Below are 72,089 nucleotides of genomic sequence, written 5' to 3'. Positions count from 1 at the left end.
ATAATAGTAACTCTAATACAATGGACTTGCATTTAAAAGTTTTATTGCTAAATAATAATAAAACCTCTTCCTTTAAAGGCTGTATAATAAGCATCTCTTTAGCAAGAAGTTAATAGCTTTTCCTTCAGCTGTGTTGTGTAAGAATAGAAGCACATCATCAAAAGGAGTCAATGCAGGCCATAGACACTAATAGGATTTGATTTCCATGGATGAGATTGTGGTCAGAGAAACCCATATTGTTTTTATTTGCAGATGTATTTTCTGTATACTCCACTGACTGCTTAGAAGTAGCACATTGTTTCCAGCAAAGCCATTGGAGTTTCTCCTTTTTTTTCTTCCTTTCAGCTCCTTATCTCATATTTTCAAAGGCTGGGGATATTGGCTTTTCCTACAATCTCTTTGGTTAGCTTGCAAGCTCTTTCTAAACAATATAGCCTAAACTTTCAAGGGCTTGATGTTCCCTTTTTTGTGAGTCATATTCAAGTGTCTGTGAAGGTATTTTTCTGTGGATGAAATCTGTGTGCATCCTTCTAGTGATTCTTCTTCTTTGTGTTCTTGACCTGAAATGTCTGTCCATCTGTAGTGCCAGCTCTGGATGCCCTGATACATGCCAACTACAAACCTACAGCTTAATTTCTGCAGCATGTTCTGCCTTGTCTTCTTGTGTGAGTCAAGAGTGTGGACCATGTTACAAAGTGCACACACCCACACTCTAGAGATAGTGTTAGGGAGCACTTTCTGAACATAAAAGTTTAGAAGGCAAGCTGCAAGTCAGCAGGGTTTTTTTTATATACATTGTCAGGAGCATTTTGGCAATAGGAATCTCATAATTAACACTCTAACAGGTAAAAGAAAATTATTAGGATCTGAGAATTCTGGAAGAACTGTTATCTCTTGAACTATTTTTCTCTGTGTCTGTTTCTAAATAGTAATAAAGTTGTGCCACAATTTCACTAATATTTTAAGCTTCAATCAAGGCACATGTGTAACAAATTCCCAGTTAGCACTAGAATAAATTCCATTACTTCCTTTAAGATTACCCCATAATCTCCAGGCAGTGTTTCTTGCTTGGAGTACTAATTATCCTGCAACTCAATTGAGCCATGAATTACCCATAATTATCTATTTTCCATGGTAAAACAAAACCATGTAATTACACCCTCTTCAACTCCTTGAATTTATAGATGGCATGAGCAGAATTTAGGGCAATGTGTACTGGGCTAAAAGCAAGAATGGACTTATTCTTTTAGCCCTGAACTTCTTCATAGCAATATATTTTGGTATGAAGAGAGTCAAAGAGGTTCCCCAGAGGAAAAAAATATAATTATCTATGGGGACTTGAATAGTGAAGGTGTCTTTAATCACCTAAATCACTGCCACTTATGCTAGGACTGGGTTAAGGTGTGTGGAGATGCATGATCATACTGCACTACAATACTGCTGTTCCTCACATGCTGTGTTTTTTGGAGATGTGAAATGCTTTTGCACTGCATTTGTTTACAGCAGGCAGACAGGGCCTTGAACAGCTTCAAGATGAAGTGACCTTTGAAGGTGCCTAAAGTTATCCATCTCTGTCTGAAATGCAGTAATTGAGATTCAGGCCCAGCTTTGCTTGAATTAAATCTCTAGGTAACTAAAAACAAACCTAAGAGATTATTCCCTGGAGTAGAATAGACAGAAACACTTAGGTTGGGCACCTCATTTTGCATAAGCCGATAGATGACATGCTTTAAAATGAATGTGATGCAGGAAAGTAAAAATGTGATGCAGGAGAGTAAAAACCAAACAAAAAACCAAACCAGACCAGAAAACCAAGCCAACCAAACAAATAAAACCCCAAAACAATTAAAAAACCCCAACCAAAACAAAAAAACACACCCCAAAATAAATCCCAAAGAGATAAAAGGCTTTGAATCATGTCGCTCTCTGGTGTGTGTCTTTGTTACGTGTCCCATGATGGAGCACCTGCACCAAGGCTTTCTAGAAATGACATATCACTAAAAGGTCAGATATCATCCAATTCTCCTACTGAGGCATCTGTCAAGTCATGTTTGCCATCAAAACAAGGTAATATCCTCAAAGAAAGCAGTATGTTTTGCAGCACTCTGTAGCATATGACACTGGAAATGCATGTCAGTAAGGTAAAAGTCACGCCATGTACTTGTTTTTCAACTGTTACATGTTCTTTGTCATAAAAAGCTGCAATTGTTTAATTTTCCATAAACAATTTCTGTGTTTCACCATATTGCTTCACATACTAGATTAAGAGCAAAAAGCAGGAGGCATTTTTGTTGCGCACAGAGAGCTAAAATATCAGAATATAATGTGCAATGAACACACCATTCGACAAAGTACGAGGCTGATTCTCCTTTACACATAGGCCTGCCTAAAGTGAAATTGAGAATTAGACCCAAACACTTGAGTTCAATTCTAATTAACTAGGAGTCTTCTTGTGAAAATCCTTTGTGAAAATCTGAAAGACATGGTTACAGTTGCTTCTTAGGAGAAGAAAATACTGAGAGCGAGGTTACATCTAGAAGTAAATCATTCAGTCATGGCTTCAAAGGCATGCAATGTCATTGAACGCCAGCATTTGCAGTGGGGAATGTACACAATGAAAAGTATTTTAAGATCTGCATGGCTACCATGATGGTAGTAGCACTAGAAATGCATATATCAAAGATGAAAAGCCCAAGTTCCTCCTTATTGACTCTGCACAAAAGGAATTGCTGCCTTGCAGTGAAATGAAGCTCTTCCTTCATTTACCAGTTCTAAATACTTGCCAGACAGAAAGGATTCAGTTTCATTTCTTATTTTCCCTCTCTGCAGCAGAGAAGTCACATAGATTGTTTTATAGGTCAGTGCAACCAAAATTTTACTTCTTGTGTGCTCCCCAGCCGAGCTCCTGAGAGACCTGAAGAGACCTAAGGTCAAAGGGTATGGATGAGAATGGCAAAATCCTAGGGGTTCCTCACTGAGCTAAGAAACTCCATACTTGATTAGATCTTGGGGGGATGCTTGAAAGTAATAGGTTCAATTTCTGGTGATCACCTTTCTAAAGAGCATTATTTCTAGTGATCTTTAAACACTAGCTCCTTTGATTTAGGATGATACCAACTTGTAATTGCCCTGCATCATGTACAGTTCTCTCTAATGCCTCAAGTGACTACTAATTTAGCAAAGGGACTGTACCAGTTGGAGCATTAGTGCCTGTCCTTTCATGCTTTTTGCCTACTGGGAAATTAATAATTTGATTGCTGTATGGAAATAAAGTCATAAAGTCCAAGAGTCTGCAAACTTCCCTTCTTGCTATTCACCAGTTCATTGCTAATCAGGATTATATTCTTATTACTGCAGTGTAGTGTAGCCTGTGAAGGAAGAGGTTTGTCTGGTAGGAAGCAGAACAGCCTGGCTTCTGTATTACACTCATGGTTTTAACCAAGGTAAATTTACATGCACTATTGTGAATACATGCATCAGAGAACATACAGTGACATAAAGGTTATTCAGCACTTTATGACAGCAGAAACTGGAGATACTGTGTCCCCATCTAGGTCTAAAGCTAGTGTGACCCCTGGAAATGTTTAGGGCTAAATGTTGAACCTACAAATTTCACAAAATGTGCAGCCTTGTTATGAGTAGGTGTCAAAAATCATAACCTTTTATTTTGTAAGGTACAGCAGTGTGTCCAATCTGTGAACCTGGAAAATCTTTCCTTTACTTAAGATCTGATGTAAAAATTAACAAACTTTCCAGCCCCAAAGCCATGGGAGCTGTTACAAAATGTTGTAAGCAATACAGGGAAAAAAGGATAGTTTCACTTAGCAGCTTCAGAATCTATATTCGACACAAGCTGTCTTATTTAACAGGATTTTGCTTGGCTGGGCCTTCAAAGATGGCAAGACCATTTAAAATGAACTGATGAAAATATTAAAATCCCAATGAATTATGAATGTAGGGAGAAATCCATAAACCTATTTACTTGGATAAATCTAGACAGAACATCGAGTCCTTGCTTCTTTAGCATTTACGCTGCAAACTGATGCACTCCAAACCTCACTTTCAATCAAATTCCCTTTAGGAATACAGAAACAGGCTTGCAGTTTGTGTAACCACCTGGTCTTCTGCCTTTGATGTACAAGCACAGCTCTCCTTACAGTTGATTTCTTTAAATTCTCCATTCTCAAGCCACGAATTCTCAATCATTTGGATTGATTTTTCTATCCTTTCCCAGACACTTATAGCCTTTTGAGCTCTTAATACTTTTCCATCTGTAAAATGCTTGATTTGGGAGTATTTTAAACATACTTAATCACAGGAAAGACAAGGCGATGGAAAATCAGCTGTACTTTTCAAAGGATATAATGTGTTGTGAGAAATATTTCCAAGCCTCTCTGTGTAGCAGTGTTAAAAAGAAAGAAAAAGGCTCAGTACACAGAATGGCAGCAGGGACATGGCTATCTTTGAAGAATTCAACTCAGGCTTTGTTAAGGATTTGAACAGTCTTTTCTCAAACTGGTATCTGTGTGAGACTCACTCCCCTGACCTCAATCAACTATCCTCTTTCTGCCCATTGCTGGCACCTGGCACTGTCTCAGATACAAGTCTCTCTCCCCTTGTGCAATCAGTTCTCCAGTGGCAGGTGCCAGTGCTGTCTAACACGGATCCACCACTCATCAAGTGGCTGGCATGAAGATCAATAGAGTGAGGCACCTTCAGGCTATGCAGTGCTTCAGCCAGGATGTGCTTTGTCCGGGGTTTCTCATTCAGGGGATTAGTACCGGAGGAAGCAACTTCAGATGTAGGACCACAGCCATCCTGAGTCTAAGGGGAAGGAAACTAAATTTCCCCATCAGCAAAGAATTATTGATGAGATTTTACAACTCCCTGAACTGTTGGCAAATGTTTTCATAATTTAAGACTCAAAATGTTCAGAATTCCCTTCTCCACAGGGACATTTAAAAAAGAATACTAAAAATTGCACAGCATTAAGCATGCTTGCAGATACCAAGAATAATCCCATTGTCTAGCATTTCTAACCTGGCCTGCACAGGACAAATGCAATACAAGTATGGTTTACTATTGAATTCTTTTTCTATGGAAATAAGCAGTCACTTGATGCTATAGGGTATGTTCCAAAGTCTTTGTTTGGCCGTGAGCCCTCAAATACAGCAGGGACCTTATGGGTAGCCCAAGAGGAGTAGATTTGATGTTGACTCCTGGACTTCCTGCCCTGTGCTGCCCAAATGGGCAGTAGCCATCTGACTAGCTTTTCCAGCAGCTGGGTTTTCTCACTTCTCCACGATTACACAGCTCCACTGCCAGTCTTCTAATGTGGTCCTAGCCTGGCAACCATTCTTGAGCTGTGTAGTGGCATGGGCATGTTTTCTACACACAGTTCCAAGCCAAGATGTTTCAAGCGAAGGCAAAAGCATTTATTGTGTTACGCCGTTAACTTATATATGTTTCTACACAAACCTAATGCAATGTTGTCACACTCTAATTGGTTGTCTTTCTACTAACATGCACTCAAGAAAGGCATAAAATTGGTTAATGATGACAAACAAGTAATTCAAACACTTCTCAACATATCCAACCAAGTCCTGTCTGGTCCCTCAGCTGCTGATCAGAGTACATTCCAAACCCAAGGACGGACCACAGTCTCCTCGAAGCTGCTCGAAACCAAACTCTTCTCCTACAGAGCTGCTCATCAGCACCAGACTGGTCAAGAATCAGAGATCTGACTTGGAAAGAGTAGACTTTTTTCAGACCAAGTATTTGCTTTCTTTTGCTTTCTGTGCTGGTCCTCCCAAAAATATTTTATGTTGTACTTCTAAAATGGAACCTGCTGGAAGTTCAAAGGCACTATCATCCTTTTCAAATTTAACACATTCTGCTGAAGAATCTCCATGGAAGTATTTTCATCCTCATTGAGGATGTGTTGCAGGTTTTGTTATGGGAAAGATAATCTTACCTCTTCCTCTTGTGTTGTGGGTTTTTTCCTGACCTGTATGCAACTAAGTATGCAGGGCAATATGATAGCAGAGGATGTGGATTTCACTCGGGAGAAATTAGTCCTGGCAAAAAGGATGGCTTGATGGCAACACCAGCAATGTATACAACATGTAGAACTGAGGAGCTGATCACAATGAAACCAGTTGAGGACATCCTCATCCTCATCCTCATCCTCATCCTCATCCTCATCCTCATCCTCATCCTCATCCTCATCCTCATCCTCATCCTCATCCTTCTGGAGCCCCTATTACAAGAGGGATCTGGAGGTGCTGGAACGTGTCCAGAGAAGGGCCACAAGGATGATCAGAGGGCTGGAGCACCTCTCCTATGAGGACAGACTGAAGGAGTTGGGGCTGTTCAGTCTGGAGAAAAGAAGGCTCCGAGGTGACCTAATTGTGGCCTTCCAGTATCTGAAGGGGGCCTACAGGAGGGCTGGGGAGGGACTGCTCAGGATCTCAGATAGTGATAGGACTAGGGGGAATGGAATGAAGCTGGAGGTGGGAAGATTCCGGCTGGATGTGAGAAGGAGGTTCTTCACCATGAGAGTGGTGAAGCTCTGGAATGGGTTGTCCAGGGAGGTGGTCGAGGCCCCGTCCCTGGGGGTGTTTAAGCCCAGGCTGGATGAGGCTCTGTCCAGCCTGATCTAGTGTGGGGTGTCCCTGCCCATGGCAGGGGGGTTGGAACTAGATGATCCTTGTGGTCCCTTCCAACCCTGAATGATACTATGATACTATGATACTATGATCCCTGGAAAAGGAAGTAGTGAACATAGTGTCTGTTCATGGGCAACCAGGAAAAAGCTTCCTGAAGCTAAATTCAGCCCTTAAATCTTTGCACTTGGCACTAAACTCTCCTCTTCCTTGCTTTTTTTGCTAGAACAAGGGTAATCCATGACTCTCTGGAGACTTCTCTGGTGGTCTGTGAATCTGCCTGGTGGTATAATTCTGATTCTTTAATTCCCAGCTTTAAATTTGTTTAAAAGGAAGATTAAAGTAGTTTAAATACCTTCTGTTATCTGTTTTCTGGATAATGAATTGCTGCAGTTGGCCTTGTAATCAGTCACTAATGAGAAAAGAAGTGATCTGTGTAGAGAAAGTACTTTGTTTTACAGAACAGTGTCTGAGAATGATGGTTCACTCCCTGGAGCCTAATTGTTTTGGCTGGGCTAGGAAGTTGCTTTCCTGAGACCTAGGATAATAATCTTATTCTTCATTTGTCATTACAGTCCCTTGCTGTGGAGGCTCTAAAATGTTGCACCTAGCTGTGTTTGGGATTGCCTCCCCAGAATATCCTGGTGCAAAGTGAAAAAGTACAAGAAGGATGTGTTGATGTAATAGAACAATCTCAATCACCTGGGCAACATCCAGTGGGAAATTTGTTACCTGTGTGGCTGTTCAGTGTTGATTTGCATGTGTGTGTCCCTCAGGAGACAGTAAGATACCAGAGCTGGTGGCAAAACACTGTAAATACTTTTAATTTGATCTTATGGGTCAGGTCATAGCCTTCTGCTAAACTGGAAACCAATATTGTGCACTACTGTTGCAGCTATTAAGTCACTAGACCGCATGTCCAGGGTATAATATGCAGGCATTCATCTCTAAAATGTCTACCTCACTTCTCGCTGCATTTAGGGGAATAATTTTGTCCTTTTTACCCATTTGCCTTCATTTGCTTTTGCATTCCAGCTCGCTCCGAAGTACTGTTCCATGTGGGAATGATCTTTGATGAATTTATGCCTTGTTTTGTTTATTACAGTCAAGGGAAATCAGCCTGAGAGTCACAGAGATACCTTTCTAAGGGACACCAAAAGAACTGTGCAAAATATGTTGTGTGGGTATCTGTACAAACACATTTCAGGGCGTTGCATGTTGTGCATTCTAATCCTAAGAGGCCAGGGAAATTATATAGTCATTATATAGGCTTTTGATAGTCAGTGGAAGAAAAATATCTGTAAACATGCTTTCAAACTTGCAGCTCATCAAAAGTGACATAGAAATAGAGGAATGGCTACAATGATAAAATCAAACATGGAACATAGCAAGAATGTATAGCATACAAAAATGCATGCAGAATTTCTGCACTGTTAATGTTCCAATGCTTGAGCTTGAGTGATAATGTGTCATTGCTAGGTACCTCTGTGAATGTAGAAAATTACATTGACTAACTAGTTTTGCAGTGGCTTGAGTTATTTTCTGTATTTTGATATTGGGGCTGAAAATCCTTCTACATATCACTTTGGTTTTAAAATGTGATTTTCATTAAACTACATGCATCTAAACTTTTATTGCTGTTACATAAAACATTCTTTTTATTGCCTCTTTTATCTGGTTTCATAAATATAATGGGCATTTTTTTTCTCTTCTTTGTTCCTTGCATCCTTTTCCCTTAAAAAGAAAAGAAATGAGAGAGAGAGAGGGAATGTAGGAGCTGAAAGTATTGTGAAATGGACTTGAAAGTTGAAATCTTTCAAATAACTGGTACTGTCATTGGAAAAAAATCTTTCTCTTCCACTTTGGTGCATTTCACAGTAATTTAGGACAAGCTTCAGAAATTTTACAATAATAAATACAGTTCTGCTAAAAGCATACATTATACAAGCAATCATTTAAAACTGTTCGTGACATCAATTATATTTTGTCGTGGTGAAATATATAACACATTAGATTTTATCAGTACAATGAAGAGATATATTCCAGAACCATAAAGGTGGAAATCAAAATGATTTTCCCCATGCCTAATGGCTTTAATTGCAGGATACAATAGAACAAGGTTGCTCCTTCATTTAAAATTTCACTTTATCAACTGTCTGTAACCTGTCACAGTCTGCCCAGTGCATGACGGTTATACCATTCCATTCAGTTCCACCTCAACAGACTTGTGACAATATGCCAGCTGATTGTTTTCTTCTCTTTCCTCAGAAATGCACAGGTTCTGCATGCTACAGATTTATTAATATGCTGTCTAAGCTTCATTACTGATGACTATTATCCATTATCCACTAGCTGTCCATCTACAGACTCATCATCCATCCATCCATCCATCCACCCATCCATCCATCCATCCATCCATCCATCCATCCATCCATCCATCCATCCATCCATCCATCCATCTTCCACCATAACCATTTGTATTTGTTTATCAGAGTCCAGTGAGTAAACAAAACTGTTGAAAGAGAAGAATTATGATAGTGCTTTTTACATGGTCTGGCAAACACAATTTGTGGTTTTCCTCTTGATTCTGTGCCCATATAGAGAAGTTTTATGACCATTTTGGACCAAAAAAAAAAGCCGTTGGAAAAACTTCGTCCCCTGCATAGACTATGCTATATGAAGAGATGCAGTTGCTCTTGTAGTTGTGCCTGATGCATATAAATAAAGTATACACAGAAATCTAACTTAATTCGATGGTGGACTAAATTATCAATAGAGGGAAGAGTGCATCCACTTCATGAATTGCAAGGTACCAGTGTGCAAATTATCAAAAAGCTGCAGGGTTTCCATTCCATTTTCAAATGTTTCTTAATCAGTTAGGAGTAAAAATCCCATTATTTTTGGTTTTAAATGAGAAAGCACTCAGGACCTTAAGCCCAACAGCAGCCCTTTGGACAATACGGCCTGCCTGTGGAAAAATTTGGAAGGCATGCCTAGAATGCAGACCACTGGGGACAGATATGTGCTCCTTGTGTCTTCAGAGCTCCCGCAGTTTGCCTGGTGGCAATACAGGCTCCTCATTTTAACTTGCTCTGCTTTGGTGAGCAGAAGTCTGTTAAAACTATGTATATAAAAAAAGAAATGCTTTACTATGTTAAAAGCACTTCCTTATCACAGAAAAGCCTTGAATGGATTTAATTTAGCACTGTGGCTATTTCAATGTACCCTCAGAAAAAAAAACCCAACACTTTAAAGCAGTATGTTTCATGGTGATTTATATTCAGATATGTTAAAACAGACCAAAAGGGAGGCAAAAGTGATATTGAAGTGCAAAACCAAAATCACACAGATGTTTCAATAAGAAATCAGACAGCAAAAAAACTATGCTTATTGGAGCTTTCCTGTAAAGGCTATCTGCATGTAGTTGTATTTATGAACTTTTAATTAGGACCAATATCATCTGTCCCAATTGCTACCCATAACCAAGATTCAGAGTAGACTGCGTGGTCTGCCCATATATCAGCTTTAGACTTGGAGCTCTCTGGCTCCTTCACTTTTATCACTGGGCATCATCAGGATTTCTGACAGGATACTATGTGATAGAACATTAAAAAAATCCCCAACCAACCAAATCAAAACCAAAGAAAAACCAAAAACCAAATCAAAATCAAAGCAAACAAACAAAACAAAACCCACACACTGAAAACAAACCCATGGACTGGTCTCTTCTCCCAGGCAACCAGCACCAGAACAAGAGGACACAGTCTCAAGCTGCACCAGGGGAGGTTTAGGTTGGATGTTAGGAAGAAATTCTTCATAGAGAGAGTGATTGCCCATTGGAATGTGCTGCCCGGGGAGGTGGTGGAGTCACCATCAGTGGAGGTGTTTAGAAGGAGACTTGATGGGGTGCTTGGTTTCATGGTTTAGTTGATGGTGTTGGATGCTGGATTGGATGTGATGATCTTGAAGGTCTCTTCCACAATGGTCTATCCTACCCTATCCTATCCTATCCTATCCTATCCTATCCTATCCTATCCTATCCTATCCTATCCTATCCTATCCTATCCTATCCTATCCTATCCTATCCTATCCTATCCTATCCCACAGCGAACCTATAGCAAGCAGTAAATATCTTCCTCCTGTGATAAAAGCAGTCAGTTCCTTTTCGGGACACATAGGACGACTAGACAAAGGAGTAAATTCATTGGTTGTATAGTTATGAATGAATAAACATGATAGCAATACAGGCTTATCATTTGTGATCTTTGTTGTAAGATACATACATATATCAGACACATTTCAGAGATTTGGAAGTGAACCGAACCGATCTTTGGAAGCTGGTGCTGCTCCTTGGAAACAGCAATGTATACTAATATGATATGGGCAATGAAATGTAGACTAATGCCAACAGAGAAAAAAAAAGCAATCAGCTTAGCTGAAGCACAGATAATATATTATAAATGATGAGAACTCTGGCAAGTATACGCCTTTGGTTTCTCTCAGACACAAAGTTGTCTACATTCCACTTGTAAAACTATAAAAAGAGGGAAAAAACATCCCAACATTTTGCATTTGTATGAATAGAAGTAATTAATTTCCAGGCCTTGTAATTTCCTTTTTGAGTGAGAAGGAGCAGGTCCAACTAGTTTGTGAAGAATAACATTAGTATAGCTTCATCCTAGTAAACAAATTTGGTCAATCAGCCAATTCCATGTAATCTGGAGTGCAATTTTAATAGACTAGAGTGTCATGTTTTCCCTGGCTGTCTGGGCAGCATGTAGTCTATGATCAGCTTCAGCTATACATTTGTTAGGAGAAATATATTGGTTGAGCAATGAGTATTGTCTGCCCAGACTTCATGAAGGTCTTTGCCTCCTGTAAGATCCTCACAGAGAAAATTTTGATGTATGGGCTGGATGAGCAGACACTGAGGTGTACTAAAAACTTGCTGAAAGGCCAGGCCCAGAGGATGATGGCACAAAGTCTAGTTGGAGGTCAGTAACTAGTGGTATACCCTAGGGGTCAACAGTGGGACCAGTCCTGTTTAATGTCTTCATTAATGATTTGGATGATAGGGTGGAGTCTAACCTCAGCTGGTCTGCTGAAAACACAATACTGAAAGGAGTGTCTGATATGCTGCTATGCATTGGGCTGGAGAAATGGACTGACAGGAACCTCATGATGCTCCACAAATGGAAATACCAAGACATACAACTGGATCGGAACAACCCCATGCAGGAGCATATGCTGGGGTCTGCCTCACTAGAAAGCAGCTTTGCAGGAAAGGCCCTGGGGGTCCTGGTGAACACCAAGATGAATGTGAACCAGCAATGTGCCTGTGCTGCAAAAAAGGCCAATAGTATGCTGGGCCACATTAGGCAAATTATTGCCAGCAGTTCAAAGAAGGTAACCATTCTCCTCGTTTCAGCACTGGTGAGGCCCTACCTGGAGTGCTGTGTCCAGTTCTGGGCTAGCCAGTACAAGAAAGACATGGACATACTGGAGAAAGTCCAATGAAAAGTAGCTGAAAAGATAAAGGGACTGGAAAAGAGAAGGTGCAGAGGAGATCTTATTAATGTAAACGCCTGAAGGGAGTGTATAAAGAGGACAGAGACAGACTGTGGGAGGACAAGAGGCAATGGGCACAAAATGAAACACAGCAGGTTCCCTCTAAGCATTATGAATTATTATTTTTTCACCAAGAGGGTGACAGAGCACTGACATGGGTTGCCTGGAGAGGCTGTGAAATCTCCATCTTTGGACATATTCATAAGCCATCTGGGTCCTGGGCAACTGGCTGCAAGTTGCCCTGACCTATATAGGTCCTGTCCAACATTAGCCATTCTGTGATCCTGATTTATGGTTAGGAAAGTTGAAGTGAAAAATCAATCCTCTTTCTCCTTCCCCAACTCCCCACCACCCCTTTACAACACTGAACAAGTGGACATTTTGATTGATCTCAGATCTATGAGAACATTTCTCATTGATTTATTTTTTTTGGTTGTGTTTGGGTTGTGGTTGTTTTGTGAAATTAGTTTGCTCCCAACTCTACACTTAACAGTGTTGAAATTTTGAACATCATACATTTCAAAGGTATATTGATAAATCTTTTTGAAGGTTTAGTAAGAATTTTATGTATGATTTAATAAAGCATTACTCAAGCATTCTTGTCATAAAGAGTTCTAGCTAGTCATACCTTAACAATAATATATTGTACCAGTCTGCAACACATGCTGCTCATGTCTCTAACATTCTTGTTACATGGATAAGTGATCTTTTCATGCTTTATAATAAATTTCTAAACTTGAGCATTAAGTGGTACCAAATATCGTGTCTTGGGTCCTCCAGAATTCTGCCTTCATTTTCCATACTTAAGAAGCCAAAAGAGGTGCAGACAAAGCAGTATCTCAATATAGAGTACCTCAGAGGAGATCAAAGTCAGGCTGCACGAGTCAGAAAATCACAGAATCACCAACGTTGGAAGAGGCCTCAAAGATCATCAAGTCCAACCTGTCACCACAGACCTCATGACTAGACCATGGCACCAAGTGCCACATCTAATCCCCTCTTGAACACCTCCAGGGATGGTGACTCCACCACCTCCCCGGGCAGCCCATTCCAGTGGCCAACAACTCTATCAGTGAAGAACTTTCTCCTCACCTCGAGCCTAAACCTCCCCTACACAAGCTGCCATTGCTACTCAGAAATACCAAAATCTCTGCACTAATTACTTGCGAGCTCAAAAGACAAATCTTGTAGAGAAGCCTACTGAGTAGGAGAACATAAAAAGAAGCAAATATGGACTTGACACCATTTTCCAGGAAAACAAACTCTCTGAGAGTTTTCTATGATGGCTGCTACACAAAGTCTAGAGTGATCAATGGCATTCTAGAGTAAAAAAAGAGATTTTTTTTTTAAATGTGCTTAAGATGACTCCTTCATGGGAGGATTTTTTATTATTAATAAAGTAATAGATTTTTATATACAGCATTTGATTTTTATTTGTTATTATTTTTCATAATAGCCAAATAATAGTTTGGAGATGTAACCCAACTGGTTTGTTGTTTGGTGGTGTGATTTTTTGGTGGGTTGTTTGTTTTGGTTGGTTTTTTGTTAGGCTGCTGAAAAACACCAGTTGTCTATATTAACAGCAATTCATATTTACACTTTTACGGATCACATTCCACCAGAATTACACCCATCCTTGACAGGAAAACTAATGCAATACAAGACAAAATCCAGGTCTGAAATGGAGAGAGAGAAAGAGAGAGAGAGAGAGAGGGAGGGAGATCATTCTAGTGGTTATTTGCCTGCCTCTTTACAATTCTTTCTAGAACTCTCATTCAAATATAATTTGCAAATTCTCAAACTGACTTCTGTAATATTTCTAATAGAAAATACTGAGCACAAGTCTGTCATTGGTCATGAAAAGATGAGAGGTATAAGTGATGATCAGAGGGCTGGAGCACCTCTCCTATGAGGACAGACTGAAAGAGTTGGGGCTGTTCAGTCTGGAGAAGAGAAGGCTAAGAGGTGACCTAATTGTGGCTTTCCAGTATCTGAAGGGGGCCTACAAGAAGGCTGGGGAGGGACTGCTCAGGATCTCAGGTAGTGACAGGACTAGGGGGAATGGAATGAAGCTGGAGGTGGGGAGATTCAGGCTGGACATGAGGAAGAAGTTCTTCCCCATGAGAGTGGTGAAGCCCTGGAATGGGTTGTCAAGGGAGGTGGTTGGGGCCCCGTCCCTGGAGGTGTTTAAGAGCAGGCTGGCTGAGGCTCTGGCCAGCCTGATCTAGTGTGGGGTGTCCCTGCCCATGGCAGGTGGGTTGGAACTAGATGATCCTTGTGGTCCCTTCCAACCCTGACTGATTCTATGATTCTATGATAAGTGATGCTCTGTCTGTTTGGAAAAGGCTTTAGCCTGAGGTTTGTTTGTGAAGAATGAATGCTTTAAAATATAATTAAATTCTTGTGAGTGCTGGGATTACTCCCAGAAGCAGATGGCATACCTGTAACCTCCCCTACAGTTCAGCAAATGTAACTCAGCATCATACAGTCATAAAATCATAGAATGGTTTCGTTTGGAAGGGACTTTTAAAGTTTATCTAGTCTGACCCCTCTGCCATGGGCAGATACACCTTCATTTAGATCAGGTTTCTCAAAGTCTTATTCAACCTGACCAATGTCTCAGCACCTTCATAAAACAAAGAATTTCTTCCTTATATTTAAAACTTCTGATGAAGCTCCATGATCTGCTCTGTTACCTGGATTTGCCAGCACCGGTTGAATCTATCAGGAGTTGTATAGAAGTGGATAAGTCCCAGGATCCTGCAGACAGACACCGGCAAGACTGAGCCCCATCTTCCTGCATAGCCCCATTGAGCTGGGAGAGGACTGAAGGTAGAGGCTGGAACTGCCCCAGCTCCCTGGGTGCTTTTGACTTTATCACAAAGAATCCTGTCTCTTATGAATGAAACAATTTGTGTCATTTGCAATACAGATCAGCTGGCACTCCAACTTGTGGGCAGCACTCTTGAGTGACATGGAAATGCAGTTACTTGGAGTGATGCCCAGGTGGGCAGATATTATAGAAAGGACTGTGATTCCCTGCAGATATTTTGCTGGCTGGCTCCTTCCTGAACCACTGTCAAATTCTAATTCTGCATCATTACTTCTGAAAGATGATGGCACAATAATGAGTTCTAACATAGAAGAGGGAAAAAGGAGAGGAAGAAGAGGAAAAAAGAAGAGAAGAGGCGCTGGTTAGGCCACACCTCGAGTCCTGTGTCCAGTTCTGGGCTCCTCAGTTTAGGAAGGATGTTGACTTGCTGGAACGAGTCCAGAGAAGGGCAACAAAGTTGGTGAGGGGTTTGGAACACAAGCCCTATGAGGAGAGACTGAGGGAGCTGGGGCTGCTTAGCCTGGAGAAGAGGAGACGCAGGGGGGCTTTATTGCTCTCTACAACTACCTTAAAGGGGGTTGTAGACAGGCAGAGGTTGGTCTCTTCTCCCAGGCTACCAGTACCAGAACAAGAGGACACAGTCTCAGGCTGTACCAGGGGAGGTTTAGGCTGGCGGTTAGGAGGAAGTTTTACACAGAGAGAGTGATTGCCCATTGGAATGGGCTGCCTGAGAAGGTGTTGGGGTCACCATCAATGGAGGTGTTCAGGAAGAGACTTGATAGGGTGCTTGTTTGCATGGTTTAGTTGGTTAGGTGGTGTTGGATGATAGGTTGGACATGATGATCTTAAAGGTTTCTTCCAATCTGGTTTGGCCTATTCTATTCTATTCTATTCTATTCTATTCTATTCTATTCTATTCTATTCTATTCTATTCTATAACAAGAGTATCTTTATATGCTAGTTATATTGAATCTTGTGCATTCTGCAGCAAGCCCACTGAATACACTGTACACTAAAAACTGGTGATGCTAATTCTGTTCCAATTTTATGGATTGCCAGTGTCCATTTAGGCAATGTGCATATATTTTCCACACTTATAAGAAGTTTCCTAGCCATGGCAAAATAAGTATTGGCAGTCTCATGGAAATAGTACAGCTGAAAGTACTAGACCAGTAACAAGCTATATGTCAAAAAGCTTTTACAAAAACAGTGCTAGATGGATTACAAATTATGAGGATGATTTCTGACATCTTATCAAGGCAGTGTGGAATATCAAATTGCGGCGGTCAAAATATTTGCATCTTTTCCGTACTGCAGCTCAAGTACAAAAAGGTGTCTCACTCTGAAGAGGAAGAAAGCATATTTGAAAACCAGATCTATAAAGATTGCCTGAGAAGAACAGCTTTTACAGTTTTGCAGTTTATAAAAGGCTCATTCTGAGTTGATAAGGGTTCTTCAAAGAATACTACTTCTGAATGCTCAGTGTGAATAAATCTCTAAGATGCTGAACGGATGCATTGTTCCTAGTGCCAAATCAAGACTGATGCAACCATGTTTTCTTATTATTTAGAATAATAATATGCTTTAGTACTTTCTGTGTTCAGAAGGATTTGTGTTCAAAATGTTCTGAATATTTTAATATCAGTGAGAGTGCCTGTGTGATGTGTGCCCAGGTGGAGGAATTCCTTCACTTAGTGACAGAGCTCTGGAAGGAGGTAAGTAGATCAAATAGTATCAAGGAGTGAGGGAAAGAGGCTACTGGAATCTCACCCTAGCTTCCCTGGAACAAGCCTGACTGAAAACAATACGTGTGATATGAGGGATTCCCTATTCTCTCTTCACCTAGCTGAAAAGAGTGATTCAAGGGATAGGGTTCCATGGGGAAAAGCTCCTATCCAGCGCAGTAGTCACCTCTCCTCTGTGACTACCCCACCTTCCCAACTGCCCTTGCATAACAGGTATGAGGCTGTGCAAACAGAACAAAACAATAATGAGGAGTAGGGTTCATCTGGCTTGGAGGTGTCACTGAGGTTAAGGTGACCTATGCCCTCTGCCAAAATTACTCACATAAAGGAAAAAAGGATGTGTCAGTGTCATAGGAGACACTCTCCTAAAGGAAACTGAAGGCCCAATGTGCAGAGCAGACCCACTTCACAGAGAAGTCTTCTGCCACCCTGGGGTCCAGGTTAAAGTTGTGAAGAAAAAGCTTCCTGCCCTGGTACAGCCCTCATGTTATTACCTACTATTGATTTTACAGGTAGGCAGGGATGAAGTTGCAACAAGAATTCACAGCTATATCACTTGTTTGTATATCCTGAGATGGCCATTGGCTCAGTGAAGATTATTTTTTGTACCTTGTTCCACCAATATTTGTATTTGTTTCTTGTAGAGAATGTAAATTGATTTACATGCATCTCAAATCATTAGCATAGTCTACACTGATAATTATGCTGGCTTTATCTATTGTTTTACATTTGCTGTGATTACTTACTGCAGGAGTTGAACTAGTTTGTGACCTGCTGTCATAAATTCCAGGCCAGGGACAAATGTGTAAACTTGGAGAAGGTGCCACACCTCAAGAAATGTCGACCATAATGATGCTAAGCAACTGCTATGCAGTCACACACATGTTCCTCTGTAACTCTGACAGCAATCAAAGATCATGCACCAGAGAAGTTTTCCTCCTCATATCCACCCTATGTAGTTAATGGTGACTCTCTTGTTCCTGGTGGATACAGACTTTTAGGAGTAGTTTTAGGACTTTGCCTGGCTCAGAGCTGTTGACTGTGCTATGGTATAATCTTCTGGGGAGACTGTCTGCAGAACAGGATGGAGCAAGTATCTAAACACAGGAGTCTTCATATAATTGATCTTTCCTTTTGATACCTTTGAGAATGAAGCAGGGGCAATCCATAAACATAGACAAGCAAAGGTCAGTGCTATCATGCATTTTAACTTGAGCTGTAAGAGTAGAGCCAAGCCCAAAGTATTTGTGGACTTTATCTGAATCAAATTTTCAAGAAATTTTCTTATTTCTCCTCCCTTTCTGCCCCTGCCAAAATGGTTCCAACAAGGCAAAATATGCAATCCCTGAGTTGTATAAACCAATTAGAAGTTCTCTGTGTCTAAACACTCAGATGAGATGTGAGCACTACTTATTGCAAGCAGGCCAAATCAAAATCAGTTTTAGGCATTTTATTGAATTTTCCAAAGTGGATCACAGTCACCTCAGATTTCTTCTGTGGTCTGTAGAGATAAACAGGCATGAATAGCTGCTGCAGGGAAATCTGCATTACCTCTGGCCATCCAATGGCTACAAAGATGGGCCAGCAATTTCCCTCTGAATTCAGGCACTAGAGTTAAAATGCTCAAAGTTAGTCAAGGTGAATCTAAACTTTCCTGCTCAGCTTGCCCTTCATGCGTACGGTCTTAGAATCTCCAGTCTGGTCTTTCAGATTAATGACTGTGTGCTGCTTCATGTTTATACAGAGCACAGCTGGCTTTGACAGTGCACAGATTAGTCCTGTACAGGGCTGATTACAGGGCCATGATGTGTGTGTGTGTGTGTATATATATATATATATATGCATCTGCTTCTGCACAGCAGACCTCCTGCAAGTAGCTGCTTATACAAATGGTGCAAATAAGGATCAAGCCCTATGCTAGAAGGTGCTTCAAGTGTTTTACCAGCCAATTTGTCCTTCCTGTCTCTGCTATTTTGAGAACTTGCTGTAAAGGAGCACTTGATTTCGCTTATCTCTTCTATACAGGCTATAATTAGGATTAGCAGAAGTGTTTTACTTAATGTTGCAGTACTTCTTGTGTACAGCACTCATATCTTAAGTATAATTAACACTGTATAGCTCCCATTAGTGTTTTTAAGCACTTAAAATGTACCATAATGGCCAAAGCTAAAGTTGTCATTAAAGGGCCATTGCTATTTATTATGCTCATAAAGTAGACTCTTTGCTACAGAAAAATATATTGTTGGGTTCCATTTAGAAAGCAGTAACAGACAGCAGCATTAGTGATGGCACCCTTGGGATTAAAGGACTGCTCTAAATTGATCCCATTCTTATTCCACACAGCAGTCAATAGGGAAATCTAAAAGCAGGTGACAAATCATTGTGTTGCCCAGCATAGCTCTGATTAGCTGAGTTATGCTGGGGAGGTAGCTTTGCTGGTTTTTATGAACATTCATTGCTATACACAGTTGCCTGTAGATTTCATAGTTCAGTTTTGTTAGGTTTTAGCTTACAGGCTTCATTGTTTTAAACAATTATAAAAGCCAGATGATTTATCCTCTCTATACTTTCAGAAAGGGGCCAGGTACATTATTAACATGAGGAGGCTGCAAGATTCTTTCCTTAGCACTCTTGATCAGATGGACATAGCCGTGAGAAGGTTAGGTTTTTTACTGCTAGTGCTTCATTTGGTTCTCTTAGTGACTGAATTACACAGTATATTTAACTCACATTTTCTCATATACAACAACAAGATGCTCCCCTACTTTCATAGCCCCTGCTCTCTGAAGAAGTTAATCTTCTTTGCCAGCACTGCTCTGAGGATACATTTTAGTCACAGTCCAACTGTTGGAACAAAACATGCACCATTTATAGCAGTAAACAATTATCACCGAAATGAGATAACAATTTAATGGTCTTGCATGATTAATGTCCTACATAAATTCTTTATGACATGGAATTGAAAGATGATGTTATGAATGTATAATAGAAAGTCAACAACACGTGTCACCTTTTGGTTAGTTTCTAAGGAAACAGGCCATGCAATCAGTGTTTTCATAATAATCAGAGGTTCTTTTCAAAGCCACCATATATTCTCCTTACTAAATTCAATTTCCAAAGGTACAATTGCTAGCTTTTTTTGGCCTTAGTGCCAATTATGCACACAGGAGGTCAATTCAGTTAATGATGTCCCTAGAGCCTCTTTTATGTTTGTGATCCAGGGCCAACGTTTTAAAATGTTGGTATCAACACTTAATTTAAATGGCCATCTATTTCTGGGCACACAGAGAAGTGGTCTGCTCTTCATAAATTATTATTATTCACAGCCCCTCTGGCTCCAAGGTGAATAAATGTGTGTTTAATATCTTCAAAAATCAGGACAAGAAAACTTTAGAAGCACAAAATACAAATTTGAGGCAAAGATTTTTCAAGTATGAAATGATATTCATGGAAGTTAAAGAATGCTTAGAATATGGGGAAAAACCTAATTCATTAAAAGTCAGTATAAGCTGTGAGTCACCTAGCATGTTTTAAGATCAAGAATATTTTCTTTTGTTTTCTTTTTAGTGCATTTCTGAGGTTGTTTACTCTTCTGTTAGAGCAAAATAATCAGCAGCATCCAAACCTATTGGCTTTATTTCATCATTTTGAATCTCTCTCTTTTCTTCTTTCCCTAGCAATATATATCTATGCATCCACATGGAATAAGTGTTACTACAATAACAAATTAAGAACAACAACAACAACAAAATTGGGGTGACCATTTTGCATCTATTGTCTACTGAGGCAATGGAGAGCCCCCCAGCTTACTACCAGAGGCTTCCCTCTGTTATGCATGGGACAACAAGGACTCTTTGCCTTTCATTTCACTTCATCCAAAGGATGGTCAGAGTTGAGAAAAATTGGGACTGTTGATCTGCTTGGGGGTAGAAAGTCTTTTCAAAGGGGTCTGGACAGGCTGAATTGGTGGGCTGAGGTCAGTTGTATGGGGTTTAACAAGGGCAAGTGCTGGATCCTCCACCTGGGTCACAACAACCCTAGACAATGCTACAAGCGTGGGGCAGAGTGGCTGGAGAACAGCTGAACATGAGCCAGCAGTGTGCTCAGGTAACCAAAAAGGCCAACAGCATCCTGGCCTGTATCAGAAAGAGTGCGACCAGCACAAGTAGGAAAGCGATCATGGCCCTGTACTTAGCACTGGTGAGTCCATGCCTTAAATACTCTGTTCAGTTTGACTAACAGTCAATTGTTTTACTGCATACTATCAAGCCCTAGAGGATTTAATTTGCAGACTTTCCTTCATCCAGTCTCTTTCTCCTTGCATCTCTGTTGGAGGTAGAATAGAATAGAATAGAATAGAATAGAATAGAATAGAATAGAATAGAATAGAATAGAATAGACCAGACCAGGTTGGAAGAGACCTTCAAGATCATTGTGTCCAACCCATCAACCAATCCAACTCACCTAAACAGATGGGGAGTAGTAAGGAACCCGCATGGTCACTACTCAGCTTTGTCAGCAATGGAGGGAGCAATGAGGCAGACCTGGCTTTGCTGCAGTATGAGTGCTTGCTTGCTTTCAGAACTGCCAATTTCTGTAAGCTTAAACCCCCTTATTTAACTGATTTTTCTCATCTTGTAGTACGCTAGTAGAACATCTGCTTTATGCAAACAATTGTTTTTCTGCTCAGTGAAGATTATTACAGTGTTAATGAGCTCCCTGATAAAGGTGATAATGCCACTTTACACTCCCTGTTCCTGCCCTGTGTTCTCCACAGGGACATATTTCTGTGAGAGAGATCATCAGCTTGTGTTAGCGGGGTTGTCTGTGAATACTGGCCTGCAGAAGTCTCTCCTTTCCTAGCTGTGCCTGGATATTTGCTCCTGGGCTGGTGGCTCTGTTACACCTAAATCTGGGGGGCAGGAAAAACGAGAGTCTGACTGTCAGTGGGGCAAACCAAACTATTTTTTCACCCTTAAGGAGCATCTTTCCCTTGAGGAACATTTGAAATGTGAGCTAGGATGTTTTTTCTCCATATTTCAGTTTCTTTTCACCAAAAATGTGTTTTTCCAGATAGTTCCAGGTATAATCCTCCTCAGAAATGTTTCTTCCTCTCTGCTGCTTGACAGCTGCAGAGCTTGGTGGAAGTTTGTTTGCAGTCAGCCTATAGTGAAATATTCTTGAATTGGTCTAAATTATGATTCTTATGATCACATCCCACATTGTGACAGCTGTGTTCAGACAACCTGAGTCTACCTGCAGTCCTCAGTTTTTGACAGACCAGAGGAAAAACTAACTCCAAATCAAGCACTCAAACCATTTTTGCTCTGATTTTCTGTCTCTCTTCAGGAAAGCAATGAATAAGTAGACTAACTGCAGCTTCCTTATATTTGTCTCATTATTTCCCTCCATATAAATGGACTATGGTAGAACTCATTCTGTCTCTGATCAAGTCAGTAGAAAAATTCCCATAGCATTATAGAGGGACAAGATTTCATTCCTTGTGTGTTACCATAAGAAGGCAAAGTCTACTCCTGAAGTCACCTAATCTTTCAGGCCACTGCTGAATCTTTTCAATAATGCTGACCAAACAATATCTTAGTAATTTTTACTGTTTCTGTTATCATATGAAATAGGATTCTGATAAGAACTATGTCCTCCATTATCTCAAATATTCTTACAATGTTCTTGCAATGCAATGTCTGAATGTTAAAATTTCTGAGAAATAAATATTTGGTTTCTCCAATTCTAAGGGTGATTTGCTTTTGTTAATTCAAAGAAAGAGAATAGAATAGAATAGAATAGAATAGAATAGAATAGAATAGAATAGAATAGAATAGAATAGAATAGAATAGAATAGAATAGAATAGAATAGAATAGAATAGAATAGAATAGAATAGAATAGAATAGAATAGAATAAACCAGGTTGGAAAAGACCTCTGAGATCATCAAGTCCAACCTATCACCCAACACCATCTAACCAAGTAAACCATGGCACTATGTGCCCCACCCAGTTTCTTCCTAAACACCTCCAGTGATGGTGACTCCACCACCTCCCTGGGCAGCCCATTCCAATGGCCAATCACTCTTTCTGTGAAGAACTTCTTCCTAACATCCATCCTAAACCTCCCCTGGTGCAGCTTGAGACCATGTCCTCTTGCTCTGTTGGTGGTTGCCCCCACCTGGCTATAACCTCCCTTCAGGTAGTTGTAGAGAGCAATAAGGTCTCATCTGAGCCTCCTCTTCTCCACGCTAAGCAACCCCAGCTTCCTCAGCCTCTCCTTATAGGGCTTGTGCTCTAGACTAGGAAAACATGTCAACCCTTTATTTATTGCTTTCAAATCCCAAATATAGATCTATAAATGTATATATAAATGCATACTCATATGAAGTGTGTGTATATATCTAGGTCATCTTTCTATATATCTATATCTATATCATCTATATCTATCTATATCATCTATATCTATCTATATAATCTATATAATCTATATCTATATCTATATCTATATCTATATCTATATCTATATCTATATCTATATCCATACATGGTTGTGGAGTGTCCTTCACTAAGAAGCATTCCTATGTGACTTGCCCTAAGTGGTCCTGCTTCACGAGGAGGTTGGATATGGTGATCTCTGGAGGTCCCTTCCAACCCCTAGAATGTTATGATTCTGTGTTTCTGGGTGATGTTTATGGATGAGTGGAATCTGGGAGGTTGTTGTGTGGTACTCTCTGTTCTGAGAGCAGTCTCAGAAAAATGCAGGAAAGTGTTCAGAGAATTCTTCAGCTGCATAACTCTCTTTGAAAATCCACAGAGAGAATGTGTCTTCATAAAAGCAGAGAGACCCTAAATACCGTGGGTGAATACATTGGCATCAAGAGTAAGAGACACATGGGAATGGGTTTATATGTCATGGGAGTTTTATGTTAAAAAAACTTCCTTGGATTGTTTTCTTTAAATAATTGTTAATGTTAAATGACAATTATAGGAAAAAAACCAGTTTTGGAAGTTTGTTTTTCTTCAACGAGCAACAGCTTAAAAGTAAAATTTTATCCTTGTGCTATGATTGGCCTATAAATTACTGAACCACCTCATATGGCCTTTATTGTGTCCACACTGGCATATCAAAGGAAAATAATTGAAGCATTTTGGAGGCCTAGTTATTAGTTCCTTTGATAATCTCATCATCTGCCTTCCTCGTTGCTATTCTTTAAGAAAAGAACTTAGTCTTACAAATTGAGATTCTCTTTTGATCCCTGCATGTGTGGAAAAGTGAAGCTAAAAAACCACATGTGCTGGGGCTTCCACTAGGGATAGAACGAGCAGTTTGGCATGTACTAAGTAAGTGCTGTCATTTGTGGACGGAGGGAGAGACTGAAGAGCATAAGGATCTTGTGCTGTGCTCTTCCTCGTCTGACAGCAGTTCCAACATCTGCAGAAAGGGGTTTGGCAAGAGCTGGAAAGCTGGAATAAATAATAATAAAATCATACATATGGTGTGAAGGTGACACAGGGAAACGTATTTCCAGCTCTAGCTGTACTATTTCTGACCCATCCTTTTGCTGACTCACTCAAGTGACAAGATACTGAGTAAGAGCATATGTGATTATTATGCTCCACGTAGAGTTCAGAACAAACCGTAGATAATTGCCATGCAGTATCAATTTGTTTGATCTAGGAATAAAATCCTCACCAGATTTTCTGGTGCCTGAGTGTAACTTTGAATGGTTTTATTAGTACATATTAACTGAAAAAGCCTAGCCTGCCCAAAAGACTGTCCTTGAATGGTTCAAAGCAGCCACATGCAGAAGTAAATGATTTGGCTGGTATTTGTAAAGATGAACTTAAAGAGGGGCTGAGGCTATACCTTTCTATTTCATCTCTGTGACTGTAATGATGTGAAACTTCTGCTCTCTCAGTATGAATAAATCTCATTTCAGGAGAGGGTTTGCAAGATGCACTTAAATTGAAAATATTACTTTAATACAGAAATTTCTGAGATTTTATCTTCTGCTGTATGCATTTATTGAAAAAGGCACCAGCAGTCTTGACAAATTATCTACTTCAGTTGCTGGATATTCTTGACACACTTTCTACCACCTATTTCATCTGTATCAGGATCAACAATTTGTCAGCCCATGTTACTTTCCTGGTGGTAAGAAAAACAGCAGAAAAACATAAAAGGAAAACAGACTGGTTAATTTTTCTCATCAGTTAAATCAGTGCAAAGTTGCTGTCTATGGTTTCTTGTCCTATTTTTTCACCTACATTTCCTCTTGTCCCTCTTTTTCACCTACATTTACTATTTTTCTCACTCTACTGCCAACAATTCATACATTGATATTTTCTCCTGCAGACCATCTTTTGCAAACACTAATGTTTCTTAATACTGACCTGTGGCAGTATTTCACTGATCACCCAGCAACACCCAGTTCCACAGAACCACAGAATCACCAAGGTTGGAAAAGACCTCAAAGATCATCAAGTCCAACCTGTCACCACAGACCTCATGACTAAACTGTGGCACCAAGTACCACGTCCAATCCCCTCTTGAACACCTCCAGGGATGGTGACTCCACCACCTCACTGGGCAGCACATTCCAATGGCCAACAACTCTCTCTGTGAAGAACTTTCTCCTCACCTTGAGCCTAAACCTCCCCTGTTGCAGCTTGAGACTGTGTCCTCTTGTTCTCGTGCTGGTTGCCTGGGAGAAGAGGCCACCCCCCTCCTGTCTACAACCTTCCTTCAGGTAGTTGTAGAGAGCAATAAGGTCTCCCCTGAGCCTCCTCTTCTCCAGGCTAAGCAACCCCAGCTCCCTCAGCCTCTCCTCGTAGGGCTTGTGCTCAAGGCCTCTCATTGCCCTATTCTTCTCTCCAGTACCATATTCATTCAGAATATACATACAAATTAGAAATGGCTTTTTCAAAATTTCTTTTTATTTAATAATTCATGCCTAGTCACTAGCATTTGTTTGGGGTGCAGAGGTATTTTCCAGGACACAGCAGTCGCAGGAAGGACTTGACAATAAAAACTCTACTGTAAGTAGCGAGCATAGCTTCATATAACATTTGCTTGAAATACAAGAGGCTGCCTGAAGCCAGAGTAAACATGCATTCATGTTCTCCACATAAAATTTATTTACTGTGTCATACATAGCAAATCTCTCATTTTTGTCAGATTAGACAGTCCCTCTGGCAGGGCACAGTAGCCATGGTGGCATTATCAATGTTTTTAAAGGTCATCTATACAGAGAACGCATGTTGTAGGTAATGAACAAGGAGGGAAAGAGGGCTGTTTTGTATGCTTGGAAAAGTAAAGCAGCTACAAAATACTGAGACTGGATGAGGCACTTGGTGCCATGGTTTAGCTGATTAGATGGTGTTGGGTGATGGATTGGACTTGATGATCTCAAAGGTCTTTTCCAACCTGGTCTCGTCTCGTCTCGTCTCGTCTCTTCTCTTCTCTTCTCTTCTCTTCTCTTCTCTTCTCTTCTCTTCTCTTCTCTTCTCTTCTCTTCTCTTCTCTTCTCTTCTCTTCTCTTCTCTTCTCTTCTCTTCTCTTCTCTTCTCTTCTCTTCTCTTCTCTTCTCTTCTCTTCTCTTCTCTTCTCTTCTCTTCTCTTCTCTTCTCTTCTCTTCTCTTCTCTTCCTGTGCAGTTATTGATATGGATAGTAATATGCAGATAAATAAAATTCTTTAGAATAGAATAGAATAGAATAGACCAGGTTGGAAGAGACCTTCAAGATCATCGTGTCCAACCTATCATCCAACAAATTAGTCTTGCCAAATAAGACAGTTGTTCTTTATTTTATTTACACCCAGGCAAGATGTTTTGCTGCAACAAAATATCTTCTGTTTGTTTCTTCAGTGGGGTTGGAATTGGTCCTCACATGCAGGAAGAGAGTTCAAATAATTGGGAGCATTTTATTTCAAAAGAAAACTCAGATAAACAAACAAACAACCCCCCCTTTGGTTTTAGAAAGCTTTTGATCCAAATGTGTATGTGTTGTTGTGAGAACATGAACTTTTTCATCTGGAAGAAAGTCATTTATTCTATCTTTAATTTGTCATAATCTGATAGGGGGAAAAAAAAATATCAAAACAAAACCTTTCTCCTAAGTCCTCCAAAACTTACCCTTACTACTTTGGTGTTTATACAGCACAGGAAATATGTCTGGTGCTTTACAGATAAATATGACCAACTGTTGGATGCAAGGAACTTACAGTTTAAACCTCAGAGCCTGATTTTATGTATCAACTGTATGATATTCTGTTTGTGTGCATTAAGAATCAAAACTGAGCATTTGAAATTTTCCTTTTAATGTGAATAATTCTAGTAGATATAAGCAAATGTTTGAGGGGGGTTGGTTTGTTTGTTTTCTTTAGGGTTTTAGCGATTGGTTGGTTGGGTTGGGTTGGGTTGGGTTTTTTTAGGAAATGGAAGATAAACCTGGTAAAGGCAAAAAGTTTTTTCATTATTCACACCCAGGGAATTGAATATAATTTAAAACCTGGTTTGTTTGTTTGTTTTCAGTACATGAAAATACTGAAAACTTATCTAAGTTCAGCCTTAACTTTTTTGCCATTTTTAGAGAACTAGGAAGTCCTTTTAATAGAAGAGTCCTCATTGGGCATAAGCAGTTGTTATCAGCTCAGTATTTGATCACTGTCAAGGCATGTTGTTGTGAAAATAACATGGAAGACTGTGGTTAATTTCTTTATGGTGCTGCAAAATCTCACTACACAATTACTGTGCTGCACAAAAGACTCCTAGCTGAGGTGTGTATGCGTGGAGAAACTTTTATGCCCTGGTGCCACTCCTTTAATGGTGGAAAACTTGGTTTGCTGAGACTTTTGCATGAACCAGAAAGAGTGGATGCAGAGAAATGTTGAAGCATGGATTTCATATTGTTTCAATAGTCTGTTGGCACAGCAGGAGGAAAGCATGAAGGTGGTTTTCACTGGCAGCTCAGGTTTACTCAGGTGACAGCTCCAGGGCATTGTTGATGATTATGGCATTTCACTACTGAGGTTTGTGTTATAAGCTACAGAGATGGTTCATTAGCAACAAATAACTGCAGCTCACAGTGTGTCTCTCGCTTTCTCCATCGCTGCAACATAAAAAGACTTGGGTATTGCTTTCTTATACTGAGATTCCCTACAGTCAAAATGCTGCAGGCCCTGTTTTCTGTGATTGTCACTGGTGCATATTTAGGTGTTGACTTAAGGTCCACTAAAGTTTATGGAGAAGCTCCACACTGTTCATGTGGCTTTACATCAGAAGGGAAAAACAAAGTCAACGCTGGATCTTCACAAGCTAACAGAAAATCAATTTTAATTCCACAGAATGGAATTATTGGGGTAGAAATAGAAGTCATTAAATAGCTTTGCTTGCTCCAAGGCCAATGATATGGAAGGACTGTAAAGAACAGTTTTAACTTTGGGTTACCATAATTGTTATACTTGCCTACTTTATATTAGCCTCCCTTGTTAACCTAACAGCCAGCTGGTATTTGTAAGTGTCTATATTTTCTCATGGGAATAAATGTATACTATTACTCTGGTAGACAAATGCTGCTGCTACTTTCCTTCTTTGATTAAAACAAAAGAAGGCAGTAGGACACCACAGCACCTAAAAGCTACTGTGAAATACAATCCTGTAAAGTTAATGTAGTAGCAATAAATGCATGTAAAATAAACACTAAAATATAACTATAAGGCAGGAAAGAAGACACAGGGCAGGCAGGCCAGAGCATGGGCTAGGGCTTGGACTTGACAGCCTCTGCCAGGCTGGGGTCACCCCAGCAATGATTTTGCAGCAGGGTTGTGCCTTCACACAGGCTGTTCCAGTTCTTTCAGGGCTGGCTGAGGGGATTGACGAAGACACCTCCTCACCACCGTGACACCAGAAATCTACTAGTGTGCCGCAGGACCTGGGCAAAAAAAGTAAATGAAAAAGCAATAGAAAATTGCTAGCTCCATTTAAAGCAGCTAAAGAATACATGAATAAGTTTAGGTTAAGCCCAGATAATATTTTTTTACCTCATGCCTATGTGTGTACCTTGGATTTCAGTATTTGAAGTCTTTCTCATGTTTCTATTATTGACACCCTTGTCATGTGTGCAGGCCCACATATTCCAGCAGACTTTTCAGGTTCTTACTGCTCATGCAAATACATATTCATTTATGCAGAGACTTCTCTTTATAAATTTTTTATGAAAGCTCAAAAATCTTTAACTCAAGGTTTTACAACCACCTTATGCGATAAACAGTTCACATTTTTGCTCTTCTGAACTGACAACTCCTTGTGCTAGGCTGAAGTCCCCCCCAGTTGTACAGTAACACTTGCAAGGCATGGATCTTACCAAAGCAAAGACAAAACCAGGCATTTTGGGTCTCATTTTACTTCTCTTCAAGAATTACTGAAATAAAAAGTACAAGCTTGGGTACCATGCCAGCTTCTGAACTTGTAAATTGTTCAGTTGTGTACATACTCTAAATTAACCACAGTGGGTTATGGAAGGGCAGTAATCAATAAGACAGCTCATTATCTATAATACTTACAATTATCTGATGCTAGTATTAATGTCTTGGTTTAACCAAAGCACATTTTTAAAAGAGTCCTAACAGGACATCTCATTATCACCCTTATTTTTGCTGTGGAGTTTCATTAGAAAATCATGCTCCTCATCTGAACTGCCACAACAGCAGCATTATCCCTAGGGTGTTTTTTCATATCAAGGTTAATTTAAAGTGATTAGCATAAGCACTACAGATGTTGCTATGGGGACAGGAACCTCACATCCACTATGATGGACATCACATGATTGCTGCTGCAGCTCCAGTAGGATTGGATTATTTGTTTTAATGTCATGTGAAGTAAGTCACATGATGAAGATCAGAATCTCCTTAATAGCATTTCATATTCTGGAAATCAATCACCTTTTCTCCATTTCTCAGTGTTAAAAGTGCCTGAAGAGCACATAAACCAGAGATCTTTGCTTTATTGCTGCCTTGTGTCTGACTGGTGAAATCTACTACTAGTGACTAAAATATACACCTATGTAAACTCTGGGGAAAAAACCCCATCCAGCCCAATCAATTCTATTTTGCCACAACTACAAGTATTTTTAAATAACCTGGACTAAAGCCTTAGCATTAATGAATTAGATCCTGTTTTAAAACATGACATGCAGTCATGTGTTGATGGAAGATCTCAATGCCACTAAAGTGAGAAGCACTTTATTTGCCTCAGTAGGTGCTTTTCAATCCTTTCTCAATTCAGTCATATTTGCAGAGAATTTCAGTGGATAGAAAGAGGGGGAAAAAAAGTTTCCCAAGGACTCAATAATGGTAATAATTAACACATAAAATTGTGGCATAGTTAAAAAAATTAATTTTCCTGCATTTCTAAATAACACTTTACTCTCAGAACTGAGGACAAAATACTATAATTAATAGAGTCTTAAACAACATCACTTCAGTGAAATGAGGTGCCTTTGTCATCTCCAGGAGGACAATTTAGTGTCTACTGAATTCTGTGTAATACCTCTTGGAGACACTTTTCTCTCACCAGTGACTGCATAGGCAACAAAAGCTCCTAAATGTGGTGTTCTCAATGACACCAAGAGCACACTCTAAAGTAATTTCAAATACAGCTTATTAACCTTTTGTCCATTTCCTTCTCTTGTGATTATTCCTATGACTAATATTTGGATTTTACATCTACAATTTTATTTCCAGTAAAGTAGCAGCAATTAATTCAGAAACTAATCTGAATGCTAGATTTACCTTCTAGATCATTTTATATCTTTGTTATGCAATTTAAGCATGCTAATGTTATTCTATACAGTATGATTTATGCTGAAAATGAACAATAAAAAGGAACAAGTAGAGAGGATCTTTGAACATAAGGAGAATAATGAAGTCTATCTTAAACTCATAGTTCAGTACCTTGAACACCAATTCATAGAACTTTCACTTCTGCTTTTAAGGTGGAATAAATTTGTGGTTTATATTGCACCTTCCATCACTCAGAGAGTGTCAAAAAGTAATTAGAGTTTGATATTATACTCTGATGATGGGTAATAGGTATTAGTGGTTCTTCAAACCCAAGCTAACAATAACGCTGATTCGTGGAACTGGATTTGTTTGTCCTCTTAGCTGAAGTTCTGTATATTATTGCCCTCTGTGCACAAGTGATCTTCTGATCTTTAATTTTCAAAGAATGCTCATGTAGGAGGGACAATGACTCAGTTTTGTGATCACTGGAAGTGCAGAAACCTCAGCAGCTCAGTACTCAGCTACCTTCAGCAGTCTAAACGAAGCAAATAGACTATTGCAGTTGGAGCAACTGTGAAAGCTCCTATTGCTGCACAAGTGCTGTATCTGCTGAGCAGATGAGTTTTCTGTTGCACAAGTCATGCAATATTTGGCCACACAGAGAGTAAGTAAACCATAAAAAGAAAAATCTGATTGGTTTCTTCACAGTTCTGGCTCTTTAGATTCACTCACATCTATGCAAAGAGACATAATACTCATTCTTTCACTCATATTTCGCTCATATCTGGGCAGTTTATTAATGGCAATTTCTGTTGTTTGGCCCTTTAGTTTAGGAAAGATGTTGAGTTGCTGCAATGTGACCAGAGAAGGGTGACAAAGCTGGGGAGGGGTTTGGAATGCAAGCCCTATGAGGAGAGGCTGAGGGAGCTGGAGTTATTTAACCTGGAGAAGAGGAGGCTCAGGGGAGACCTCATTGCTGTCTACAACTACCTGAAGGGAGGTTGTAAGCAGGTAGGGGTTGATATCTTCTCCCAGGCAACCAGCACCAGAACAAGAGGACACAGTCTCAAGGTGCACCAGGGGAAGTTCAGGCTGGATGTTAGGAAGGAGTTCTTCCCAGTTCTTCCCAGTGATTGGCCATTGGAATGTGCTGCCCAGGGAAGTGGTGGAGTCACCATCACTGGAGGTGTTTAGGAAAAGACTGGATGGGGCGTTTTGCACCATGGTTTAGTTGATTAGATGGTGTTCGGTGATAGGTTTGACTCAATGATCTCAAAGGTCTTTTCCAACCTGGTTAATTCTATTCTAATTGTATCCTAGCTCCATTAAGAAGGGTCTTTGGAAAATATGGTAACACAGAAATGTCATATTCTAGCATATTTTAAAACATTTTTATAGGATGTGAACTTTGCAATTGTCAGTTCAATACTTTCCCAGAGCTCACATGTGGTCCCACTTTTAACACTACCAGTGAGACACAGTTGTCAATACCAGAGAACTCCCCGTGTAACTCTTAAAACCAGAAAATGCCAGTCCCCCAGCTGCTCAGAGTCAGCATAGCTCTGATGAGGTCAGAATTTTAAGTATATGCCAGGAAGTGGTATTCAACAGTTATTTACCATCATCTTTCTCCAACGAGTGGGCGTACAGCTTCAGTTGATTTTAGTGAAGCTAAGTTTTGTGTATGATGCTGATAGAACCCAGCTTCACAAAATTACTCTGTTCAAGCATCTGGAATTAATTTGTGGATGGGTTTTGTAAAAACCTTTAGTGTTGGACTGTGTTCATATTATAAAATATGGGAACCAGAGTGTTAATGCCAGTCGGAGAAGACTTAAGGATCCACACAGACCCACTCTAAACATCAACAGTCAATAAGCTTCCAATTTAAAAAGTCCAAGGCCTCTGACTACTCTAATGTAGAAGTATTGTGGATGGAGGTCATAGAAATTAATTCAAGTTTAGTCTATCTCAGGATATCATAGGTAGATTTTCAAAGATGAAGGAGGGGAAGTAAAAATTCATAGGTTTTCTGCTGTATGGATTCATGGTCAGGCAACATTCTTCTGGTATGCTTTGTAGTGTGATCCTGCCATGGTTCATAGGCTAGATTCTCAAAGCCTAGGTACCCTGTTTAAATAGAATAAATAGAACAAACCAGGTTGGAAGAGACCTTCAAGATCATTGTGTCCAACCCACCAACCCATCCAACCCTAAACAACCTAACAACCTAAACAACTAACCCATGGCACCAAGCACCCCATCAAGTCTCCTCCTGAGCACCTCCAGTGATGGTGACTCCACCACCTCCCCGGGCAGCCCATTCCAATGGGCAATCACTCTCTCTGTGTAGAACTTCTTCCTAACATCATTTTTCTTCATTAACTGTTCTCCAAGCTTGTAAGAAAATTATTAACTCTTCCCATACGTTACGGTCAGCATGAGAAGAGAGAACAAGTTTAGGACAGGAGTTCAGGCTCTGTTCATTCGTTATCTGCAACAGTTTTTCAGCCATACTGGGAGCTCCTACATGAAAAAAAAAAACTGTAATTCCACAAAGAGTGGGAGAGGAGAGTGATGCAGTAAAAGTTGGAGAAGAGTTGAGCACATGCATTCCTCTGCTCTAGGTTTCTCTGAGGGGTCAGACTTTATTGTTCCAAGTAAAAGCACTAGGATTTAAGGTCACAATTCTGCTTGTTGATATTAACCTCCCAAATGAAGCTTTTAGTGGCCTATTTCATCCCACTTGTGAAAGAGAAGAGAATTTATTAAGAGCTCTCTCTCTCTCTAAATTTCCCATTACTAAATTAAGCATGGAAGTGTGGTTTTCTTTTTCCTCAGATACCATTTGTTTCCCAAAAGTAATTACAATATCAGCTTGATAAAGGCTGCTGGTAATTTTGTTAAGAAATTTTCTGAAAAAGAGCAAGGAAACTTAACAACCTAAGAGAATTGCCTGTGGAATGGAGCGGGCTCAGGAGACCCCCCTCTTACCCATTAGGAATTCTAACCACTGTAATTAGCAGCAAATTTCCCTATCTCTGTATGTTAAACAGGGAATTCATCTTCAGTTTGTTTCTGCCTCGGGCAGGGAGAGACTGAAGGAAGGAAAATGTGGGCATATGTCTGCTTGGGTTAAGCAGCCTTAACTGCACTGGAAGGAAGCAAATCCACAAATTACACCCACCTCTGATTTATAACCTGTGCAACCCTGTCAAAATCAAGGGGTTTGCTTTGGTTATAGTCCAGAGACAAATGCAAATGCACAGGTAGATAGGAAACATCCTGGTAGAGAAATTATAGGGTTATAGATGAGGTTGTTTAAAAACTATTGAATAAAAGATGAACATTCCATTGTACAGTTACTGGGCTGAGAAATCTAACAATTTTTTGTGAGATCCTTTACTGCCTGTGCAGTATCAAGCCTTATATAAGTAAATGTTTTCTGCATCCAAACAGTGAGAAACAGGGCAGATAATTGCTATGTAACAAGACTGATAATGCCTTATATTGTCTGTCAGTTTTCCTGTGTGACTCTTTATGATCTTGTTGCTGAAGAAGGAAAAGGGGGCTGAAAAAGAAAAGCAAATACATTGGTATAATGAATAACAAAATTAGATACTAATAAAAAGTAACAAACGGCTTTGTCTTATGCCTTAGATTTCATTATGTGTTCACCTATCAACTTTATGAATGTTCATATAGATGCTACCTTTGAAGCATCCTCCACAAATGAAACTTAAGTAAATGGTCACTAATCTGTGCTCATGATACTCCTAGAGTGTGCACAAAAGCCAGTAGAATGAGTTCCTAATGTGTTCCTATAGGGAACTTGAGGTACTTAGATAATTATTTTTCCAGTGGATGAAGAAGGTAGATGACAAAGCTACTTTTTTGTTTGTTTGTTCCATAAGTGAGTGCTTTGTTATAAATATTTACCCCACACAATATGAAATATATTTGAAACTAGACCTGGCTTCACATTTTAGAATTGTGGCCATAAACTAATTGTGAGCTCTGAGTCTTTCTTCAAGCAAAAAGAACCAGTTAAAATTATTTTCTTCTTTCCTGATTCGACCACTACTAATGATAAAAACTGAGTTAAACTGCATGTTGGATTATCAACACATATTATTCGCTTCAATCTTGTACTCTTCCCTTCCTGATGTTAGCAGGAATGACAGAATAGTGAATTAAAAGTGACCAGTGAATCACAGAGCACACTGCTGTATCTACCACTTAAAGTACCTTACCTTAAAATCTAGGGCATATGAAAGAAGACTGCTTAGGTTTGGGTTTGCACTTGCTCATTAAAAAAATACACCACACAAGCCCTATGAGGAGAGGCTGAGGGAGCTGGGGTTGCTTAGCGTGGAGAAGAGAAGGCTCAAGGCAGACCTTATTGCTCTCTGCAAATGCCTGAAGGGAGGTTGTAGACAGGCAGGGGCTGGTCTCTTCTCCCAGGCAACCAGTACCAGAACAAGAGGACACAGTCTCAAACTGCACCAGGGGAGGTTTGCACTGGATGTTAGGAAGAAGTTCTTCATAGAAAGAGTGATTGCCCATTGGAATGGGCTGCCCGAGGAGGTAGTGAAGTCACCATCGCTGGAGGTGTTTAGGAAGAGACTGGATGGGAAGCTTGTTAGCAGTGCAACTGCTTTGGGGGAAACTATACCTCATCTGCAGTGCACTCATTATGCCATTAATAGATTGTGTTAATTACATGCCTCAGAGGCTTCTTTTTGTCACCTCTAGAAGCCATGAAGAAATTTATTTTCCCTTATTTTATTGCAAGTGGTAGAAGGGAGAATGAAACAGGGAAAAGATGAAGACTGGAGCTGTCAGAGGTGCACTTGGAGCTGGAGATGGCATGCATTGCTGCTAAAAATTCTCATCTGCTGTGTTGACATATTTTTGTTAGATAGTTAGGGTTAAACTTAATGATAGTAAATTATATTTATCTGCTTTTAATTGAGTATAATGGCATTTATCCTCTGCTTACGTTAACAGTTTTCAAACCTCTTTCCCATACACAAATACCATAGAGTTTTAAAGCCGCAGCAGTCTATGCCAGATCATCTCACAGGTGACTGGATCTACTCCTGCTGGGAGGCAGGGCTTGCCTGTCGCACAAGGATCCTTTTGTGGGAGTGTTGGGGGATGTTTTAAGTAAGAATAGAATAGGATAGGATAGGATAGGATAGGATAGGATAGGATAGGATAGGATAGGATAGGATAGGATAGGATAGGATAGGATAGGATAGAATAGAATAGAATAGAATAGAATAGAATGGAATAGAATGGAATAGAATAGAATAGAATAGAATAGAATAGAATAGAATAGAATAGAATAGAATAGAATAGAATAGAATAGAATAGAATAGAATAGAATAGAATAGAATAGAATTTACCAGGTTGGAAGAGACCTCTGAGATCATCGAGTCCAAGCTATCACCCAACACCATCTAATCAACTAAACCATGACACCAAGCACCCCATCCAGTCTCTTCCTAAACACCTCCAGTTGGATGCTATGTCTACTTTTATTTTCCAGGAAAATTTCAAATACAGGATTTTTCTGTCAGGCTTTGGGCTTATAACCTCCTCTGCTATTTTACCTTATCTTAGAATATTGAAGAAAATAGCAACAGTATTGAAACATTTTTTTTCTTTCATTCTTTCTTTTTTGCTGCTTGGTTATAGGTCTTTGTGGACTCCTGTGGTATAGATTTCAATTTTTAAGTGCTGGTGGTGCATGGATGCAGACTGCCAACATTGCTAGCTCATCAACAGAGTACATGGTCTGTAGATCAGCTTGAGTGTAAATATTATATACCTAAGCTCCCATACTATCTGTTTTTTCCACATGAATGCCTTTATTTTCACCAAGAAGGAACTGTATGAGGCCACCAAGTGGAACAGGACATGCTCCTGTTTAGTCAAAAGCAAGCATACTACTCTCTGTGCTACCTTTATGTGTTTTTCTTCTAAGAACTCAAGGTAAAGCTATTCAAGAAGACCATCTCTTTTTCTTTTTCTCTGCTTTTTAATTTCAAACAACTTCTCTGCTTCCCTTACACATTTGATTTCTGTGTAGATTATTTGCAGCACCCTTACTTCTCTATCTGGGACAAACACTCCTGGGAGCTAATTGTTCACAGAGATATTAAAGACAAGAAGCTATGATTACTTATCCCTGAATTCTTGTACATATTTTGTTAATAACACTGTTGTCATTGAAAATATTGTTTGCTTTGGGTATTTCTGAGCATCTGCTACATGGAGGTGGTTGACTAAGAGCTTGTGCCCAGACATCTAAAAAGCTTTCAGACCCAAATTGCTTGCTTTCACTCTAAGCATGTAAATCTCCATTGAAATAGGACTTAGATTTCTATATGCTTCTTTGTGTCAGGCTTTTATTGATTTAGATGCACATAACTCTCCTATAGGTAAAACCTGCAAAATCCCTTACAGAAATGGTAACTAGACATAGACACAGAGATATCCTCATATGAAATCTTTGTTTCAGAGAGAGTGACTATATTTCCCAGTTGAAATTTATTTCTAAGCTCTGAAACATCTTAGCATCAAAGCAATCAAACCAAGTAGACTGCATTATTTCCTCATACTTTCAAGAAATAAATCCTTAGTGTGCCAAATGTGTATCTTCAGGGCAGCAGTGTGAGGGGAAAACATTGATTCTAGCACTTTTAAAAATATTTGACTAAAGTACTTGGTGTCTTTCACAGCAGGTAGAAAATCATGAAACATTTAAACCCAACTATCTTAATACCAATTTATTAAATCAGTTGTGTCATCAGCCATACCAAAGGGAAAATGGAATCAACTACCTTTATAAAATGTATTAAACTAATTTATTTTACTGCACCTCTGCAGGGGGGAGGGGGGAATAAAATGAGGACAAGCCTGCCACTAGGAATGAATAAAAAACACTCCACAGCAGGAAAGGAAAGAAAAGATACAGAAGGAGTCAAAAATAAAACCTGAGGGTGAAGGCAGTTCATCATAAAGGGTAGCATGTGCAACATGACAGCTGTGGTCAAAATAGCTGCACCTTTGTAACTGCATGCTGGTGTTCATGCAGATATGCCAATCTCATCTCATTATTAACATTGTCTAACAAAACTTCTACTTGTGTGCATGACAAGAAGCTAAAAAGCCAGCCTACCAACATAGCTTGCAGGAGTTAGAAATAGTTTTGGAAAGCATACCAAACATCACCCTAACTTCTGTCCAGTGTAACACTATTGGCTTCCACCAAGCTGTGAAACAGGGAAAATAAAGCCATATTGGAAACACTGTCCTCCAGGACTCTGAGGACAATATGGCTCTCTGAGTCACATCACAGATGCTTTCAGAAAGGGATTTGCCTTGCTGTCCTGCCAGTTTGAGCCTCTGAAGTACCTGCTAGAGCAATCCCAAAGGGTCTGGTTGGTCAGCATCCATTCAGCAGTGTGCCCAGGTGGCCAAGGCAGCCAATGGCATCCTGACCTGTATCAGGAACAGTGTGGCCAGCAGGAGCAGGGAAATCATTCTGCCCTTGTACCCAGCACTGGATAGGCAACACTTTGAGTACTGTATCCAGTTCTGAGCCCATCAATTCAAGAAAGATGTTGAGTTGCTTGAACATGTCCAGAGAAGGGCAACAAAGCTGGTGAGGGGTTTGGAACACAAGCCCTATGGGGAGAGGCTGAGGGAGCTGGGGTTGTTTAGCCTGGAGAAGAGGAGGCTCAGGGGAGTCCTTCTTACCATCTACAACTACCTGGAGCAATGACTAAAAGGGAATCTGTTGGCTGTTTGCTGTTTCACTTGGTTCGGTGTTGAAAATAAAGAAATTAAACAGTCTTCCCACCTATAAAAGCTTCCTTTTTAGTGGTTTTCATTGGATTTCACAGTTTGTAGATGACAATATTTGTGTCTTCCAAAGGAATTCTTAGTGGTGCTTCAGGATGTAAAGATACCAAGAAGCCAATTTAGGATTGAAGTGAAAGAAAATGGAACTAAAGAATGGTCCTTTGCAAAAAGAGGCAGTGTTAAAATTAATGAGACATTCTCAAATAAGAAAAAAAACATTAACAACCAAACTGCAGGGATTAGGTTTAGGGCACTATCATTTCATATAAATGACTTGCAAGATGGGATGAAGAGCAGCATGAAAAAATTTCCTTGTGTCATAAAATGAATTTAAGATCAAAGAATCCAAGCGACATTGATAGAACTGGGTAGGATTTGTATAGATTAGAGAGGAGGGATATAAGGCAGAGAGAGACAAAAAAAACATTTCTAGACAATGGAAACTCAATACATGACATTGATGTATTTTATCACTTCAGGTCCAAATAGCACAGCTTATAATGTGGTGTCTTAGTCCCACATATAATCTATTTTTCTAATAAAATGTATATATCTTTGAGGCCTGACTACCTAACAAAGTTCCTTCATAATTCAATGGGTTTAGATAGTTAGAAGGTGGAATTTATGCAATGCATTTTGCTGGAAGAATTACCCATTAATGTTATGCTGCAGAGAGGGGTAAAAATGAAACAGGTCTCCCAGGTCCAGATTGATGTGAGCCCAGAGAGTCGTGTGAGGAAAGAAGGATAATGCTGGGGAAGGCCAGGGATTTTTGGTTTTGAGGAGTTGGAAAGCAAGCCTTTTCCTTCTTTCTCTTACTGTAGATCTTATTAAAGCCTTCAGAAAACATTTGCTGGCATTTGTTGATCAGGATATGAGGAAGTATTTACTCTTTTAAACATAATGAAAATCTGTCTTGTCTTTCTTTTCAAGGAGGCCCTCTCTTAGGCATGACTTTGTTTGAACTGCTGTTTTGTTGCCTTGTTCTGTTTTGATGCCAGAACCATTTTGCAGACGTAGTGGAAAAGGCGTGGTCGTCTTCTTCTAGTTGTATGGCTGTCTAGAGCTACCTGGAGGGAGGTTGTAGTCAGGTGGGGGTTGGTCTCTTCTCCCAGGCAAGCAGCACCAGAACAAGAGGACACAGTCTCAAGCTGCACCAGGGGAGGTTTAAGCTGGATGTAAGGAAGAAGTTCTTCCCAGCAAGAGAGATTGGCCATTAGAATGGGCTGCCCAGGGAGGTGATGGAGTCATCATCACTGGAGGTGTTTAAGAAGAGACTGGATGATGCACTTGGTGCCATGGTGTAGCTGATAAGATGGTGTAGGGTGATAGGTTGGACTTGACAATCTCAAAGGTCTCTTCCAACCTGGTTAATTCTATTCTATTCTATTCTATTCTATTCTATTCTATTCTATTCTATTCTATTCTATTCTATTCTATTCTATTCTATTCTATTCTATTCTATTCTATTCTATTCCAATTAATTCCATCCCATTCCATTCCATTCCATTCCATTCCATTCCATTCCATTCCATTCCATTCCATTCCATTCATCTTGTATCTTTAAAAAGTAGAGTAATTCTGGGTTGTAATAATTGCATGTGGCATGTCAGAAAGCGCTTAGAAAGCGCTGGAAGGCCCAGTAAAGACATGATCCAAGAAATGCTTCCAAAATTAGTGCTCATTGTTTGAAATTAAAGGCATGTGTATATTTGATTAGGATAAAAACACTGATGAGGAATCAGAAGTGAAATCTGACTTGAAAATATCGATCTTGTCTCTTCTTCATAATGTTTAAAATTTGGTTAGGGTTTTTTTTCATGTCAGCTTTCTTTCTTGAACTTCCAAAAGCAAGGAGGCACATATGTTTTCAAGATTTTTGCTTTACTAAAGATTGTACACTTCTTTTCTTTGTCTCATCTCACTTGATTTTGTTGCTCCTGTGATTTTCTTATTTGGTCTTTCCTAGGTCACTTGTGTGACTGTAAGAGTGGAAGAGCTAATGATGCATGGTCAAAACTAATAAGGAGCTCATTGTATACTTAAAATGTTTGATCTGCAGGTTTGGTTTTTATTTCTGAATCTATGAAAAACCTCTAAAGGTGGGGTTTTGGATGATAGCAACTTAGCTATAGCTCTGATGATATGGAATTAGTGCATGTGCTATTTTTTCTAATGTATGCTCATATATGTGGAAAAGCTGGATTAACAGTGAGTCAGCCACTGTGAGAAATATGATTCAGGTGATAAAAGCTCAATTCTCTTTGACTCTTAGCACAAGAGTAGTAAGACTTTGAAGAAGCTATATGAGATATTGCATATGAACACATGGACTCTTCTGAAATCATGACTTTCTGATACAGAGTAAGAAGCAATCAGGCATCTGGTGCCTGCAATTATCTTAGAGAGATTCTCTCTGTATAAAAGGAGCTGTGAGTATATCTTGAGACTATGTGCCAATTTGTAGAGTTTATGACATTCCCTTTGTGCTTCTCAAGTATTTCTAAGTTGCAAAGTTGCCTCCATGATCTGATATGGAGTCATCTGAGCCCTACTTACTCCTTTGACATTTTGATAGTGGTTTATTATATTCTACTCTTCACTCACCCCTTGCTATTCATGCGCTTTCTACTCTGTGGTGTGAATGTCTGATGCTTGTAGCCACTCCAGTTCTCATTTCTCTACTGTGCTCTTCATATCTGTCTCTCTTGAGCAAGGGAGAGTCCATAATATTCCCTTGGAGATGCTGCAAGAGAAGGGATGCAGACTCTAGATCTTTTGGAAGCATTTGCTTAATGCCTGCAGGCTGTGTATGTGGCAGCTGTAAGAGGGTGAGAAAAAAGAATAAGAACCATGAGGTCATACTAAATGTTTGGGGCTGTTGCTGGAGGTGATAGCAAATGTCTGCACTCACAGATTATTTTGTTCTGTATGAATGACTCACTATTTCTAGTGAATTTTTTATGTCCTAGCCATTGTTTTTAAGTGGAGCAGAGAAGCACGAGGTTAGTTGAGAAGCATGGTTTAGTTGATTAGAGAGTGCTGGATGATAGGTTGGACTTGATGATCTCAAAGGCCTTTTCCAACCTGGTTAATTCTATTCTATTCTATTCTATTCTATTCTATTCTATTCTATTCTATTCTATTCTATTCTATTCTATTCTATTCTATTCTATTCTATTCTTTTCTATTCTATTCTGCTCTATTCTAATTCCAAAAGCATGGACTATAAATATGAATATGTGCTGGACTTTTATTACAATCCATTTTCATATGTAGTTGTGAAAGGAGAGTTCAAGATGAGTCTGTTTTACTATGGTATCATGTGATACTCTGCCACGAGTCTCATAAAACCCTGAAGCAGTTTTTATGTTGCTCAGGTTTTTACTGAAGATTAGGAGGAGAGAGGGGGATTCATCCTTAAGAGGAAAGTGATGAGCTGTTTCTTGCTTGTGTGGGTTTTTTTGTTGTTGTTGCTGAGATACATATTGTATAGGCTTCTGCCCCTATGTAACTCAGTTGTGGTATCTGATCTACAAAATTAATCAGGTTCATTCTACCTAAGTAGAAAAAATACATGGATTAATTTGAATCTCGTAATAATATGCTTTACAAATGACCAGAAGCAAGAAAAACAATTAATACTTTCAAACCTTAGCAGTGAACAACAAAATTCACAACAAAGTTTCTGTTATAAATTTACTATGAGATTACATCGGTACTCAGTCATGAAAAGCAGTGTTCCAAGCATTTTTCACCTGATAAATAGACAACTTTCATGACTGTAAGAGGAAAACTCTCTTTGTCTTGTTTGAGGAGGACAAAGAGTCCTCTGAAGACATAATCATACCAAAATACAGCAAATATTACTACACCACATGCTCCTTCTGGAGAGCAGAGACATAGAGGCAGCAGCAGCTGAATGCTCAACTAACAGAAGTGCAAATAGAGACAAGCTGGTGAACACCCATTTATGATGGCCTCAACTGTGCTTTACATGCAGCAAATTGTAAAGGGTATTTTCTAGGGGTTGGAGTCATGCTCACTTTATTGGCTGAAAACTCTTCACTGTTGCCCTAAAAATTTTGTGAACTAAGTTCTCAGTAACAACAGACCCACTCTAAGCACATTAGAATCATAGAATCAGTCAGGGTTAGAAGGGACCACAAGAATCATCTAGTTCCAATCCCCCTGCCATGGGCAGGGACACCCCACACTAGATCAGGCTGGCCACAGCCTCATTCAGCCTGGTCTTAAACACCTCCAGGGATGGGGCCCCAACCACCTCCCTGGACAACTCATTGCAGGGCTTCACCGCTCTCATGGTGAAGAACTTCCTCCTCACATCCAGCCTGAATCTCCCCACTCCCAGCTTCATTTCATTCCCCCTAGTCCTATCACTGCCTGATATCCTGAGCAGTCCCTCCCCAGCCTTCTTGTAGGCCCCCTTCAGATACTGGAAGGCCACAATTAGGTCACCTCGGAGCCTTCTTTTCTCCAGACTGAACAGCCCCAACTCCTTCAGTCTGTCCTCATAGGAGAGGTGCTCCAGCCCTCTGATCATCCAATGTCAGTTTTTGCTTGCAGAGCTGCTAGAATTAAAATTATTGAGCACCCCAAATCCACCTTTTTTTTCACTTGTTTCTGTGTATTAGCACAAGAACATAAGAGGTAAATTTACTTTAAAACTTAGCTGACAAGTGTAATGAAAAAATAAATTATCTGGGAAAAGTTCTATAAATGGAAGAGATGCATGTGGGCAGCTCAAATTGGAGGCTCAATAGCACCCATTAAAACTTGTTGGATATGTGGAATCAGGTCTTGATGAGAATGAAGATCAAACCTTAGAAAGCCTACTTTATACATAGTGTATGTAACTAGTAGCCTGTTTGTCTCATGGAGGCATTGTTTTAAAGCAGTCAAAATCTACAATGGTTATAGCTTTGAAGTGTGTGTGAGCCTGTTCACCAGGCTGGGGAAAACTGAAAAACTACTCGTGCTTTGCAGGGAGTATCATATCTTATTGGAGGGTCTGATTGTATTACTGTACATTTTAGACACTGTAGCAAATAACCAGAACATTATTTTAAGGGGTCTGCACAAACAAGAATCAAAAGGTGGCCTGTATCTTTAAAAGTGTTGAAAGGAAAAGTAAGACAATACATAAAGTCAGTCATCAATGAGGGACTCAAAGGAAACAATGGAATTACATCAGTCATGATGACAGGCAGTTGTATCAGTGGTCATGACGTTTTCATGGCAAGAAAGAGTTAGAAGGGAGAATTTTATTGAAGCAATCAAGAGGTTTATGGCAAGCTCCTCCCACAGACAATGAAAGAACCCCTGAAACTGTACAGCAAGAATTATTTGCTTAATATTTTTTGGTTTCTCTTTTTGGTTTCTTTTTGCTTCTCATTTTTCAGTTTCAGTTAATCTGTAGAATATGCAACTTGACCCACTGGCTACAGCCTGCTGCATGTTAAGGCATAGATTCCTGTCCCTGCCATTGATGTGGTTTGTGGAGCTTTTATGCATAGTGTTAAAAAAAAACCCCACAATTCAGAAAGCAAAAATATCTTCCTTGTTTTTCTAGCACTATCATGTAATGCCACAATGGGTTGTCTCTTATCTCTGTTCTGGAAAGCAGCTGATAAAGATGTCTGAAGGTACAACTTTTCCTGCCAGTGGTAACACTCCCTGGGATGATAAGTTCTGGCTAGTGAGACTAAGTGGGCAACTTTAATGGATTCATTGTTATGATACAGTAAAGAAAAATCCTGCACTGGAAAATGAGTGGGCTAAATGATCTAATAAATATTTTCTGTCTGTAATTTCTTGCATATTAAGTACTTTTCCCAAGATTTACCTTCCTTTTCCAGGCAAGTTAAAAGTCCTATGTTCCTAAAAGAAACCAGCAGTAAAACCCATCTTCATGAAGGTGAAAAGTTCTCTCTTGCACAAAGTAAATCTCAACGGCAGTTTTTCTTGGGAGGGGTTTTTCAGAGGAGAAAAAGCTGCCACATGTTCCTTCTTAAGTCAGCTGGGTCTATGGGAGGAAGAGAATTTGCAACACTGACCTAAGCCCTGCAAGAAGAGTTTTCCCTTTCCCAGACTATAAACATATATTGCAGGTTTTGTGTCATCTGGGATATGGTTTCTTTTCTAATTCAAGTGAACTGTTCAGAGCCAGTTGAAAGTATTCTTTCAGGTCATTTTTTGTCCTGATTGCAAAATTCTGTGATGTGTTTCTATTATTTTTTCCTGTTTCTGAGGAGATTTTAGTTTTTTTTTTCCAGTTATTCTTTATTGATTTTTTTCCTTATTCCATTTTTTTCCCCATTTGCTCATCTCAATGTGCCAACACTATTTGGATAGTGACTTACAGCTAAATCATAAGGGGAAAGTGGAACTACTTTGAATTCAGATTAAAAAGAGAAAGAGGTAAATATTCTTACATGCTTTTCACTAGTTTCTTGTAACAGAGGATCCAGCAAAATATAGCTCCAACCTGTAAATCTGTAGAAGACACATGAGGAATCCTTTCATGGTCCTGCCACTTTCTTAAACTCACTTTGCTGTTGCAGAGGGAGTTCTTTTTACTTCTTCTCCCAAGTCTGGAAGATAGTTGAGATCATTGGTGCTGTTATATTGCTTCTAAAGTATTTTCTGTAGCTGCTTTCTCATGAGCATGTACCAGGAAATATATTGCACTTGTATAAAACAAATTGAGTATGCAAATATCACAGTCAGAGATGTTTGAAAATTGCTTTGGGAAACAGCAATATAAACAAACAACAAACAAAAAGTAAATCTAGTCCAGTCCATCTGTTGACAAGTATTGTTAGTCTTTCACATTTCTGTGCAGAGAGAAAGTAACTGACAACATAACAGTCTTTTGAGATATGGTGGCTGGTAAATACTATCCTGGCTGTAAAAATGAAAGAAACCAGTGCAAAAACACAAGTCAGGCATAGATCCACTAATAGGCAAAAACTGTCTTTCCACTTCACACTCCAGGACTACCTCCTTCATGTGTGTGTGGTTATTTATGTGTGCACATAAATAAACACAAAAAGATGGAGATGCTTTTTCCCCAGGGGAAAAAGGGGCATTCTTCCCGTTCCTCTTGATAAGTCTAGGTGTGGGAGAGAGAGAGGTATAATTAGATACCATCAGCAATTATGAAGGTTCTGGACACAGGAAACAATCTTAACCACTGACTTGCCTGAAGCTACTTTGTTTATGCCTGATGAACTGTCTTGGTTTTCCTGCAAACGCTGTCCTCAGTGCATTGCGGCAAGATCTCATGTGAAATTCCATTCATCTTTCCTCAAAGCTATTCTGTTCAAGTCCAGCATCAAGGTGGTGAGGGTTCCAGACCTACTTAACTTTCTCTTCCACTGTTGTCACTGCCTTTATTTCACACCTGTGCAATCAGATTTAACTCCCCCCACCCCCCCAGATTCGGGAATAATAAGATCAAAGCAGGTTTTTCATTGTTAATATACAGCTAAACAGAAGCCTACAGCCTGCAGGGGTTATGAACAAGGGGCAAGATAAAGATAAATATTGGTCCAATAGGAGATGGTTATAATCTGTTGTGTCAAAATGATAACAAAAATGTAGAATAGGAAGAGCACCTTGATATCATGATGGCTATTGTGAATAGAATAGAATAGAATAGAATAGAATAGAATAGAATAGGAATAGGAATAGGAATAGGAATAGGAATAGGAATAGGAATAGGAATAGGAATAGGAATAGGAATAGGAATAGGAATAGGAATAGGAATAGAATGAAATTAACCAGGTTGGAAAAGACCTTTGAGATCATCAAGTCAAACCTATCATCTAATCAACTAAACCATGGCACTAAGCACCCCATCCAGCCTCTTCCTAAACACCTCCAGTGATGGTGACTTCATCACCTCCTTGGGCAGCACATTCCAATGGCCAATCTCTCTTTCTGTGAAGAACTTCTTCCTAGCATCCAGCCTAACCCCCTCCCCTGGTGCAGCTTGAGACTGTGTGAGAGATTCACTCACCTGTTTATGGCATGGTCATACAGTGCTAGGTACTTCCACGGGTTTGGAAAGATACAGATGTCACCTGTTTTTCACCAAGGATGATGGAAGAATATGTTTAGGACTATGACAAATCAAGCATTTTTAGAAGTGTCTTCTAGATGAATGAGAAATTAACTCAGGCAGATGGCAATATGCTTTAAGATTGCATCATAAAAGAAAGCATAGCAAGGTTGTCCAAGGAGATAACAAGTTGATAAACCTTGGAAGAGGTGACACCTGTAACAGAAAACAAATGCAGTGGAGTAGAACAAACACAGATATTGAGGCAGTGTCACATGAAGGGAGTTTCATGGCTGTTTAGACTATTGCTTGTGGCAGAAAAAATTACAAATTAGCTGTGCTCTGTGTACCCAAAGTTCCTACACTCTCTTAGAATTTAATATGGGGTAGTGGTTGAATAGGTCCAGGAGGCAAATAGAAGAGAAAAAAAGAATGAGTTACCAAAGAGTAGAAGATGAGAGGGTTGCAGAGTTGATGTCCTACAGCAATTGCTTTATGTGAGCATTGGATACCTTTATATTTAACAAGCTAGATGCAATTCCTGTCTTTGCTCTTAGTTTTTTAACTGAGTCAGCTCATTCAATCACTCAGAGGTCATTTATATGCTGCTTGTTTGTGTCTCTTTATTTTATGCAAAATAAGTTTGTGAGAAGCTTTCCTGTGTGTTTTCTGCTGCAGTTTTGATCACGCTTCTGATTTTAGGTGAGACATTAATTCAAATGGTCCCAAAAATTATCTTGGATTAGGGCACTTCCTGTACTAGAACTCCAGTTCATATCCAGCCCTCAAAGTCGGAACAATTCTTATCCAAACTCACTGAGATTACTTAGTCTGAAAAACTTTTAAACTTGTTGAAGTTCAAGCCCAAATCCAAAGAGATGTCTCAGGAGAATCTCTGGTGTAGACCTAGATCCAGAGTCAGCCTCAACACATTTAGGTGTCTGTTTATCACCCAAATATTTTGATTTAGTTCCTGTTTTGCTAGAAAAGCATGCTGCCATTTCAGTGAGAGAAACTCCATTTATTCCCTTTTGGAGCAATTATCATTTAATTAGGCAGATTACTTAGGCGATGCATTGTACTTGTGTTTCCCTTAGGCCTAGTTTCTCATTCTGCTTCCACTGTCTTGAGTATCTACGTAAAGATTGCAGACTAATTGCTAGTAAGACAGTGAACAAATTAGAATTTTCTGCTCCTGACCAATTGCTCATTAGAAGACAAGCAACAGGGCCAAATGTAGAACTGATTTTGTTTAGAGTAGCTGTCATGCCAGTGGGGCTCAGCTGACTTAATTCAGAGTAGGCTCTGACCCATGATTTGTAAGAAATAGTGAAAAATTACCACAAGAAGGAAAATACCATTTTTTACTCTACTGGATTTTAATCTAAGGCATAAATAAGAAAGTGATTGTCATCAATAATGGAAATTCCAATCTGCTTTCACAATTGAAGTGGAACTTGAATAGTGAGTTTTCTTTGGCACTTCATATTCTTGAGAGCTATAAGAAAAGGGAAACCCCTTCGAGTCAAGGGAATTATGCATGGTTTCTACTAAAGGGAGCTACTCTCTATTAAATTCTTACCCAGGGTAACTGCAGACTGTCTCACTTGGATTAGAATATGATTGTATCTCTTTGCTTCCTATAAAAATTATATGTAGTGCTTATTTTCCCATAGATACTAAAATTCATGTTTCTTGTAGAAACTAAGGCTCTATTTGTACTTTCTCAAACAGATTTCCACTAAAATTTTGGTTTGGTCTTACATGTGAATTTCTATGAATGAACACTAGGTTGCAGCTAGTGACTACTAGACTAGACTAGACAAGACTAGAATAGACTAGAATAGAACGGAATAGAATAGAATTAACCAGGTTGGAAGAGACCTCAAAGATCATTGAGTCCAACCTATCATCCAACACTATCTAATCAACTAAATCATGGCACCAAGTACCCCACCCAGTTTCTTCCTAAACACCTCCAGTGATGGTGACTCCACCATCTCCCTGGGCAGCACATTCCAATGGCAAATCACTCTTTCCATGAAGAACTTCTTCCTAACATCCAGCCTAAACCTCCCCTAGTGCAGCTTGAGACTGTGTCCTCTTGTCCTGGTGCTGGTTGCCTGGGTAAAGAGACTAACCTCCACCTGGCTTCAACCTCCCTTCAGATAGTTGTGGAGAGCAATAAGGTCTCCCCTGAGCCTCCTCTTCTCCAGATATAGATATGAACTGCAAAGATATGGAAGCTGGAACCTCTCCAGCTACCAATCTTGTGCAAAATCCTAAACCTTTTGAATCCCTAGCAGATATTATATACAGACATGCTAGCCAGGTACTGAGCTTGACAGAGCTAATAATACTATTTATATAGATAATTATTGAAATTACCCCTACATTTTTTTTTTTTTGGTTTAATGGTGTTCAGCAAATTGGCATGCATAATTTATACATCATTTCTGTCAACCATCAATCCCAATGGGAGACAGCAACACACAAACTGAATGACAGAATAAAGTGTAGGGAGGTTGTAGACAGGCAGATGTTGGTCTCTTCTCCCAGGCAACCAGTACCAGAACAAGAGGACACAGTCTCAGGCTGTGCCAGGGGAGGTTTAGGCTGGATGTTAGGAAGAAGTTCTATACAGAGAGAGTGATTGCCCATTGGAATGGGCTGCCCAGGGAGGTGGTGGAGTCACCATCATTGGAGGTGTTCAAGAGGAGACTTGATGGGGTGTTTGGTGCCAGGGTTTAGCTGTTTAGACAGGTTGCATGCGATGATCTTGAAGGTCTCTTCCAACCTGATCTATTCTATTCTATTCTATTCTATTCTATTCTATTCTATTCTATTCTATTCTATCCAGACATGATCACCATCAACTATGACACTGGAAATTCTTGCATATTTCTTTAGTATTTGTGTGACATAGGATGCTGCCTATGGGGTTTCATTTGTTGTATTATTATAAAACCTCTTCAATAAACAATTTGGGAGGCAACAGCTAGAGCACTTTTCACAAAGCCCAGGGGACAGGATTTATTCTGGAAGTCAGTGTTACCATTTTTGTTTCATTATTTGCTATGGCTTAATATTCCAGCCTCTTATTGAACTGTCAGTCACTCAATAATGAAATGCAATCCCCAAAATTTACAAATGGATACACCTCTGAGGCTCAATCAAGACATACACTAAGGAAACCAAATTCAACTATTATCATGCTAATTTAGAATAATAATTAAGACTTTCCAGCTATATATTTAAGCAAGAAATGCTTAAAATAACCACTGCCTTCACACAGGCATGCATTGCCGTTTCCTGAATTACTTTCACATTCATGATATTAATCAAAATGGCAGGGTACATTACAGATGATTCAAAAGCCCCAACCTCATTACATGGGGCTTGCTACACAGTGATACTGATATTATGTTTTCATTTTTATATCCAGAATGCAGTAAATAACTAATAAATTGAAATGTTCTAAATTTCTTTTGCAAGGTGCCAAGTGCTGAAAGAAGTGATTATCTTTGGCACTCTGGAATGAATAAATGGACTGTTTTCAGTGTTCTGTCAATGACTATAAGAATGTTAAAATACACTGTGAGAGTTGAAACATACTGCCTGATTTCAACTCACTTTGAAGTAAGTATTTGGAACAAATAACGACCACCAAACATCTAAAGAATTAAAAGAAAAAATACAATTCAATGCTTATATTCCCATAGCTACTAAAATCCAGAAACTAAGGCTCTAATTGCAGTTTCTCAATTAAACAGATTGTCACTAAAATTTTGGTTTGGTCTTATATGTGAATTTCTATGAATGAACACTAGGATATAGATAGTGAATAGAATAGAATAGAATAGAATAGAATAGAATAGAATAGACCAGGTTGGAAGACACCTTTAAGATCATCAAGTCCAACCTATCATCCAACGCTATCTACACTATCTAATCAAATAAACCATGGCACCAAGCACCCCATCCAGTCTCTTCCTAAACACCTCCAGTGATGGTGACTCCACCACCTCCCTAGGCAACCCATTCCAATGGCAAATCACTCTTTCTGTGAAGAAATTCTTCCTAACATCCAGCCTAAACCTCCCCTGGCACAGCTTGAGACTGTGTCCTCTTGTTCTGGTGCTGGTTGCCTGGGAGAAGAGAACAACACCCACCTGGCTACAGCCTCCCTTCAGGTAGCTGTAGAGAGCAATAAGGTCTCCTGTGAGCTTCCTCTTCTCCAGGCTAAGAAACCCCAGTTCCCTCAGCCTCTCCTCACAGGGCTTGTGCTCCAAACCCCTCCCCAGCTTTCTTGCCCTTCTCCGGTCACGTTCCAGCAACTCAACATCTTTCCTAAACTTGAGGGGCCCAGAAGTGGACACAGTACAAGTTAACATTATAGGACCTTTTTCATTACCTTAAAATAGCTCTTTGGTCACAAGTTAGCACAGCAAAATAGCTTTCTTTTGATGACTGTTAAATGAAATAGAGAGACCACCTTGTAATAAAAGGTATATTTCTATATATTTTACTACTTGGTGTCTTGGGCAGTGATATCTTCAAACACCACTGTAACTTATTTACAAAGTATATTTACAGGTTCTATTTGGTTGTGGGTATTGTCTTCCACATATAAAGACAACTAAACTGTGTTCAGTTCTGGGCTCCCCACTACAGGATGGACATTGAGGTTCTGGAGTGTGTCCAGAGAAGGACAACGAGGCTGGGGAAGGGCCTGGAGTACATGGCCAATGAGGATCGTCTGAGGGAGCTGGGGTTGTTCAGTCTGGGGAAGAGGAGGCTGAGGGGAGATCACATCACTCTCTACAACTCTCTGAAGGGAGGTTGGAGCGAGGAGAGGGGTCAGACTCTTTCTCTTGGTAGCAAGCAACAGGACTAGAGGAAATGATGACAGGCTATGCCAGGGGAGCTTCAGGCTGGATGCTAGGAAATACTTCTTCGCAGAAGGGATTATCAAACATTGGAATGGTCTGCCCAGGGCTGTGGTGGAGTCACTGTCCCTGGAGGTATTTAAGCAGCGTGTGGCCCTGGCGCTTGCTGTGATCCTCCTCTCAGCAGCCACTTGTGTCAATGTTAAAGCCACACTCACAAGACTTCAAGTCCCTGTTGCAAAGTGTAAAAGCTTCACCCAATGCACGGCGTATTGATGCATGGGTCCCTTTCCCCGTATCAGCAAAGCAAGACAGTTTTATGACCTTTGAAATGTCCTATTTTTGTTTGTTTTTGTTTTTAACATTTACCCCTTTCTGGTAATGGGAGCATCTTGCGCTTCCAGAATATCTTTAAGTAACCAAAGGGAGCACTGCCCTCTAAAGGTTGAAGGTGAGATAGAAGATCGCTTTATACACACCTCAGCAGGTCTTTTGAGAGTTAACTTTGTGAAGGTGTTTTAGGTCACAGCCTAAAGCTTCATCATGAAGTGAGAATACCTTGTATCAGTGTGCTAAAGAGTATTGATGAAGGCTTATGAGATTTATGATCAGAATGAGCAATAATAATACACTAATAATACACAAATTTAACAAAGTTAGAAACCAGACACTATTTGAAAGTTATACTCTTATAATTCAAAAATCCAACACCAGATTACAATGAGCAAATGCAAAGGGTGACAGTCAAAATGCAATGAGACTCTGAAATAAGACCCAGTATGTTTTTAGTGTATCAATAACTATTCATAGTGAGACAGGTAGGATTTCCCCACATTTCTGTAATGCATTATGCCCTGGAAAGTCTTGTTCTAACTAATCCAGTAAAAGATATATTTTTGGCATTCCAGCTTTAAAGGCAGAATGAAAGAAAAACTGTTCTGAGTTTAAATCACCTACCCAAAAGACAAATTCACATTTTCTGGGAAAACATTTTCATTCCTAAACTCTGGATATTGTCTTGAATGTGAACCAGGTCACCTGAACAAAAGAAACTGTGTAGAACCTCAAAGTGCTTTAGAATGATGGCTTCAGTAGAATATAAATATAATAGGGGTGAGGGGGTGTGTGTGAAATTAGTATAGCAAGACTGAAATGCAGCTGTCAATACTTCAAAGTACTACTTACATATCTAAAAATGCAAAGTAGACTTCTCATGGGATACAAATGGGAGCTATTTGGCTTGTTTGCCTGGTGAAATTCAAATGCTACAAGACATAACTGAAGGATTTAAAAAACAAAGGCAAAAACTGATCTAGCTTGCACCATTCTGGGCCCATCAAAATTATCTTCAGCATTAAAGCTGCACTAATATTCACATTTCTCCAACACCTCTTTCTCACCATATTCCTCTGCTAGTCCTAATCCAGAATAGAATAGAATAGAATAGAATAGAATAGAATAGAATAGAATAGAATAGAATAGAATAGAATAGAATAGAATAGAATAGAATAGAATAGACCAGGTTGGAAGAGACCTTCAAGATCATCGCGTCCAACCTATCATCCAACACCACCTAATCAACTAACCCATGCAACCAAGAACCCTGTCAAGTATCCTCCTGAACACCTCCAGTGTTGGCGACTCCACCACCTCCCCAGGCAGCCCATTCCAACAGGCAATCACTCTCTCTGTGTAAAACTTCCTCCTGACCTCCAGCCTGAACCTCCCCTGGCGCAGTCTGAGACTGTGTCCTCTCCTTCTGGTGCTGGCTGCCTGGGAGAAGAGACCAACATCTGCCTGTCTACAACCTCCCTTCAGGTAGTTGTAGAGAGCAATAAGGTCACCCCTGAGTTTCCTCTTCTCCAGGCTAAGCAGCCCCAGCTCCCTCAGCCTCTCCTCATAGGGCTGTGTTCCAAGCCCCTCACCAACTTTGTTGCCCTTCTCTGGACACACTCCAGCAAGTCAACATCAGAAAAATCTTCCAGAAGATTCATATATATGTGAGCCTCTACTCCTGACACCATGTTAGGAGCAATAAGGGGTAGGGAAAGGAGCAAAGAGTGCCTTCTGCTATGGACAGATCACTGCTTACAATGTTTGGAGAACAAATTTGCTGGAGAGAAAGAAGCAGCAGAGAAAGATGGTTTAGTCTGTGGCTATGCCAAGCAGAGCACTGAATGAAAACAGTGTCACCCAGGCTGGACACAACTGCATTTCATCAGTGGGTACCAGTAGGGTTTAGAAATCACAGTATGACCATGGTGGTGGTACATTGGACATGGCTAAGAGAGTGGCTCAAAGACATCTGAGGATTTCTCTGAAGAAGAATTTCCCAAGGCAAGTCAGAATTACTGCAGAGCAAACATGTTGCCAGAATATCATAAAAGCAGACAACTGTCAGCAAAGCAATCAAATACAGTTTCTGAATCATTAACTGTATTCCTGGTATATTATGGTACCAGAACCTCCCTTTATGGTTTTCAACCTTTGTGAAATATATCTTCCTTTTTAATCCTCTCTAAAGCTCTTAAAGAAAAAGAAATAGAGAACACCTATAAAAGCATGGCAGGATGCATGGAAATTTTGGATTATTTTTGCTGCAGAAGATTTTCTTTTTAAGTAATAAATGTGTGAGGTAGGATGGAGGCAATTTCTTCTCCTTTCTGTCTGCTCTCTGAATTTGTATTCTTGTAGGATACACATTGCCTGCTAAATTGCCCATAGCTTTCCAAAGTATGAAGTCTGGCATTCTGCATTGCATTAGATCCAATAAATAAGGTTAGACTGGTGGAGCACAGATTTCCTGGCAGCTATGTGCAAGAAAGCAGGGATTTGAGATAATCCCTGAGAAATATTTAGCACAGAAATCCGGTTCTCACTTGAGGAGCAGTCACAGCAAAGCAGGACTTTCTGTCATTGTAGTTTGTGTAAAGAGTATTCCTTTCAGTAACCTTCATCAAATTTCATTTAACTTGCATACTAATAATATATTCATAACCTAACACACTTGCTCATAGAGCTTCCTGGAAAGGAAGATCATGATCACTGACAAAGGTCTTCAAATGTCACAGGTTCACGTGACTTCACTAAAATCAACAGAGTTACACTGTCAACAGAGCTACCCTTTCTCAAATTTTCAAGAGAGTATTTAGTTTTCTTTAGTGATCTTGGGAGCAGCTATTTGACTCACTCTGACTGAGAGATTTACAGTGATTTTCCTATAGTATGCAATGATTTTTAGGAGCCTGCCTGCAGCTAATTTTAATGAGAGCTGTGGCTAAATCAATGTGTTCTCTTTCAAATATGCATATCCATTGAGTCTTTCAATGTGTTCTGTATCATTTTAGATGGCTTTCTGTCAATGTGAAATGTGTATCTTCATTACCTACCTCCCGATTATGTTTAAAGCAGGATAAATGCCAAGAAATCAAAGATTATTTCTGTTTTCAGACTAAGAACCAATTACTTAATCTAAAGACCATAACAATAATAGTCTCCCTGGTAATCTTATGTAGACCAGATGTTGTTCTGGAATTCCAGATACTGGACCAGAAATACCTATTATACCCCTTCTTAGCTTGTATCTGAGCATATTTACTGTACACTACTACATCCTTCAAATCATTTCAAAGGCATACAGAAATTTGCATGTGAAGAAGGGCTAGTTTCTTTGCTTTTTCAGTTAATGTGGCTGTACATAAAGCAATGTTGTGGTTTAAGCTTTTCCTGGAGCCCAAAAGCCCAATGGAACAGATTTAGCTTGCCTCCCTTCTCCCCTTTTCCTGGGAGGGAAAGCAAATTAGGCAAGAAGAGAAGCGAGAGGTAAAACTATAAAAGAACAGTCTTGGATTGATTTGGAAGTTAAAAGGTGAGTTTAAGAAAATATAAGAGACATTTGAGTAAAAGGAAGGTTACAAAGGGATAAGGAAAATGGATAAATAAAAAATATATACAAAACCAGATGCAGCTGGCAAAGGATTCTCTGGATGTAAGATGGATTCTCATTCGATGAGGCTCCCTTAGGTGTTTGGAACAGCCTGGAACAGGCCTGACCGTGTAGTTAATAGCTAACAGCAGCAACAGCAGGGTGTCAGAGAATGGAATGGAATGGAATGGAATGGAATGGAATGGAATGGAATGGAATGGAATGGAATGGAATGGAATGGAATGGACCAGGTTGGAAAAGACCTTTGAGATCATCAAGTCCAACCTATCATCTAACACTATCTAATCAACTAAATCATGGCACCAAACACCCCATCCAGTCTCTTCCTAAATACCTCCAGTGATGGTGACTCCACCACCTCCTGGGACAGAAGCCAGGGCAGGAGAGAGTGAATGAGACAGGAAATCACTCCCTCTTAAATTGGGTTGTGGACAGGAAGTGGGAGTAGAATAGACTTTGGGAGAGTGCCAGGTCTCTCTGCCCACCTGGATCAGGTTTCTTTTGCCCACCAGAGGCAGGGTTTTCATTCCCAGGCAACTAAAAGCAGAACTCTAATATACAATTGTGCATGTACTTCTAAAAGTTTAAGCCAAAACATTTCCAGTCCTGATGTAACATTGGCTAACATTCTGCTTGTCAGTAGTTTGGCTGGTGTCTTAGAAACAGTCACAAAACTATAGCCATCACTGTTCACGATTTGCATGTGTAGCTGGCTATACTGGTACACAACTAAAGTTTTAAAGGAGCATATTTATAACCCTTCTGGCACTGGACTATGCTTTCATTTCTTCTGTTCTAAATTTCATTGCTTGCTCATTCATACTACTTAATTGTTTTAAATGCAACATAAAGCATAGTCAACAAAAATCTCCCCACTGCTGTATGACTTGCTAATTTTTATTGTGCAAAGTGACTGCCCCATTTCTATAACTGACATATCTTCAAAGAAAAACACTTTTTTCCTGGATCAGAGATTCTGCCATTTCCAGGCATAAGTACTTCTGTTCTGTTTTAACAGAGATAAATGCATTTAATAATTACAGTAGCAAGTTATTTATATGCATTAATGACACTGTGTGCATTCCTTAGCTTATGTCTGCAGTTACCCATTTTGGTTGGTTTTTTTCCCATTAGTTGTTCTTCAATGCAATATGCTCTTAACATGGTATGAGAAACTCCTTCTGCTTGCCCAGTGTGAAGAGAAAATACACACAAAATTTTTAGAGCAGGATGTTAACACCAGAGGCCTCTTATTTATTTATTTATACCTATAATACCACCAAATGAGGCTTTACTTCCTTATCTCATCCCAGTTGAACCAGGTTTCATGTATTTTCTTCTACACAATTGTCCAGCATGAGCATGAAACATGATGGATATCCAGATCTAGAACATCAGATAAGCTTGTGGATTAAGGTCAAAGCAAACTAAGTGAAAACACTAATGTTTCCTGCACAGATGTAGCAATCTCAGGGCTGCCAGACACTGTTGGGTAGTCACAATGCCAAGGAAGCAGGAGGGCTTCCATTGCATGAAGTGTTCTGTGTTTCAGCCTCTGTTCCTATTTTTGTCCTGTTCTGAATGTAGGAAGAGTCTGACCACCCTGTGCAAGGTAATTATGTCAACTTTTAGTGCTGAAAGGATTTGCATACCTAACCTTGGCATTTATAGAGTCATCTTTGGCTGTAAAAGCCGAAATATTATGCGTACCACAGTGCCTGGCTTGCAGAGAGATAAATTTGCTGCTATCAGTACAGAGTAATTTGCCTTTCTTCTAACCCCTGCTGCAAAGGCTTGATCCTGATCTCACCCTGAAAAGTCATGAGGTCACTGACTGTCTTCATTCCTGGCTGAATCCTGTGGGGATGTATCATTCTCAGAGTTTTGCAGGTCTTGATTCCTAATGAGTGGGCATTTAGGCAGACTGAGCCTGCTCCAGCTGAAACTGTGACAAAACTGGAGTCAAATAATGGTGTGGACATGCTCCATTCTCTATTCATGACTTTCTGCACTCTAATTGCTGCAGAGGTCATTTTGATTGTTACTACATTCTTTTTCCAATTGTAAGACAGATGCTGTAGCAGATAATGTGGTCTTTGGTTTATTAGCTCCCATGAGACTTTTTATCTTTCTTTACACTTTAATTGTCTATCTTACTGTTTCCTCTAAGAAAGGATTAGCAAGGAGGTGATAGCCCAGCAATTTTTCTTGCATGTTTTCTCACTTTATCTGTGCAAAAGTTTTGTTGAAGATATTTATTAGCTACCCTAAATAACAACCTAATCAAGCATTTGGATCATTTCAGTAACTAATGTTTACTTTTATAAGCCATAGTTTAATTTGACACTTTGCATAATACATGTGCAGTAAGGGTGTCATGCTTGATGGATAAATGCCTAGACAAAGCATATTGCCTAATAAATAATGTTGGATTTAAATGTCCCACTTGTTTAAAGCAAACTTGTCATGGTTTATTAACTGTACTAACTAGTGGCTTGTTTATATCTGTGCATAAATAATATGATGCATTTTTTAAATACATCCCTTTGAAACTGCAGAATATAGCTCCCCCCTTTATTGTTATAGATTATTAATATCTCCTCTGTGGTGGGCAAGTTGCCAGTGCAGCTTAAACATGTATTAGAACATTTCTTCATACACTAAACCATTGCCACGTCTCTTGGGGTGAAAATTATCGAGGCTGGGGAGGTTCTGTGTAATAAGGGAATCAGCAGAGCAGCACATTTGTAAAGATGCAAAACTGAATTCATACAGACCCTACACTTGCTCTCAGGGTTATTCAGGTAGCAATGACTTTGACTTTGCTTGTGTCTCTGGACTGCCTTGCTCATGCTGCAGGGCACCCAGCATGGGATCACACAATCTGTTCTTCCACGCAATTTCTGGGACTGGGTGCTAATCAGGATTGCATCAGCAGACTTAATTTATAGTTAACACCTGCCTTACTGTTCCCTCTGTGGCCAGAAGTTAACACACTGCCTTACCAAAGGGGACTTGGAGACTAAATTCCTTATTTATATAAACCATCCTGTTCATAATATGTGTTAAAGACTGTGCATTTGAGGCACTGGTATTGGTGAGTCCTGTGTAGAGTCATTTTCATCCACCTCTCAAAAGCTGTTAATAGTTGGTTAAGAAAGTCTATTCATAAAACTGTCCACCTATCCCTATCTCAAGCAGCCTATATTTTTAAAGGTTGGGGCTTCTTTTCCCCTCCTCACTTTTCCTCACCTCTTCTATTTCTCAGCTGGCTTGAGGCTGAACTTAGCTGTAGGCTCAGTAATTACCCTTTGGGTTTTAGTGGGAAATTGCTTACCTAGGTTTAACGAGCACTTTACTATTTCATTTTCCAGTGTTGTCTTTCAAATCCAGGCTTACTAGACCACCCTTAGGACAACAGATCAGTATAACTGGGCTGTGTCTTATCCTCTCTAATGAAAATATGTGCTTCTTAACAGAGCTGTGTCCTTAACTATGTTTTTCTTACTATATCTAATAGTCTCAACATCATATATACAGAATGCAGTAAATGGTTTTTAAAGTCTTCATCATTTGGATTTACCACCTTTACTTTGTTAAATTCAACATTTCCCACTTTCACATTCTTTCATTTGCTCTTTCTTTCATTTCTCCTTCATACACTTCAGAGAGTTGATCTCATGTTTCTGTAATCCTTTCCTCTAATCTTCCTTTTAGCTTCAAGCTGGCTCTCTTTTGTGTTCACTCTGTAGCCTGTTAACATTACTGCCTGGTTCAGATACTCTATCTGAATGAGACAATCATGTTTCCTCCTCCGTCACTTCCTTCCCTGTATCTGCTTTCAAACATCCACTCCTGTGCAAAGGACAGAGGTCATAGCATAATCATGGTTGTAGCAACATGGCTACAATAGCATTTTCTATAGCTCTGCTCAATGGTCCCATTCAAGTTGTTAACTCCTTGTTGCAACAGTTCAGTTGGAATATGTGGAGGACAGAAGAGGAAGGGGAATGGGTTCCTCTAAAACACTCTGCTTAATAGAAGAAGGGCATTTCTACCCTCTCTAATTCCTTCTTAGTGGTGAAAATCACAGTATCACAGTATCACAGTATCACAGTATAACTAAGGTTGGAAGAGACCTCAAGGATCATCAAGTCCAACCTATAAACACAGACCTCATGACTAGACCATGGCACCAAGTGCCACATCCAATCTCCTCTTGAACGCCTCCAGGGTCGATGACTCCACCACCTCCCTGGGCAGCACATTCCAATGACAAACGACTCGTTCGATGAAGAACTTTCTCCTCACCTCAAGTCTAAACCTCCCCTGGCGCAGCTTGAGACTGTGTCCCCTTGTTCTGGTGCTGGTTGCCTGGGAGAAGAGACCAACCCCTTTCCGGCTACAACCACCTTTCAGGTGTTAGTCCCTTAAGCCAAAAGGAATTTCTGGTGTTTTGAACCCTGCTAGAGTAGAAGACAGCATGGTCTACAGCACACAAGACAGCGTGGAGGAAGTTTGTTTCTTAGCCTCAGTTATGCAATTTGAGCTACAGATCTAAAAGTTTTGTCATTGTCTTTCACTCACTGCCTGTAGTAGCTACATTGCCCACATCCTTGCAAGCTAAGCCAAGCAGACACATCTTCCAAGCAGACACAAAGATAGTACATAAAAAAAAAGTCAAAGTGTTCCTTTTTCTTCTGGTCTACAATCTGTGGTGGGTCTCACTTGTTCTGTATTCCTGCTGCTACTCTAGGTTAATTATTTCCCACTCTGGGTAACTCCTTCAGATTATATCTTTATGCAGCATTGTGTATTTACACCCTCGTTATGTTTTTAATAATGCATTTCATTACACAAGGCAATTGATGGTTTTCATTACTGAACAAACTGTTAATTTGCTGCTAATGCTGTTTTAATTGTTGGGTCGGTTTGATTTCCTTGGTTTAATTCTTTGTATTTGTGAGGGGAAATGTCTTTGCCTGTATTCTTGGATCTGCAAATTTAATCTGCAAAGATTACATTTTTCTCAGGGGGCTTTTAAGAAAATTATTGATGATTTTCATAGTAATAACTTTCTGTACTGGATTTGTCTGTCCAAAATAGCCCATGGCTCACAGAAGACCTCAGAATAGAATAGAATAGAATAGAATAGAATAGAATAGAATAGAATAGAATAGAATAGAATAGAATTAACCAGGTTGGAAAAGACCTTTGAGATCATCAAGTCCAACCTATCACCCAACACCATCTAATCAACTAAACCACAGGACTGAGTGCCTCATCCAGTCTCTTACTAAACACCTCCAGTGATGGTGACTTCACCACCTAGCTAGGCAGCCCATTCCAATGGCAAATCACTCTTTCTGTGAAGAATTTCTTCCTAACATCCAGCCTAAACCTCCCCTGGTGCAGCTTGAGACTGTATCCTCTTGTTATGGTGCTGGTTGCCTGGGAGAAGAGAACAACCCCCACCTGGCTACAACCTCCCTTCAGGTAGCTGTAGACAGCAATAAGGACTGCCCCAAGCCTCCTCTTCCCCAGGCTAAGCAACCTCAGCTCCCTCAGCCTCTCCTCATAGGGCTTGTGCTCCAAACCCCTCCTCAGCTTTGTTGCCCTTCTCTGGAAACCTTCCAGCAAGTCATCTTTCCTAAACTGAGGGACCCAGAACTGGACAAAGGATTCAAGGTGTGGCCTAACCAGTGCTGAGTACAGGGGCACAATGACCTCCCTGCTCCTGCTGGCCACACTATTCCTGATACAGGCCAGGATGCCATTGGCCTTCTTGGCCACCTGGGCACACTGCAGGCTCATGTTCAGCCTAGTATCGACAAGTACCCTCAGGTCCCTTTCTGTCTGGCCACTCTCCAGCCACTCTGACCTCAGCCTGTAGTGCTTCATGGGGTGACCATAGACATTACTCCTAACCTACACACAAATCTAACCTGAAGATAATGATTATGATGTTCATATAGTATCTGTGGTAGAGTTTACCTTTCTGGAAAGGTAACATTTCATAGAGACTACATTGTATTTACCACAAAATATAGTGTCTCCAGTATTTCTCTTGTCTTTAATTATAAGGAAAATGTGCAAATGTAGCATCTTTATAGTCATCCATGCTTTTTATTGAGGGGAAACAATGAGAAAGAATATTAATTTAGATCACCTATCAGAACTGTGCTGGTGGCCAGAGTTTTCAGGTGCATTTCAGTGTTTTGCAGAGGATGAAACTACTTGTACATGTAATGTACAAGGGATATTAACAAGATGCATTCTGATTTTTCCCTTCCTTAACCCTGAAGGGATGAAATATTTGGACATAGCTGAAGCAGCTGATTTAATGTGGAACATGTTTCTAGTATATCATATGGCAGCTCATGCCTGTTCATGGGATTTGGTTTTCCACTGCTCTAAGCCAATTTTATGTTAGTGTATTTGTGTTGATTCCTGGCAAGCTGCATATGTTTTATTCTTCTCTGTCAGTCACATGGTGTGAAACAAAAATACAGAGAATAAAAATTATACTACATATAGCAGGAAACAAAGGGAAAGCAGATTTTATTCACAGGAAGGCAAGGGTCAGTTATCATGTTTGGGTGTAAGTAGCTTATCTCCATGTTTTTGTAGTGACACTTAATCCCAGTGGAGAGTTATGTGAGAGAATTTATTGTTTCCTCCCAGCTTTTAATGGGATCTAATCAAACTTGAGGGTAAATTAACAATGCACCAGCCTGTCTAGAAATAATAATTCTTATTTACTCTAAGGAGGGTAAGCACTCTAAGATGGAGACTGATAGTGGAAGGGGAGCTTAAACAACTGCTTTTGGAACACCTAACCCAGGAAGGGATATGTGGAAGTCAAAGAGGGTCCCTTTTAGACAGACTTAAAAACAAATTGTCTATGTTGGAGACATATGTGGAGCAAAGCCTTGAGCTGTGCTATGCAAATGCCTATTGGTCTCAGGATCTAGGCAACTGTAATAACTCCACTGTGTGGAGATGTTTTGGTTTGCCTTGTATTTATTACACCAACATATAAAGCAATGCATTAAAAATAAGGGGGAAAAGAGATAAATTAGTAATGACATTCCTTATTGAAATATTATGCCAAAGCACTGTAGTTAATTGAACAAACAGAAATTAATATACATTGACATAAATGTATTCAAAATGCAGGTTCATTTCAACATGAATAAGGTGTGTGTAACCACTACAAGTGGGCTAACACAATCAGACATGTATTTCCAGCAACCCCAGTGGCCTAAAAATAAAACCAAAGCATATCAGAACCATCATTTAGGCTTATGTACAGCCAAATAACTAACTTTTACCTACTTTTCTGGTCCACTGTGGCTAACCTGCCTTAGCTTTCCCAGCTCAGTGCTGTTTCTTTGCCTCACTTGACTTGCTGCCAAAGGTTGCTTGTCCCAGTGTATGAGGAGGGTGAAGCAGTGCTTAACAGGAAAATGCTCTTGGGGACTTTCTGACTAGCAGGATGAAATATGAGAGCTACATAATTCACAGGGTATGAAGAGGAAGTAGAATAATCCTGAAACAAAAAGGCTTTCTACCATACCTTCCTTTGCTGCATCTGTGTTCCCTCCAGGGAAGTTATGGAAGTGCTGCCTGCAACCTTACATGGTCGACTCCCCTTCTCCAGGGCTGAGAAACATCAGGTAGGGACCATCATGTACCTATAGAGTCCTGCAGGAGAAGCAGTGCAGTGAAAGCAGTAGGGGAAAGAGCTTCTTGGACTTCCTGTAGAAGCCCTGGCTAGCTGCTCTTCCTGTAGAAGTAGACAAACAAGGAGGGCAGGTGGTCATAGGCTCCTTTCACCTTCTCATGACCATTAAAAATAGGCACCTCTCAGGGACTTACCGTGCTCACCAGTAAATCTCATTGCCACCATCCTCAAAAAGGCATCCTTTAAACCATATTTTTTTCAATAGTGTTAATAACTGTTATCACTGCTGTTGGAATGTCCAGCTACAAACCGTGAAAAGTCATTGTGCCTGTCACATCCTGGAGCACACACTGACTGACCTGATGGTGGATAAGTCTGAACCTCTGTTCTGCTCAAGAAACGTTGAAAATATTTTGAGACACCAATTATGTTTCAGAGAGCATCAAAATTAGTTTTGCAAAATATAAGTTCCTCTGGTGGTTAGCATTAAAGTAAATACTAGGAGGCAAAAAGATAAGATATACAATTTTTACTCCACCAGTCTACGTCTTAGAAACTATTTGCTTACAGCAACAAAGGCTCATTTTGAAGTACAAGGAGTTTGATATATTTTATGCAGAACTGCTTAAAATATCTGCTAAAATCTTCAAAATCTCAAAATTAGTTGGCCTTCTATCACTGTGGTGAGCAAAAATAGTGAGTTAGTAACAACAGATGAGGAGAAGGCTAAGGCTCTCAGGAACTTTTTTGCTTCAGGCTTCACCAGCAACCATATTTCCTAATAAGATGTGCTTATTTTGAGTAAGCTGTTTGAGGAAGCAGCAAAGTTATTTAAATTATGAAAAACTTGTCCACACTGTTCTACTGCCTTGACTGAACCGTGGGATCTATTAGATTACCTTTATAATTTCCACTGATAGAATAGAATAGAATAGAATAGAACAGAATAGAATAGAAGATTTGATGGGGTGCTGGAGACTTGATGGGGTGCTTGCTGCCATGGGTTAGTTGTTTAGGTGGGTTGGATTGGTTGATGGGTTGGATGCAATGATCTTGAAGGTCTCTTCCAACTTGGTTTGGTTTATTCTAAATAAAGGTTTATTTTAAAGAATGGAATGGAATGGAATGGAATGGAATGGAATGGAATGGAATGGAATGGAATGGAATAGAATAGAATAGAATAGAATAGAATAGAATAGAATAGAATAGAATAGAATAGAATAGAATAGAATAGAATAGACCAGGAAGAGACCTTCAATATCATCTCGTCCAACCCATCATCCAACACCACCTAATCAACTAAACCATCCAACCAAGCACCCTGTCAAGTCTCCTCCTAAACATCTCTAGTGATGGTGACTCCGCCACCTCCCCAGGCAGCACATTCCAATGGCCAATCTCTCTTTCTGTGCAGAACTTCTTCCTGACATCCAGTCTGAACCTCCCCTGGTGCAGCTTGAAACTGTGTCCTCTTGTTTTGGTGCTGGTTGCCTGGGAGAAGAGACCAGCTCTCACCTGTCTACAACCTCCCTACAGGTAGTTGTAGAGAGCAACACAGTCTCCCCTGAGCCTCCTCTTCTCCAGGCTAAGCAACCCCAGCTCCCTCAGCCTCTCCTCATAGGGCTTGTGTTCCAAACCTCTCACCAACTTTGTTGCCCTTCTCTGGACACATTCCAGGAACTCAACATCCTTCCTAAACTGAGGGGGCCAGAACTGGACACAAGCACTCATGATATTTATGCCTCTTGAAGAATTGTTAGATGGCTACACTCTCTGAATTGTGGCAAAGCCAAGAACTGAGGTCACTTCTTTTTGTTCTGCAAATCATTTATTACCAGTACCTCGTCCAGTATTTTCTGGTGTGTGGTTGGGACAGACATGCCATGAAACAATCTTTCATGCACTGGAATTATAGTTCAGTTTGTTACCAGAGAGAAGACAGCTACAAATGATCTTGAAGGTCTCTTCTAACCTGGTTTATTCTAAATTCTAAATTAAATAACTACAAATATGAGAAGATAAAAAAAATTATATGTGCATAGCTTGGGTAGATTTCAGTCTCAAAATCAAAGTTAGACTTTAAGAAAAGCTCAGTTACAAGACCTTTTCTTTTGCCTATTGAACTGTTCTTACTTGAATGGGAGGTCTCCAAACTGGTGACACATGGGTTTGATGGGTGGACCACTAGATGGATAAGGAACTGGCTTGATGGCCGCATCCAAAGAGTGGCTGTCAATGGCTCCATGTCCCAGTGGAGGCCAGTGACAAGCGGAGTCCCTCAGGGATCAGTCCTGGGACCTGTCTTGTTCAACATCTTTGTGGGTGACATGGACAGTGGCATTGAGTGCACCCTCAGCAAGTTTGCTGATGACACCAAGCTGTGTGGGGCAGCAGACAGGCTGGAGGGAAGGGAGGCCATCCAGATGGACCTGGACAGGCTGGAGAGCTGGGCACAAGCCAACTTCAGGAGGGATTTTTTATCTTGTAAGCTGATTTGATTATTTTTTTATTATCCTTGAGCTAGATTTTATTTTATTTTTAAAAATGTATCTGTAAACCAAAACAATAGGGCATGAATCATGTCAAATGAAACGCTCTTGGGAGTCTTTCCGGACTATGCAATCTATCTTATTATCATACTGGCTAAGGGTTCTGCTAATTACAATTATTTTGTGTATTTTGAAGCTGGGAATCTGCAAAAAATACTATGAACTGTTGAGCCTTGCTCCACATATGGCCAAAATGTGGCAGCAGAGAAAGCACAAAAGATCTCCTGGGTCGCTTTATGATTCTCCAACAAATAAAAGGTCAAGTTTCCTGTGAGGCACATATTAAATTGCTCTCATCTCCCAGCTGCAAGCTGTAATGTGTTGCTGTTGAAAAAGAAAAATAAATAAAAAAAATGAGATTCCTTAAATAGTTTTAGTGGAAGAACATGCAAGCATAGTAGGGAAAAAAAAAGCCAATCCCCAACATGTCATGCTCTATATATAGACATGCATGCATCTCTCTTCTTTAGAATATTTCCCCCATCATCTTTGGAAAGCTTTTGCCCTCTTGCTTTGATTTTATTTTGCTGTTTGAAGTCTCTTTCTGCCATCTGATGACTACCTGCTGACTAACACACTGCTAACAAAGGTCATGTACAAGAGTTGTAATGTTTTGGGTATAGCCTCCTCAGTGGGGTTGTGATATTAAAGTTATAGCCTATCTCCAAGAAGACCATTATCATTATAAAGTAACACAGATCATTAAAGAGAAGCTCCACGAAGACCATTATCATTATGTGGTAACACATCATTAGACAGTATCTTTAGTTGCACAGCCCTCTGAGGAGGGGTAGAGTCATAACATGACAACTCTCTGGAGTGACATAAGTCAGTCTGGCCATTTATTTCAACAGGGGTTACTTATGTCTTGGTGATTCCCCTTGGTATTCCTTTTCAACTACCAGTTGTTAAACAGGAGCTGTTCTAGGATAAGCCCCAGGGCTCAATGGAAAAGAAAATTCCCGCTGGAGTTGGAGTACTTCTTTGGCAGAATCACTGCTTGCTTAGAAAGGGTTCAGACCTGTCATCTCTGCGCCAAGGTGACCAAGCCAGAAAGGGAAATACCTCAGATGGCTGCACATTATGTGTGGATTTTACAAGGGGCATGTACTAGGATGGAAATAAGGTAGGCACTAAACATATGGACCTACAGCTACAAAGTAAATCTGTTATTCAGTACAATAGATACACCTGGCTATCTTATTTATGCCAACAGACAATGAAAGCACCTCTGTTATACAAACTTACAACAGGCTGGGGTGAAAACTAGATCCATACTACTTGTAAAAGTTGTGTAGTCATGCTGAAATAGGCAAGTGTAGAAGGATCACATCTATACTTCCAATTCAGACACTTCAAACTTCCTCTTTTGACTATGTAACCCTGTCCTCTGTTTAGATCTGCTGAATCAAAGCTGGGTTTGTTGCATAGCATAGGTACAGAAAGCACTTTTCTTACTAGTTTGTATTTATAACCATTGTGATAATGTTCTATTCATCATAAGATATGTGTTAGGCACTATTTTGTACCAAAATGCCGTTCTTCATTAAAAAGAAACTGCACTTTATACTCCTAAAAGACATTCTTTGGGTTTGTTTCCTTTCAGAAATTCTAATATGTAAAACATCTTTCTCTACTCTTTTACAGGAAAAAGCATTTTAAAAAGTGAAGTCATTAATTTGTTACCTCCTTTCTGGATAAGGAATTAAAAGACTTGAAGACTGAAATGTGGGATATTTTTTCAGAGAATCAAATTTAGAAAGGTTCCACATTTCTATTCCATAACATGTTTTCAAGAGCCAGTAGAGGGTGCATTTTCCACAGCACAGTTTAATTGGAATTCTAATTAAGTATGTGAATAATACTAGGCTGTAATAGTTGTATTATTTAGAATCAACTTTCATGGGAAGCAGAGCAAAATATATCCATAAAATGGTCAGGCCTTCCATTTTTAATCTTTCTGTCTTAGTTTTAAAATAAGAAAATGTCAGTTGAGATATCTTCTGGTTTTCTTTTATTCTTTTTTCAGCTAATGGTTTAAAATGGCTTCTCTTTACAACATGGCCTAAATACTTGAGCATAACATTCATAACAGCATAACATGAATGGAATGGAATGGAATGGAATGGAATGGAATGGAATGGAATGGAATGGAATAGAATAGAATAGAATAGAATAGAATAGAATAGAATAGAATAGAATAGAATAGAATAGAATTAACCAGGTTGGAAGAGGCCTTTGAGATCATCAAGTCCAACCTATCATCCAACACCATCTAATCAACTAAACCATGGCACCAAGTGTCTCATCCAGTCTCTTCCTATACACCTCCAGTGATGGTGACTGCACCACCTCCCTGGGCAGCACATTCCAATGGCCAATCACTGTTTCTGTGAAGAACTTCTTCCTAACACCCAGCCTGAACTTTTAGCAATTTTGCAGAGTATATGACTAGTGTATGAGACTGAAAACATATCTGCCTTATTTAGCAAAATCACTTGGTAACAATTGGTGTGCAGATTAAAACCCAAATGTTTAGGTCATCTTTGCTTATAATGGGACATTTTCCCTCCTCTTTGGAGAGTCAAAAAGTGATAAACAAAGCCCAGTCAGGATTGAAACACTTGAACGTGTCCAGAGAAGGACAACAAGGCTGGTGAGAGGCCTTGAACACAAGTCCTATGAGGAGAGGCTGAGGGAGCTGGGATTGTTTAGCCTGGAGAAGAGGAGGCTCAGGGGTGACCTCATTCCCCTCTACAACTACCTGCAAGGTGGTTGTAGCCAAGAAGGGATTGGTCTCTTCTCCCAGGCAACCAGCACCAGAACAAGGGGACACAGTCTCAAGCTGCGCCAGGGGAGGTTTAGACTTGAGGTGAGGAGGAAGTTCTTCACCGAGTGAGTCATTCGTCATTGGAATGTGCTGCCCAGGGAGGTGGTTGAGTCATCGACCCTGGAGGAACTCAAGAGGAGATTGGACGTGGCACTTGGTGCCATGGTCTAGGCATGGGGTCTGTGTTGATAAGTTGGACTCGATGATCCTCGAGGTCCTTTCCAACCTAAGTGATATTGTGATACTGTGATACTGTAATAGGTATGCTGCAGCATGTATCACAGTATCACAGTATATTAGAGGTTAGAAGGGACATCAAGAGATCATTGGGTCCAACCTCCCTGCCAAAGCAGAATCACTTATGGTAGTCTACACAGGAATGCGTCCAGGTGGGTTTTGAAAGTCTCCAGAGAAGGAGACTCCACAACCTCCCTGGGCAGCCTGTGCCAGTGCTCTGTCACCCTCAATGTAAAGAAGTTTCTCCTCACGTTGAGATGAAATCTTCTATGTTCAAGTCTGAACCCATTGTTCCTTGTCTCATTACTGTGCACCACCAAAAAGAGCTTGGCCCCATGTATTGGGATGTGGAAAAGTTTCTGAGAACATACAAGCTACATGGCCTTCATACCAAATTCCAACCCGCCACAGTCATATTACCTTCACAGAATAGTATGTCGCTCTCCACTCTTTGCAGAAATCCAGGGGCCTGGAAGCATAAGCATTTTTAAATTAGATAGTCCTTAAACAGCTTGCTTTTCCTTCCTCAGAATATACCTAGCAAAATACCTTTCTACCATCCAGATTAGATCTGTTATGAAACCCCTGAGAGGATGGGTGAAATGCCAGTGCAAGCAATGAGGCTGTCTTTATGGAAGCCATTCCCATGTCCGTACGGAAAATGAGAGGTCCGTGCCGCACTCAGCAAAGATGAGGCACATTTACTCTGCATGGAATATCTTCTCACCTCTGAAGCTATAAATAGGGGTGTAGTATTACCAACTAATATGTATCTGTCTGATTTTTTGTGTAATGTCTCTCTGTAATGGTTCCATTTTCTAAACGACATTTACTTAAATCTATTCTGAGGAGCAAACATGCTCTGGAGGTCATTCAGAAAATGCCTTTCAGAGATGGTCACTCCTAATGTGTTTTCTCTTGGAGATATGCTCCTTACATATTTCTGAGCTTGATAATTCTTCTTATTCACTTGAGAGCTTTTAAGATAGTAAACTTTTGGTATGACTATTTTTTCAATGTAGAAATACAAAGTTTAGGATTCCTAATGTCATTTAACACAATTTGTAATATAATTAATTCTTGCTGGTAAATCCCAGTGGCATCCTACTCTCTTACAAGGTAGTTCTCTTAATCTCTGATGAAACTGATAATTTTTCATGGCTGTCTAAAGATTTACTGTTACTGCCAAATTTTGTGATGTTGATAAGAACAGATTTGAAGAGTGAGAGGAGAAATTCAGTTGTGACCGTATAATCTCTGCATCTAGTTTAGGGTGCAGGAAGTGAAAATGAATGTAAGAGCTAAAATGAAAAGAAAGTGCTCAATTTACTAGATCAGTAGCTAGAGAAGAGGAGGCTCAGGGCAGACCTTACTACTCTCTACAACTACTTTAAGAGAGGTTGTATTCAGGTAGGGGTTGTTCTCTTCTCCCAGGCAACCAGCACCAGAACAAGAGGACACAGTCTCAGGCTGCACCATGGGAGGTTTAGGCTGTAGGTTAGGAAGAAATTCTACACAGAGAGAGTGATTGCCCATTGGAATGGGCTGCCCAGGGAGGTGGTGGAGTCACCATCACTGGAGATGTTCAGGAGGAGACTTGACAGGGTGCTTGGTTGCATGGTTTATTTGATGTAGGTGGTGGTGGATGATAGGTTGGACACAATGATCTTGAAGGTCTCTTCCAGCCTGGTTTATTCTATTCTATTCTATAGAAAGTTGAACTGCTGTGCCTAGTTCCCCTAGAAGACAGAGTCAGAAAAAGGTAACAGAAATATGTAATGATCACAGTCTGAAAAACAAAAGGTCAAAACTTGAGCTGAGGTTGCAAACTTTTAGCTTGGATCAAAGAAGTGAGGTTGACTGTGGTGAAGGGCATCCCATGAGTGAATTTGTGAATGTGATGTGCTGGTTGTGGGAAGTTGTACGTGGGTTTATCTTTGTGTTTTTAGGTATGGTACTTCTTTATTTGATTTCTGGTCCTCATAAGGGAAGGGGGGCAAAGTAAATGGATGATAGGTTGGACGCGATGATCTTGAAGGTCTCTTCCAACCTGGTTTATTCTAAGTTCTTATTCTAAGTTCTAAGTTCTTCAAAAGATAAAAATCCTTAAGTAAGGAGACTTCATTAATTCTGCTGCACAAGGGACAACCTTTTTTTTTTCCTTTTTAGTAAAAGACAGCCAAGGGTAATTGTCTAGCTAAGTTGTGCTTGTGAGTGACCCAAGAAGAGATTTCATCTCTGAAGGCCAGGAAATGTCAGATTTGCCCCAGTCATACTGTGAGTTCGGGATATCTTTTGGGAAAATAAAGATATAGTATGTAATGTGCTGTTGAGGAAGATATGTATAAAGAAATGTATTGGAGTAACACATTGGAGTGAAAAAAAAATTGCATTATTACCAGTTGTTGAGTAGTGGGAAGGTGGAACAACCCAGAATGTCTTTAACATCAGATTGATTTGAGGAAACATAGTGGGAGGAAAGTTGTCAGTATTTCTCACAGGACAGATGGAATAGAATAGAATAAACCAGGTTGGAAGAGACCTCCAAGATCATCACTTCCAACCTATCATCCAACACCACCTCATCAACTAAACCATGGCACCAAGCACCCTGTCAAGTCTCCTCCTGAACACCTCTAGCGATGGTGACTCCACCACCTCCCCAGGCAGCCCATTCCAATGGGCAATCACTCTCTCTGTGTAAAACTTCCTCCTAACCTCCAGCCTGAACCTCCCCTGGTGCAGCCTGAGACTGTGTCCTCTTGTTCTGGTGCTGGCTGCCTGGGAGAAGAGACCAACCTCTGCCTGTCTACAACCCCCCTTCAGGTAGTTGTAGAGAGCAATAAGGTCACCCTGAGTCCCCTCTTCTCCAGGCTAAGCAACCCCAGCTCCCTCAGCCTCTCCTCATAGGGCTTGTGTTCCAAGACCCTCACCAACTTTGTTGCCCTTCTCTGGACACACTCCAGCAAGTCAACACCCTCCCTAAACTGATACAAATATGGATGTGAATCATGTGTAGTGTTATTAGTAAGATAAATATTAGGAAGATTGGAAAGAATATTGGAAATACTCATTCTAATATGTCAGTGAAATATCTGTAATGTCCTGAAATAGATTTTATCCTGGTACTATTAAAAGTAATGGTCAAACAGTAATGCTAGAAAGTGGCAGACAACAGGGTTGTTGGTTTTTTCTTCACTAAATTGTCAACTGGTTTTATAGGTTTTGTTTCTCAAACATTTTCTTTTCTGTGACTATTGCCACAGTAATATCTGACCATACAGTTATTAATTCATTCAGCCAAAATTAAATGGAAGGGTAAACATTTTCAGAGAGACAGAATTTGAAAAATGAAGGAAATTAATGTCTGTGAGCAGATGAACCATGGAGACG

Source organism: Melanerpes formicivorus, unplaced genomic scaffold, assembly GCF_026170545.1.
Source record: "Melanerpes formicivorus ecotype bairdi unplaced genomic scaffold, bMelFor1.0.p_v2 SCAF_11, whole genome shotgun sequence".
Lineage (NCBI taxonomy): Eukaryota > Metazoa > Chordata > Aves > Piciformes > Picidae > Melanerpes > Melanerpes formicivorus.
The sequence above is the reverse complement of the archived record's forward strand: the minus strand, read 5'-3'. Positions refer to the sequence as shown.